This window comes from Tiliqua scincoides, chromosome 4 (genome assembly GCF_035046505.1).
Source record: "Tiliqua scincoides isolate rTilSci1 chromosome 4, rTilSci1.hap2, whole genome shotgun sequence".
NCBI lineage: Eukaryota > Metazoa > Chordata > Lepidosauria > Squamata > Scincidae > Tiliqua > Tiliqua scincoides.
Window position 1 is genome coordinate 109,970,779 of NC_089824.1, and position 60,948 is coordinate 110,031,726.

General features: G+C 46.0%; 2 protein-coding genes across 4 annotated transcripts in view; both read left to right on the top strand.

Annotated features, from left to right (window-relative positions):
• LOC136647642 (flavin-containing monooxygenase 1-like) overlaps window positions 1–4,484 on the top strand; it is a 16,636-nt gene extending 12,152 nt beyond the window's left edge. Inside the window, exons 6-8 of the mRNA XM_066623298.1 lie at window positions 412–767; window positions 1,252–1,324; window positions 4,142–4,484. Coding sequence (XP_066479395.1) covers window positions 412–767; window positions 1,252–1,324; window positions 4,142–4,484 — 772 coding nt within the window. The remainder of the gene's footprint in view (window positions 1–411; window positions 768–1,251; window positions 1,325–4,141) is intronic.
• A 27,573-nt stretch (window positions 4,485–32,057) lies between these two features.
• Window positions 32,058–58,511, top strand: LOC136647502 (dimethylaniline monooxygenase [N-oxide-forming] 4-like). 3 transcript variants are annotated; one of them, XM_066623080.1, is made up of 9 exons: window positions 32,058–32,189; window positions 41,680–41,868; window positions 44,752–44,914; window positions 47,547–47,689; window positions 49,419–49,618; window positions 50,689–51,041; window positions 51,402–51,474; window positions 55,399–55,416; window positions 57,420–58,511. In XM_066623080.1, the coding sequence occupies exons 1-9, from the start codon at window positions 32,058–32,060 to the stop codon at window positions 57,745–57,747; spliced, it is 1,599 nt and encodes a 532-aa protein (XP_066479177.1). In that variant the 3' UTR covers window positions 57,748–58,511. The 3 variants fall into 3 exon arrangements, with proteins under 3 accessions (XP_066479177.1, XP_066479176.1, XP_066479175.1); XM_066623079.1 differs by lacking the exon at window positions 55,399–55,416 and adding an exon at window positions 57,122–57,141 and having other exon boundaries at window positions 57,422–58,511; XM_066623078.1 differs by lacking the exon at window positions 55,399–55,416 and having other exon boundaries at window positions 57,396–58,511.
• Window positions 58,512–60,948: the final 2,437 nt, after the last annotated feature.

Below are 60,948 nucleotides of genomic sequence, written 5' to 3' on the forward strand. Positions count from 1 at the left end.
ATATTTTTTGTGTTAGCCAGTCAACAAATATTCTAAATTTCAGTTACAGAAAGGCGTTTTTCCTCACCAAATCCTTTTGGATTGTTTCTTGAAATGTGGTAGACCATGCTAAGACCCTGGGGCCCAATCCTATCCAACTTTCCAGCACTGATGCAATCATGAAAACAGGATGCATGTTGCATCTTGTGGTGGAAGGGCAGTCAAGGAGTCTTCCTCAAGGTAAGGGAACAAATGTTTCCTTACCTCAGGGTTGCACTTCCGCTGCAGTAGTGCCAGAAAGTTGGATAGGATTGGCCCCTGGGAACCTACTGCTCTTATCATGCTGGCTTTACAAACGAGACACAACTTCCTAACTATATCCATTGTGACCAATATAGTAATCTAATGATTTTTGTTCTTTTTCCTCACCAGATCTAAGCTAAGGGAGCCAGTGTTAAATGATGAGCTCCCTGGGCACATCCTCACTGGGAAGGTCTCTATTAGGTCTGGTGTGAAGGAGTTCAAGGAAAACTCTGTTGTGTTTAAAAACACTCCTGGTGAAGAGGAAGTGGATATTGTCGTCTTTGCCACTGGCTACAAAGCTTCTTTCCCTTTCCTTGAAGAGTCCATCATCAAAGTTGAAAATAAGCATGCTTCCTTATATAAATACATCTTCCCCCCTCAACTGGAAAAGCCAACACTTGCTTTGATAGGGTACATTAAGCCTTTGGGGGCTGTCATGCCGGTTGTGGAAATCCAGGCACGCTTGGTCACACGTGTCTTTAAAGGTAGGTGGGAGGAGTTTCAAGCACCCTGCAAGGCCAAGAGTATATTTTATAATTTGCATAAAATATGGGAAGTCTTGAACAGGGACCAGTGGCAGTTGATCCATGCATCTTATTCTGTGTCAGCATGATGATCTGCCAGAAGAGGGAGCTGCTGGCTTACTTTCTGCTACAATTCAGCACCACCAGTGCAGAAGGTTGGAGGACAGGATGGCCATTAACAGCAAGCTTTGGGTGATACAAGGAGCCATTGTTATTAATTATATTATATATATCACATTTCTCTATGATGGAGTCTTGTACATGAGTTCCCAGACATCTGTGCAATGACCAGGGCTAGATCCACTAAGCTTCAGCAAAGGTCTTATGTGCCTTACTAATATATGACTTTCAGACATGCCATGTTGCACTCCTGTGATCACATCATCAGGGGTGTGAAAAAGGTTCTTCAAGGTTTTTTTGTTGAAAAGCTACTCCTGTCTTCTAGGCTTGTGCAAGTTGCCTTCAGTGAACACAATGATGGAGGAAGTAAAAGAAAAGATGACAAACAAAATCAGATGGTAAGTCCTTTTACATAACTAAAATAATCCTCAGTTATATCCTCATTGTTTAAAGAAGATCCTCTGAGCTGAAAGACAGTCAGTTTGGTTTACTCTTGTGCCTTTAAAAGCACCTTGATCTGCAAAATCAACCAGTCAAGTTTTTCACAGTACTGAAAATAAACATCACCTGCTAGTGTCTGCATTAATAGTTCATATACAAAGGTCATTATCAGACCCATCTCCCAAGCTGTTGCAGGGAGGGTAAGTAAGGCAAAGGCAAGTAAAGCCAGCTGCAGTTTTCTGCACTTACTCGGGAGTAAGTGTCCAAGGGAACACAAAGTTGCATGAGGAAGTTGCACTAATCATTTGTTGCTCCTTTGAGACAGGCAGCAGGCCACACGTGCCCCTTTTTCCCAGGCCCCTCTCCGCATTTGTCTCTCTCCTCCTGCTCCTCACCCCTTCTCATGAGTGCACACCCTCTCCTATATGTGCCCAGAGCCGCAAGGTCAGCCATGCAGGGGAGAGGCACAGGGCTGCCAAGCTATCTGGAGAGGGACCAGGCTCCTGCTCAAGCAGCAGGAGGGTGAGCAAGGCAGCCTGCACAGTATTTCTTCCCCTGCTGGGCTCTGCCTCCACCTGCTGCCTGCGGTTTGATGGGCAGCCGGGAGATCTGGAAGCTACTCCAGAGACATTCCCACCACTTGGGAAGCCAAAAGATGAACTTTTGGCCTGATCCAGCGGGGGTGGGAGCAGACTGGAGCCAGCTCCCACCTGCCTACAAAGTGTCACTGGCCAGCAGTTCCCAATAGCCACAGCCAGCCACAGCATGCTTGCTGGAAGAGCTGGTTTCCCTCCCCTGGCACCCTTTTTTTGTTTTGTTTTGCTGGTAAAAGAAACAGGCAGGTCAGCACAGTGTCCCTGATGAAGTGCCACCTAGCAACACAGCATCCTCCTGGCCCTATGGTAGCTATGCAGCTGCATGAATGGGCCATTTCCTGAAATGTAGCAACTTCCTGAAAATCATCAAACCACAGAGCAGGTCATTTGTGATCCAACTTCCTCTATTGCTTATCTAATAAATTCATTTTGTCTGGAGACTACAGGATGGGCCTTGACTTGTTTTTGCGTACCATTGCTCATAATAAAGTCAACACTCAAAGAAAGTCAGGGCCCAGTCCTATCCAACTTTCTAGAGCTGATGCATCCCTGAGGTCAAGGAACAAACATTATCTTACCTTGAGGAGGCCTCAGTGAACCTTACATGGCATGGTTGCATTGGCACGAGAAAGTTGGATAGAATGGGGTCCTTAAAGTAATAACTTTTTGGTTTTTTCTAACTCCTAACAATAAACCAGCAAACTTGAAACTGAATTTCCCTCCAAAAGGGACACCCAAATGCAATAGTTACCATCTGTCCACAATGCATTCTGCTAATGAGACAAAGAGGCACCTGGTGATTCTCATATTTAGCAGGGGGAGAGCTGTTGTACCTATTCACCCCAGCATATTTCCAACGGCTACTGTTGGTATCTCCCATCTCTCTCTTTTTTGTGACTAGTATAATGTTTTCACTTATTTAATATGTAATCCACTTAGGGTGCAATCCTGAGAATGGGTTGGGCTGGCGCAAGTCCCTTGTACCAGCCCAGGAGGGTCACAAACATGCCATAAAGCACGTTTGCACCTCCTCGGGATTAAGCCGCGTCGGCGCATGGAGGTGCACCAACACACGGAGGCTGAATCCAGCTTCCGTGCTGGCTTACTCCGTGAGGGTAAGATGGGGGAAAGGCAGGGGGAGGGGAGAAGGAGGTGGGGTAGGATCCAGCAGTTATGCCAGATCCCAACCCCCATTCCCAGGGAGATCGGAGCGGCTTCAATCCATTCTGCTCTCCTCGGACTTGTACCACCTCTCTCACCTCCATCATTACCCTCCTCCCCTTTTTGCCTCCTCCCCTTCCATCACATGAATCCTTCTCGTACTCCCAGCCCTGTTCTTCCATTGTTTTACCCATGGAAAAATCCTCTTTTTGTTATATAAGGCAGTTGTGTTTTCCTTTTCTGGTTTACCTTTTCTGTTTTTCCTTTTCTGATTATTTGGCCATAAAATTTGATAGAATACAGATATATAAACATGGTTTGTTTCATTGCATTCTGCATGAAATTCCACATCGAATAATATATAACCTGATGGTGGGCCCAATCCATCCAATTTTCCAGTGCTGGTGCAGCTGTACCAATGGGTGTGCACTGCATCCTGTAGTGAGGAGGCACTCACAGAGACCTCCTCAAGGTATGGGAACATTTGTCCCCTTACCTTGGGGCTGCACTGTAGCTGCACCGGTACTGGAAAGTTGAATAGAATTGGGTCCAGTATTATTTGAAAATACCTAGATTTTCACAATTTTGGCTAGTAGTGGTATCACACACCCTCCCCCAAGTGCATCATCACCCAGTGTGGTCTGCACCCTCACACCCTCCTAGCAATGCCACTAAGACCATGATTTCTCACTCCTGGTGATACCAACCTGTGATGTCTCTGTTGCCCACCCTTCGTTATGTGCTTTCTTTCCTTTTGAAGTCCCCATCCTGCCTTTAGCACCTGAATCACACTGAGTCAGACCAGCTGCATGGCTGGCCTGCTCTTGCAATATCTCACCACCCAGCAATGCCATAATTGTCAGGTAAGATATCTGAAAGCCTCTGATTGTTGCTGTCTCTTGCAGCACACTGGGGGACTGTAGCTCACAAGCGTATTTTCTATTTCACTTACTGACTGGATATCTTTCTGTCTTTCCTCCCCCTCCCTTCAATTTTCCTCTTTGTTGTTTGAATAAGGTTTGGTTTGTCCTATGATGAGGTTCTGAAAACAGATTGCATTGGATATGTTGACGAGATTGCCTCCTTAATTGGGATAAAACCCTCTGTGCCAGCTCTACTTCTCCAAGATCCTGAATTGGCTTTTAAGATCTTCTTTGGACCCTGTACTGCCTACCAGTACCGCCTGACCGGACCAGGGAAGTGGGATGGAGCCAGAAGTGCCATCATGAGCCAGTGGGAGCGGACTGTGAAGCCCACAAGAACCCGTGTGGTAGATGACTCTTCAGATTTCTTTGCATACTTGCTGAAATATCTTGCCATATTTGCTGTCCTTGTCGGAATTTATCTTAGTTTCAATTAGTTCTGAAAGATTTACGGCAGTTTTTCTTGTATCTTTCTGGGTACATATTTTCCACCTGTTTGATACACCACCTTAAAGTGGAAAAGAAGGAGCCTTTAGATGAATGCACCATTTCACATACTTGGCCAAAATGTACACAATTTGAAGTTTTTATATTTTAGTTTCAAGGGCACCACAATCGTAAGCTGCACTGGCACAGCCAGAACACATAGCCTGTGCTGTGTGCAGCGCAGCTTAGGAGGGTCTGGAGGTCCTCTCAGGGTAAGAGAATATTTTCCCCCTTACGTTGGGTAAAACCTCAGCCACCTGATGGAACTTCTTAGATCTGCACAAGCTAAATAGCAGGCACAAATCCGGGAAGCCTATGTAGGGCTGCAGGGGTTAAGATGCAGCGTGCACCCCTGCCATTTCCACCCCCTCCCAGCCCGATCCTCCCCCGTTTTCTGCCCTTCCCCACCCAGAAACACCCTGACTGCAAATTGCCCTCCCTCCACTCAGCCCCCTGCACCGCCCAGCGCAGTACCTGTGCTGGCCTGCACAAGGTCAGGATCTAGCCTAGCTGAGCCAACACAGTCCTCCACACCAGCCCCATTGGCTCTTAAGTAGGTGCAAATATTTTTTAAGTCCTGACCACTGTGCAGTCCTGGGGCAAGCCTGGAAGTGACCCCCCCACAGGTCCCGTGACTTCTTGAGGTCTTCTGAGGCCTCCAGAAAGGCCTAAATTTTACTTCTTGTTAAAACTACACTTCCTGTTTCCCCCTGAAAAAACTGAAGTGATGTTTTAAGGCTCTTAGAAGACAATCTGAATGTCAAGGAGGCCACGCACTGCCTCTCTGGCCTTCAGAATGCCTCCAGACACAGAAGCAGCAGGTGCCATGGGGCAGCATAGCTGGGAGAGGTGCCCCTACAGATGTGCTACTTGGGAGCACTTGCACCCACTGACCCCCCCAGGTATGCCACTGCCTTATGGCATGTTTGCAACATTCTGAGCCGGCACAAGGGTGGCTGCGCTGGCTCAATGCGCACTTTAGATTGTGCTATAAATTGTCTTTACGATGAAAGAACAAACCTTTGATACTAATACATGACATGCAAACACACTGATGATGCAGTCCTATACTGGGCTGGCATTGGATGCAGGGCCACCAATACCACATTTGCTGCATCACATGTACCAGCAGCGGACTACACTGGCCAGGACAAGTAAATAAACAAAAATTTTACTTATCTCCCCAACCACTGCCTGGAGTCCTATAGGACTCCTCAGAGCTACACCAGCTCTTTTGTTGATGTGGCTCTGAGGAGCTGTCTGGGGGCATGTCAGGTCTGGGTGTGTCAGGCTGGTGCCACCATGATTGGCCCTGTCCCACCCGCAGTCTGCCCCTGATGTGCCCCATACCAGCTTCTCAACCAGCAGAGCCAAGACACCAGCTAGTCTGCCTGGCACTGCTGGCACCACTAGCCTTTTATGAAGTCTCCAGCTGACCCGTAGCGAGAGCAGGTGCTGTGTCAAGCAGCTGCATGCTCCGGGCTGGCATAGGAAAGGTTTGGGCCATAAGTGGGTGTTTTCCCTATCTTAAGTACAGTGGTACCTTGTATAACGAATGCCCCGCGCAGCAAAAAACTCGCAGAACAAAAGCGTTTTGCGAAGTTTGGTAACTCGCACAACGAATTTTTATGACCCGTGCTTCACAAGACGAATTTTTTTGTTTTGTTTTGGTTTGACTTTAGGGGGGATCTTCATGCCAGTTTATGATCCCGTTCACCCTAGTAAGGGGCGGATCTTCATGTCAGTTCATGATCCCGTTCACCCTAGTAAGGGATGGATCTTCATGCCAGTTTATGATCCCGTTCACCCTAGTAAGGGGCGGATCTTCATGCCAGTTTATGATCCCGTTCACCCTAGTAAGGGGCAGATCTTCATGTCAGTTCATGATCCCGTTCACCCAATAAGGGGCGGATCTTCATGTCAGTTTATGATCCCGTTCACCCTAGTAAGGGACGGATCTTTATGTAAGTAAGTCCCATTGTGCTTGCTCCCAGGAAAGTTTGCACAGGATTACAGCCTTCAAACTCCCCACTCAGCATCCCCCCCATCGCTCATTCACCCTCTCACTGCCCCATTTCCTTCACGTTCCCCCCCATGATCACGGCAAAAGCAAGCAATTGAGTGCAGCTGCTCTGTCCTCCCCAGCTTAGAGCACAATCCTGTGCGTGTCTCCTCAGAAGTAAGTCCCATTGTGCTTACTCCCAGGAAAGTGTGCACAGGATTACAGCCTTCAAGCTCCCCACTCAGCATCCCCCCCCCGTTTTTGAAATCCTCTGTACAGTATGTATGCCTTTAAAGAGCACTTAATAAACACTTTGTAAACCAAATTTGACTTTGTTCTGACTTTTCTTGCCCATAGGAACGCATTAATTAAATTTCAATGCATTCCTATGGGAAAACGCACTTTGCAAAACGAAAAACTCGCATAACGAAAGGACTCGCGGAACGGATTAATTTCGTTATGTGAGGCACCACTGTATTTTTGTTAGTCTGGAAACATAGTCCTTACAAACAGCCAGGCAGGCAGGAAGGCAATCTCCATTGTTATATCCAACACACTGGATGAGCTACTCTGGCAAATGTGCAAAGGGAGGTAAATGATCCCACTTTTTATAACCTATCATCTTAGATATTGAAGGGGATGACCTGAGCTCTTGACTTTCACACTCTTGGAAATCGGGTGAGCTTCCCCATGCTTAAAAGCCAAGTTCTTTCTTTACCTATACAAAGGTCAGCAGTGACAAGTGTGAGTAGTTCCTGATGCGCTGCAGGAGCTTCCAAAGGTGATAGAAAGGTCAAGTTCTGGTGAAAATATATAAAATTGGAGAAAGTAAAGATGTTCACCTTGCCTACAGTGATCCAATGCATGTCTATTCAGAAATGGCTTACTGATTTTAATGGGACTTACTTCCTAGTAAGTGTGCTTAAGAATGCAGCCTTAGTTACAGTTGCAAAGGTCTGAGAGAGCAATTATAGTGATTCTGGCACCTAGCCTAGTCTCTGATGTTTTCCTGCTTGTTCCCTGTTGCAGATTCCCATACCATAGTAGGAGCAACTGCTTCCAGATCTTGTTTTACCCTGTCCTGAACATAAGTTGGAAAGAGAGAGGGTCACACAGAAAGTTTGGGGTCTAGAGAGTTAAGGAGGCGGGCTGAGTTCTTATTTGCAAGCTACCTTGCAGTATAGAAAGCGATCCAGAAAGTCAGCCTTTCTGAGAAGTTTGTCTGAATGTCTCCTTAGTCCCAACCCCCATGAGTTTAGCTACTGGTTTACAGATCCCTTTGGGGGAGAACTGTGTGTGAAGGAAGTGAGATGAAGCTGACAATGTTCTAGTTGAGCACATTTAAGGTACTTGTTATACTTACCCAAATAAATATATCTCATGTGATTAGAATTCACAGCTTCTTGATTTTACAACTTTGAATGTGCTAAACAAGGATTATGCTATAAACTATAAATCATTCAATAAACTAAGTATTATGCATGTGTGCTTTAAATTCAAGAACAGATCAACAGTGTTGAATGTCCTTATCATACAGTATACATTTTTTCTCTTTTTTTTCAAAATAACAGCTACAGGGCACAATCCTAAGCAGGTCTACTTAGAAGTAAGTCCTAGTGTGTTCAATGGGACTTACTCCCAGGAAAATGAGGTTAGGATTGCTGCCACAGTCATATAAATTAAGGTGACTTAAATGGCAACACAGGAAATACTGATGTTGGAACACTTTATGGTATATCCAAAGCAAATACACTTCTTAAAAATTCACTGACCTTTCCATAAATAAATAGTTACCAAAATGATTCAATGGTTTGTGTTTTCCTTATTTCCTCCCTGAACAATCTTGGTGAGTTTTTCCAGTTCAGCAAATGTCTGCATTTTGAAGTTATTCTTTAGCAGGGCTAAAGAACAGGGCTGGCCCATCCTAAATGCAGATTGCTAGGGCTGTGGTTTTCAAACTCTTAAGCACTGGGACCCACTTTTTATAATGACAGTCTGCTGGAACTCACCAGAAGTGATGTCATTAACCTGGAAGTGATGTCATAGCTGGAAGTGACATCATCAAGCAGGGAAATTTTTAATTTTAACCCCCATAGGACAAAATCAGATCAATGAAGGGTGCAATCCTGTCCTTTACTTGAGCCAGTGCAAGTCCTTTGTGCTGGCCCAAGAGGGTGGTAAATGTGCCGTAAGATCGCAACGTGCAGGAGGGCACCTCTTCAGGAGTGTGCACCTCTTCAGGAGTCAACTAGGCTGGCACACAGTGGCACGCTGCCCTGCAGAGGCTAGAACAAGCCTCGGCACCAATGGAGGCACTGAGCCTTGCATCGGTCCAGCTGGGCTGACGCAAGGCTCTGAAGTAGGCAGGGAAGGGGTGGGAGGGAGGTGTACCTGAGCAAAGGGAGGGCAGGCAGTGGGTGGCCCTGGGGTGGGCGGGGGGAGAAGGAGGTGGGCTGGGATCCAGCACTTATGCTGGATCCCAACCCTCATTCCCAGGGAATTTAGAGCAGCATGAAGCCACTCTGCTCTCTTCAGACTTGTACCACATCAGGAGGTAGCACAAGTCCAAGGAGGTCTTAGAGACAAGGGCGCTTTGCCCAGAGGTAGGGGGAAAAGTTTCCCTTGCCTTTGGCTTGGCCCCTATCCTGCGCTGGATACAGCGCAAGCCTCCTGGCTTGCCTGTTCCAGTGCAGGGTAGGATTGCACTCTAAGTAAGTTAGAAGTTTACAATAAGTATAAGTTGAAAAATTTATTTAAAATAAAGAAGAACCTTCCTAACCTTCCCAAGCAATTGTTGATCTGTTTAAAAAAAAAATTCCCCAAACATCCCAAAGGCTGCAATCCTATTGCAAAGCCCCATTGTTGTTATATACATAGTTGCCTGTTCAAAGTACAGATTTGTAACATTTCCCCAAATGCAGTCACATACCATGGTAGCATCAAGTTCAACGTATTAAAAATAAAATGCACATTGAAATGAATGGGGACCCATCTGAAATTGGCGACCCACCTAGTGGGTCCCAACCCACAGTTTGAGAAACACTGTGTTAGGGGACACACACCTGCATCTTCCCACATGCCTCCACTGCTCCTCCTCTTCCTCCTCCCGCCCACCCTTGTTGCCAGGTGGCTCTACCCCAGAAATTAAGTTAGTTATGCTTCAGCAGGCCCACTGAAAACAGGAAGCTAGTGTGTCTCTTTCAACACAAGAATTGCTTCAGCGAGTGCTCTGATGTGGTTTTCTGTCTGCTTATGTTAAAAATGATGAAATAGGAAAACACTTGCCAAATAGAAAAGTTAACCAATGAGTGAGAAGCAAAGTAAAACCACAACTATGCTATATAACAGGTTTTCAAACTGTGGGTCATGACCCACTTGGTGGGTTGTGACCCATTTTGAGTAGGTTGCAAAAAGCTGGGCGATGGCATCTTGGATATTGGCAAAATGAGTTGGGCGGCACCATCTTGGAATCTTGCAGTGGGCTCCGCCATTTTCCAAGCCTGCATCAGTCCTGCAGAGAGAAAGAAGCTTCTCTCCTCGGGGTCTAAAAGAGCAGCTTGCGCAGGTGCAAAAGAGCAAGGCAGCACCTGTTCCATTTCTCCAGTGAGCACTGCTGTGTTGGCAGACCAGAGCTGAACCTGTCCCTTGAATTTCAGGTGGGGGTGTCTTGCCTCAGATGGGTTCCTTTGAAAAGCTTCTTGCACAAAGTTTGGGAGGGAGATTCAGGGCTCAGAAAAGGATCTTCCTCCCATGAAGGATTCACTTGGGGAAAGTTTTGATGTGCAACAAATACAGAAACTAAAGCACTGAGACACCCAGGAGAGGGAGGGCTGGGGGAACTGGACTGAGCATGTGTGTGATCTGGGGGCTAGGAGAGGTGGGGTGAGTGGACTGAGCATGAGACTGATCTGGGGGCTATGAGAGATGGGGTGGGGGGAACTGGGGTGAGTGGACTGAGCATGTGGATGATCTGTAGGGCTAGGCGAGATGGAAGACTCCTGTCTTATAGGTGTGCAGATGTCTGGTTTTGCTCTATCTGGTTTTGCAGGAGGCTTCCGGTTAGTTAGTTAGTGCCATGAACACTGATGGGCATATTCAAAATATATCAGTGCCATGTGCAACACTAGCCAGAAGCAAGCACACCCTTCACACACACACACACACACACACACACACACACACACACACACACACACACCTCATTACAAGAAGCATATTGAATTTTACAGGTGGAATGCTTAGTAGCAAGGGACAGAGAATTTGAAAAGCTTCTGTGCTGGCATGTTTTCTCTTGTCATTTGAAGTTTATGAGTTCCTAGGTAAGAACTCCTGCTCCCTTCCTGCTTAATGACATCACTTCTGGCACTGGCATCACAGTGATGTCACTTCCTGCTTGATGATGTCACTTCCAGGCATGACATCACTTCCAGAGGGTCCCGGACAGATTGTCATCATGAAAAGTGGGTCCCGGTCTAAAATGCCCGAGAACCACTGTCCTGAACTGTTTACTAGTTTATGTGGCACAGACAAAACAACCTCCACAAAACAATTTTAAAAAATCCAGAAGTAACAATGATTCATATTTCCTCTCCACAGTATTAAATAAAAATAAAAAGCCCATTCACATAAAAAAAAAATTGAAGAGGAGGGAAGTATATAGTTGGGAGTGGGACTAAGTTTCAATTAATGGACATGAAATTTAATCAGAATCATTTTCTGAGCTGTAAGTATCAGTTTCAGTCTCTGCTTCTGCAGCTACTCTGTTGTGTCTGTCATTATCGCAGTTATTATGGACTTCTAAAAACTGGAGGTTTGCCCGGATTGAAACAAGCTTCTCTACCCTTTCACATGTCAGTTTATTTCTTGATTTAGTGTGAGTGTTTCCAATCATAGACCAGATTCTTTCACATGCTGCAGAAGATGGAGGAATCTGAAGAAGGCAAGAAGCAAGAGGAATCAGAGGCTGTGTTGTGCAAAGACCTTGCCACCATGCTGCAGGAGGAATATGTTTGTCAGAATCCCAGATTGCAGTCCTGGACCAAATCCTTGAAGATGTTCTATATTCTGCAACATTTGAAAGTACCTTCCCAACATTAAGTCTTGCTTGTGATGCTTGTTTTGTAATCCAGTCAAATGCAGTAACAGTGCTATCATCACTTCTATTTCCACCTTTGTATCTTGGATCCAGCAGCTTTGCAGCAGCATGAATTGGATGGCAACAAAATTCTTCCCTTTTTTAAATAAAATCTTTCACTTTACTTTCTTCTATAGTTGTAAGTAGAGATATACTGAGATTTTCAAAAACAGTTTTTATCTTGGTCGTTAGATAAGGAATTTCTGACAAAAGTGCACTATCGGATTCAGATGCAGTGATTGCTGCAGCAATTGGCTTTAGAATCTTCAGGGAATTTTGCAGCTGAATCCAGAAGACATCCTGATCAAGAATAGTGTTTCTTATATTCCTGGGTACTTTAAGATCTTCAACTATGACTGTTTCTTGAAGAGCTTCTTTGTTTTTTAGTAAACTTTCAAAGGAGATCACCACTCCAGCCCACTGAGTTTTACTACAGAGCTTCAGTGTCACTATTTTACTCTTTGCATTTTTTTCTACTTGCTTTTTCTTGAAAACTGCAGCTACAATATGAGTACCTTTTACATGTTCTATAACTTATTTTGCTCATCTATAGATCATTTGAAGGGTGTCCAGTTTCATAATATCATTAAGAAGCAAGTTTAGCCCATGAGATGCACATCCTATTGCAGTAATATGTGAATGTAATCCATTATGCTCTCCCATTCTGCTTTCATATTGCTGGCATTATCAGTCAGCAAAGCAAATACCACTCCCAATTTTCTGTAGGAATTCACATATTTTACAGCTGATCTACTCTGCTGTCTGTTCTCTCCTGTTTCAATGCTTTTGTAAAAAATTGGTTGAGGTGTTGTTATAACAAAATTTATAATTCCTTCTTCTCTCACATTTGTCCATCCATCTGTAAGTAGCGCAAGACACAGTGCTTCATTAATTTTTCCTTGCACAGATTCCATTACACATTCATATTCCAACTCCAAAAGAGGCTTGCTCAAAGAATGTCAGCTGGGCAAATGGTATGATGGTCTTAGTAATTTCAAAGCTTCCTGCCAGTATGTATTTTCAGTTATTGAAAATGGTGTTCCAGAAGAATATATTGCTCTTGCAAGAGCTTGATCAATTTTTTCCTGATCTTCAGGTGTCATCTTGTCTACAAATGAAGTTATTGAATAATTTTTGGATGCAGCTGTCTTCAGTATCTGTTTACTTAAAGATGCTACTGATGGGACAACAACACTTTGTGTTGCTGCTGATGCTACAGATGGAGTAGAAAGAGTACTTCTTGAACGAGAACATTGAGAAAAACTGTGCATTTTCATCATTGTAGGCCTCTTCACTTAGATCCATGAAGGAGTTTTTAATAACTACAGGACACTTGTTACATACAAGAATGTGTTTTGTCATCCTGGTAGCATTTGGAAATGCATATTTCATGTGACAATATTTGCAAATCACATTTTTCTTCTCAGAAGAACTTGTAATGTGAAAATGCCTCCATATGCTAGATGTTGGTCTCACCATTTTCCTGAGGGGAGTAGGAAAGAAAAATAATTTAATAGCTAGTTTGCAAGAAGACACTAATCTATGGTTGTGGGTGGGGGAAGTAAAGAACCAGATTAGTAGTAATTAAATTATTATTTACTGTAATGGAAGATCAGAAGATCATCAGGTGGATGCTGTGGTGTTGACAGCAATTCCATGTTTTGACAGCTGGTTGACAGCTCTGGGAACGGAAGGGCTGGCTCCACAGCTGTAATCAATCAAGGCCAATGGGACTCTGATGGACACCTGAGCTTCATTTGACCTTGATGGGACTTTGAATGGACTTGGACTGAAGAGAAGGCTCAGCTGAGCCTAATCCAAATTAGGCTTAACAAGGGGCTAGCAAGGTAGCTCACAGCTGAGCTGCATTTTGGATGATGAGACATCCAAAGGATAAAAGGCAGCTTCAGAAAGACCAAAGGCTACCCTGACCCAGAGGGAGATGCTACCTGATCCAGAGGAGACCTGACTGGAGCTTGACCTTGGACTGGTACTGGTACTGGACTCTGACTTTTGCCTGCTGCACTTGTGAATTTAACAAGGGAAGCTAATTAGCCTTAAGCGGGCACAAGGCCCAGTAGATTGGGATTTGGCAGAACAATTGGTACCAGGAGTGGGGTTTGAACCCAGGGCATATAGTTTCCTGCAGCAAGCATAGTGTAAAACCAGGGAAACAGGCTGAATGGATACCTGGTGGGTGTGGAATACAATGGACCTTATGGTGAGAGAAATGAATGTCCCTGATGCCTTCTGGAAGGCATGGATGGTCTTCAGTATAGGATGGGCTCTGGGCAAGATGGTTTGGTGTACAGAAGGAGCCGTCAAACGTGGCATTCTTGCTGTAAGGAAGTTGAGCTTATTGTCTGCTGAAAATGCGGAGATACGCTCTTTAAGAACAGAAAATAGCAAATTGAAAAAATTGATCCTAATGGAGCGAGAGAAGAACTCAGCCTATAGAGAGGCCTTAGCCCGGGCCCACCAAGCAACTAGGATAGCAGAAAGCCTGGGAGAAGTATTGACAGAACACTTGATGACACTAAGGGCTAAACCTCAACCAGAGGCGAAGGAATGGGAAGGTAGTGAGGGCCCTGTGGTTCCCTCCTCAGAGGGAGAGATGCCCAGAGCCTCGGTAGGCCTGGATGTGGGTAGCGCAACCTGTGCTACAGGCACGCCCTTTAATTACCAACAAGGCAAAGGGTCCCATAAGCGCTCCGGCAAATACAGTGAGGACCGTACGCGATTATACTGCGCAAGAACTAGTGGAGATAGCACGGGATACGAGGCAACGCCCCACTGAGCAGCTGAGTACCTGGTTACTCCGCTCAGGGCTTTTTTTCTAATGGAACGCGGGGGGACAGAGTTCCAGCACCTTTTTGCAGGGGCCCCTCCCCTTCGGAGGCATTCCAGGAGGGGGGGAGCAAAACAGAGGCATTAGTTGGGTGGGTGCTGGGGGGTGCAGGGTGGGAGGGCACCTGGCCCCTGCCTGACCGCACAACAACCCCCTCCTGCCCCATCTTCAGGCTCTTGCCTGAGCCCAGCCCGCCTCCCCTCCCCCTGCACTCTGCTTCCCCGCGTAGCTTCCAAGGGCCGGCAGAGGAGGGTGGAGGGCGTGGGGGACACGCGCCGACGCTGAGGAGGACAACAGACAGCCAGCCAGGGAGATGGTCTGTGGCACCCACGGAACGCCCAGGTACCGGCTTGGTGGAGGAGGAGGGGAAGGAAGCTGGCTGGTGCAGCCCCGGTGCCAATCTGCAGCATGAGCCTAGGCGTGTCTACTCAGAAGTAAGTCTCATTGTGCTCAATGGGGCTTGCTCCTGGGAAAGGGTGCATAGCCTTGCAGCCTGAGAGCCCAAGCCTATGCATGTCTACTCAGAAGTAAGTTCCATTGTGTTCAATGGGGCTTACTCCCGGGAAAGTGTCATAGCCTTTAGACATAGAAAGTGTCCTCTGAGTAGACAGGCAGAGGAGGGGCTCTGAGGCTGCAGTCCTCTCCACAACTTCCTGGGAGTGAGCCCCACTGCCTCTAGTGGGACTGACTTCTGAGTAGACAGGCACAGGATTGGACTCTAAGGCTGCCATCCTATCCACAGTAAGCCCCATTCACTAAAGTGGACTTCTGAGTAGACATGCATAGGATTGGGCTCTTAGGCTGCAACCCTAGGCACTTTCCTGGGAGTAAGCTCCATTGACTAGAATGAGACTTACTTCAGAGTAGACATACCTAGGATTGGGCTCTTAATCCTGGCAGAGATATATATCTGCACCCGTTTTCACCTGCTAAGGGCCGGTGAAAAGGGATTCTACGTGTGTACAAACGTGCTGTCCAGCCTTGCCAGAGATCCTCCTCATCCTTCCCCCACAAGCATGCCCTCCGCCAGCCAGCGTTTGTAGCTCCTCTCCAGCAATGCACAGCAGCTGCTCAGGGCAGCAGAGAACATACAATTGTATGCCAAGCGCCTTCCCAAAGACACAGAGTATTCTGATACCTGAATTAAACCATATTTAATCGCTTGTTTGCAAAGGTAGCTGTTTCTATGAGCACCTAAGGACCCCTTTCGTGTAAGAATTCCTTTTTTGTTCTTACTCCCACAGTTGCTTAGAGTAATTTTACTACATGGAACTCATGTAAGCCATTTTTCGGAATCCATTCACTGCTTCCTCTCCTCGAAGTAGTGCCAGACTACATACTACATGTGCACCTGTACAGTATTTTTCCCCATGTGTAGAAAAAGTAGCTAGGGGGAAGGGGATGTGGAGATTGACAGCCCAATCCTATGCATGTCTACTAAGAAGTAAGTTCATCTTTAGGGGGGAAGTACATAAAAAATATTTTATTTCTCCAATAAAAATGGTTTAAAAATAAATAAATAAATAAATAAATAAATAAAAGATTAACAAGTTGTGAGTTCCTGCACCTTTTATTTTACAAAAAAAGCACTGACTCCGCTTATATGACCAAGGGGCAGGTACCATCCAGTTAAGCCCAGAAGAGTTAAAAGCCTTAGGGGCCCTTTCACAGGATATCATGATTAATAGCTATCTATGTGGGGCTCACGGTCCACCTACCTCATTGATCGCCTGGGTCGGGTTGGCAATACAGGCGAAATATCCCTTACCCTTGGATTGGGAAGAGAACCTGCCAGGGTGGCGCACCATAGAAGAGGCAATGGGACAGCTGCGCACCATGGCTATGCAAATAGGCCTGTACGTGCCTGGCTTCGCAGGGCCTGATTCTCTGCCCTTCTCACCTGGGATGAGGGCCCGACTGGTAAGGGGGGCCCCGCCACACCTAAAAGGCGCTATAGTGGCCATACTAGGGCCCGCGCAAGGTCGTGACGTGGGGGAGGTTGTGCTCCTATTAGGACAGCTGCAAGACATGCCTGATGAGGGTACCCCCCCCCCGCCTAAAACCCGGCAGGTGTCTGAGGAACCGACCCCTCCCAAATCCAAATGGAGGATTCCCACAGGGAAATATCAAAAGGGGAAAGCCTCACCTCAGGATAAAGTGGAGGTTCCCCGATGGAAGATGTGGGCTTACTTACTGACCCGGGGGGTCCCTAAGGACAAAATAGATGGCCTGCCCACTTCCCAACTGTATAAACTCTGGGAGAAGGAATGGGCCGCTAAAGGAACCCCAACCAGGGTAAGACAGACTACCGGTTCCTCAACAGAGCCCCCTGAAACAAGTAGAATATCCCCCACTACATCTGAGGAGGACCTTCTCACATTGGGATGGGGTGTATCCCAGCCACAGGAATAGAGGGGAGGCAGGGCTCCAGTGGTGAGGCCAATGAAGACGGCCATCCCTGGAGACCCGCGTCCTCATATCCCTTTAACGATTTACTGGGCAAGAGGAAACACCCAAATGGTCCTGGCTTTAATGGACACAGGGTCTGAAGCGACCTTATTGCATGGGGACATGAATAAACATGCAGGCACCATTAGATATGTTAATGTATATGGCGATGGAGAAGAGAGGACAATTGAAACGCAGGTGCGTTTAGCTATAGGAAGGTCTGCACCCTTTATAGCTACAGTCCTCATTTCGCGGGTCCCAGAATATATTATAGGCATAGACCTATTACAGGGCAAAGAATTTCAAACCCTTAGAGGGCAGTATGCCTTTGGACTCCGGGCAGTTCTGGTAGGGAGGGCCAAGTGGACTCCCCTGCATATACCCCCACCAGATAGGCCAGTATACGTAAAGCAGTACTGCCTGCCCAGTGGTCATAAAGAAATAACCGAGACCATGAAGGGACTGCTAGAAGTAGGAATTATAAGGCCAGCAGTCTCGCCATTCAATTCCCTGGTCTGGCCTCTTAAGAAACCAGATGGCAGTTGGCGGATGACCGTGGATTACCGGCAGCTTAACAAGGTGGCACCCCCATTGGCTGCAGTTGTACCTGATATGGTAACATTACTGGAGAGCATAGAGAAAAATGCTGGAGCTTGGCATGCAGTGATTGATCTTGCTAATGCATTTTTCAGCATCCCAATTAGTGAGGAGTCACAGGACCAGTTCGCGTTTAGCTGGGAGGGGGCACAGTATACCTTTCAGGTCCTGCCCCAAGGGTACCTACACAGCCCCACTCTGTGCCATGGGCTAGTGGCACGGGACCTGGGGCGGTTAACTCTGAGTCCTGCCTTCATAGATGATGTCATGATTTCAGGCCCTACAGAACAGGATGTACAGGAGGGACTGATTGCCATAGTCGCCCACATGAAGGCTCGGGGGTGGGAAGTCAACCCAGCCAAGATATAGGGGCCAGCGCAACAGGTCCAGTTCCTAGGGGTGGTATGGTCTGGGCCTGTAAGGCATATCCCGGAAAAGGTGCTAAATGTAATAGCAGCCTTGCCTCCCCCTTCCTCAAAGGAAGAAGCCCAGAGAATAATAGGGCTAATGGGGTTTTGGAGGCAGCATATCCCCCATCTCTCGCAAATATTATGGCCAATCTACCAGGTTACCCGGAAAAAGGCCTAATTTGAATGGGGGGAATGCAGCATTAGCAGCAGCTAAGGCTGCTGTGGCAGCCGCTATGCCATTGGGCCCATTTATGAAAGGGGTCCCATTTGAGCTACAGGTTTCTGCCAACCAGGAGGTAGCCATGTGGAGCCTATGGCAGAAGGGGCAGGAGGGGAGAAAGGTGCCGCTGGGCTTCTGGTCCAGGAAACTACCCGGGGCAGCCGAAAACTACTCCGCCTTTGAGCGCCAGTTGCTGGCATGTTACTGGGCTCTAGTCGAGACTGAGAGACTTACGGGAGGGGACCCAGTGGTGATGCGGCCCAGCATCCCTATTATACACTGGATTATGGATGACTCAGCTAGTTCACGAGTAGGCAGAGCCCAAGAGTCATCCATAGTAAAATGGAAATGGTATATTTCAGAAAGGGCACGCCCGGTCCTCAGGGGGTAAGTGCACTCCAGGAACAAGTGTTGGCTCTAACACCAGTAGGGGAAGAGATCGAGGCAGTGAAAGTAGAGCCATTGGGGGAGTCCCCGATAAAGGAGGCCCCACCGTATGATCAAGTGGAGGAAGACACCACATGGTTTAAAGATGGCTCTGCAAAATATAGTGGGGGAAATTGGGTATGGCAGGCCGCAGCACTCAACCCCAGGCGTCAGACCACTTTGACCCGGGATGGGACGGGCAGGTCTAGTCAATATGGTACTCATGGTAATAGAGCACGCCATAGAACAGCAGGACCCAACAGTATACATTTATACAGATTCCTGGGCTGTATATAAAGGTTTGACCACGTGGTTCCCTAAATGGAAGAAGGACAGCTTTACTTTATACAACCGTCCATTGTGGGGGCAGGAACTATGGGAAAAAATTGACCAATGTTTGCAACACCTGGCTGTGTATGCACGCCATGTGGATGGGTACACCACAGGAACGAAGGAGGCAAGTTACAACCAGGCAGTTGATCAGTTGGCCCGCATTAGAACCACCACACCAGCCCAAAACCCAGATGATGAGCTATTGATTATAGCTCAATGGGCCCATGAAAAGTCTGGTCATCTAGGGGAAAAGGGTACCAGGGAATGGGCGCTTCAGCGAGGCATCCCATGCTCATCTGATGCCGCCCACACAGTAACAGCAGCCTGCGGGGTCTGCTCGAGGGTAAAGGTCATTCCTCTCTCTAGGACACCCCTGGGCCACCTACACAGGGGAGAGAGACCTGGGCAAGTCTGGCAGGTGGACTATGTAGGCCCCCTACCACGGGCAGGGAGATGGCAGTATCTCCTCACAATGGTTGACACTTATTCCGGATATTTATTAGTGTACCCAGGAGCCAGAGCAAACCAGCAGACCACGATTAAGGGCATGGAGGCACTAATACACAGGTATGGGATGCCTGCTCAGGTACAGAGTGACAATGGGAGCCACTTTGCGGGAGCAGCAGTGCAGGACTGGGCCAATGAATGGGGGATCAAGTGGGTGCTCCACATCCCTCACCATCCACAGGCAGCTGGCCTAATAGAGAGGATGAATGGGCTACTTAAGCAAAAAATCAAACAGCTAACGCCTGATCACACACTAAAAAAGTGGAATGCGGTATTAGAGCAGGCAGAGTTTGAACTGAATAATAGACCTATTGGAGGGGGTCAAACCCCCTTACAACGCATGGTGGGGTTAGTAGTCCCCAAACCTATCCCATATTTAAAGGTTTGGAAGACCCATGCACATGGGGTCCTACCCATACGTGCCACACCTGACAGCGCTGGGGTGGACTTAATAACACCTGAGGAAATAACTGTTCCTACCAGGGAGCAGATCACTGTCCCCCTAGGAATTGGGGTGACGGTACCTACAGGGACATATGGAAGGATTGCACCGGTCTGGCCTGGCTCTTAAGGGAATACAAGTGTTAGGAGGGGTGGTAGACGCTGACTACCAGGGAGAGCTAAAAGTTATCCTCCATAATGGAGGTAAGCAGGACCTCACCTGTCAGGCCGGACAGCGGATCGCACAACTAATCTGCGAGAAGTGCAGTGTGCCAGCCATCCAAGGGGTGGATGGACCAGGGAAGCCCACAGCCAGAGGAGACAGGGGATTTGGCTCCACTGATCAGGAATTATGTAGTGGGCAAAAGGTTTGGGTCATATACCCCACCAACCAAACAGGGCTGGTTTTGTTGCTTTGTTTTATTGCTTTGAATTTTCTTCCAATGCTTTGAGGCCTAGTGGAGAGGACAGAACAGAACCAAACATATCCACCCACATGCAAAAACAAAACGGAAACCTTTTTCTTTTCTTGTGACAATGGCAGCACCTCCTAAAGGAAGAAATGCATCTTGTTCTTGCATTGGAGAGTTCGGTTTGTAACCTAGGACTTGCTTGTCCTCAGTGCACAGAAATTAGAATCATCTGATACCATACATATTTTTTAGAAACAATTTGGAAACTATTTGAACACCTTGTCTTAAAATATTTTATTCATCAAATAACTTTTTTTTTTTTTTTGCTCTTTTTCTTTTATGGTTCTTAGAAGCAACTTTAATTTTAATTTTAGATAACACAACAGTTTCCTTACAAATAGATACATTTAACTTTAAAAAACATAGACTCTTACATATGAACTTGTATAGAAGAGGAAATCTAAACTTGACTTTTTAATACTAGATTCTACCACAATATTGTTTTTCTTTATTGACTCATCATTTATAAATTAAAAACACTATTTGTCTTAGAATTTACTTTTTGGAAATGGCCTGACATTCAAACTTCAAGAAGGCAGTTTATTGTTCTAGACTCTTATACAGATACTGAAATTGAGATTTTTCTTTTATAGAGAACATTATGCAAACTTTTATTGTTTATAGAACACTCAAAATAACCATTTTGTTAATACACTCTAATTTTTGAACTTTCTGAACACGTTTTCTGACTTTTTAAAAGCAAGGATTCAACACATATTTAGTTCTTGTTTGTAGTGTGTCCCTTTAGAAGCATAGTTTTAAAACTTTACAAGTAGAATGTAAAATTTAAATCTTCATTAGTAGGAGGATGAACACAGAATGCACTTGAAACAGCCTGAGCAAATATAAAATACATCTTAATCCTGGGACCCTTGAGACACACTGGACTCTTTGTTCTTACGGGAAAGGGAGAAAACAGATTTTTTTTTCTAAACAAGAGCACTAAATAATTTAGTAATACTCATGAATCATTTGTCAGACACTAACTTTACTGTTCTTTACTGGATTCAGTTTATTTATTGTGTTTTATACATAATTAGACATGTACTTAATATAACAGTTTCGTTTTGCTTTCTGGAGTTTGTACTCACATTCACAACACAAGCTAATTTTTAACTGATGTGGACTTCGAAGTCAGGACTTGTTTTTCTCCTTTTTAACTACAGTCTTTGAAGAGATGGACAGTCTGATAAGGAAAAAACCTCAAACACATCTTGACCACAGTAAAACAGGTTATATTTTATTTTGTTCATAATATACTTAAAACAACTAATCATAGAATACATACTTGTTACTGAGGCTCTGAAACACATTGGACACTTTAGACAGATAATTATTGTTTTGCCTTAAAGGACCTTTTGGATCTAACTTCAGTTGGGACCTTATTCTAACTTTCTTGGTACACCTTTTAGGTCTACAAATACCTCTTCTTATGGTTGGTGATTCTTGGCGTCAGCCTGTTGTCTAGAATCTACCCTTGCTAACAGTTTCTCTAGTTCTGCTTCGTTGTCTAGACTCAATCATCTGTTCAGCCTGTTCCTGGTCTTGTTGTCTCTGCTTATTCTTGAAACAAGCCTCCCAGCAAACGCTAGCAACTTTAAAGACTTGCTTGCTTCCTTTTTCTCTTTGACTCTCTCGGGTTTCCTAGCAAGCGCTAGCCACTCAACCTTTGAGAATTTAAAAACCCTACTCAATCTCAGAGACTCAACCACTCAATTCACATGTCTGAGACGTAATGTACCTTCAATGCATCTCACACACACCTTAGTCACACAGGCTTATTCAACTCCTAAACCAGGGGTCGGCAACCTTAAACATTCAAAGAGCCATTTGGACCCGTTTTCCAGAGAAAAGAAAACCTCGGGAGCCACAAAACCCTTTTGACATCTAAAATGAAGATAACACTGCATATATAGTTTTTTTGCCTTTATGCTCTTATAGGTCCCATTTTTATAATGTAGCCCCCTCTTGTAGCTTTTAGTTAGTTTTGTCATACATTCTTGTCCTGTGTTTTCAGACGCCTGGTCAAGGGGGGGGGATTTCTCTCTTCTTCCTTGCCACAATCATTTGCAAACAGTCTCTCTCTCTCTCTCTCTCTCTCTCTCTCTCTCTCTCATCCCTACTTTAATAGAATAGGGAAAGAGAGAGATTGCTAGGATGGATGCAGAAGTTTTTATAGCCTCTTCCCCCTTCCTCCCATCCCCCCTTCCTCTTCCCCAGACCCCCCTCAACCAGATTCTGCGGGATCCTCTTTCTCCCTTCCCAGGCATCATCAGCACATCATTCCAATCATGCACACGCGTGTCCACATTCGCAGTGTGTACACCCACCCCATCCTCCCCCCCACACACACTCCCCAAATTTGATCCTTAAGCATACGGTCTCTGGTGGGAGGCTCTGTGTGCCCAGAAAATGCCCCACGTTTGCATCAACCTCCCCTCCCTCCCTCGCTCCCCCTCGTCTTTTCACACACGATCCTAACAGAGCTCCCTTCAGTCTTCCACCACCACCCCACTTCCCGGCTCTGCACATCTCTACCAAGAGAGCAATGCTGAATAGCACATTTCTGAGCCAGCCACTGACATCCCTCCTCTTTTCGCCGATTCACAGCGTCTGATTTCAGAAACTGGCTGTGGTAGTGATTCTGCTGCTGCTGCCATCAGACATGTCAATGGTGGTGGTGGGGGGGGGGGGGAAACACACCAGTTCAGTTGGAAAGGGGAGCATCGCAAAAGCCTCCCCAGCCATGAAGCAGTTAAAGATTGGCTGCATTGCATGATGGGACTTGTAGTCTTCAGGGAGATGTGATTGTTCTTTCCATCCTGGACTCTGGAGCCGCCCTAAGGTCCCAAGGGGGGAGGAGGAGGGGGAGAAAAGGGGCTTTGTGGGCACTGAGTAGTGAGCCCAACTGAAAAGGACAGGGCTCCCCTCATGCCCAGGGAGGCCCAAGACATCAGGCAGCCAGCCAGTAGGACCGTCCCTACAAACCTGGGCTGCGACTCTCACCTGTGCCGGCTCTAACTGAGGAGGGGCGACAACGCTTGGCAGCGCCCTCCCTCAGCAGCCCGGGCAACGCCCGTCCACTGGAGCCCTTCCTTTGATGCCCTTCCCCACTGAGCCCATGCGTGGCCGCGCCAGCGCCGCCAGCTCTCCCTGCCCGGCCACAGGGGTCCTTGCAAAGCGCCCCCCAAGCGCACAGCAGCTCCTTCCTCGGCAGACAGGGGCAATGGCACTCTCCTGGACCTGCTCTCCGCGCCCCACTGCAAGCAGGCACTCGCAGGCGGCGCCCCACTGCGAGCAGGCGCGGGGGGCAGCTGGGCACCTCTTCCCTATGCCCTTCCTTCCTTCCTTCCTTCGCCCTGCCCGCATTCAGCCCCCTGCCCGCTGCAGGGCGAAGGAAGGGAGGGCGCAGGGAAGAGGTGCCCGGCTGCCCCCCGCACCTGCTCGCAGTGGGGCGCCGCCTGCGGGTGCCTGCTCGCAGTGGAGCGTGGAGAGAGCGCCGCTGCCCCTGCCTGCTGAGGAAGGAGCTGCTGTGGGCGATGGCGGCGCCCCGGCCCTGCACTCACCAGCAGCCAGCGCCAGCAGCACATCACACCGGAGAGAGGCGCCCTCGGGGCTTGGCTGGCTGGGCAGCGGCCACGGGAAAGGCGCCCCGCTTCTAGCCCCCACTGGGGAGCCGCATCAGATGGCTGAAAGAGCCGCATGCAGCTCCAAAAACACAGGTTGCCGACCCCAGTCCTAAACCATATCACTTCTTGCCAAGTCACACTTTACGGACCCCCCCTTTGCATATGGGGGGTGCAATGTCATCCTCAATCTGTTCTTGGAGGATTGGCTTTATGGTCCTTTTGCTTTCCTTATTTTATCAAGCTTTTGAACCTGTTGATTTGTATAGATAAAACAGACAGGCAAAAACCACATACTTTTTTAAAAAAAACAGGAAATAGTGCAGAGGGAGAGAGAGACAGGGAAAAATCTTTTGAAGTTTTCATAAGTCTTTCTCTACACACATACATGCATAGTCACATACTCACTTACTCACACGACGTCAGCCACAAAATTGTTCCATTGACCACAGGTCTTCTACGGCAAAGACTTAATGCTACTCTGTTACCTGCAATTGGTACTCACACATGGAATGTACAGTCAGAAAACATACACAAAATCTGGTCTTCTGATGAGATAGTATGATGATCTAAACATACTGATCTAATTGACAGAACAAAAGTCTTATGAGGAAATGAGGAAATCCCTTCATCTTAAGACTATAAAATACTTCAACACACATCTTTATGAGAACCCAGGGGGCACATCCTTCCCCTGACCATGTCCTCTCGTTTCGGGGTACTACTTTTGGCCTGGTCAGACCACCTTGACCCCCATGGACAAATCTACATCTCACACAGTTACAGAAATACTTCCCTCAATTTTTCCCAATTCCTAGGGGTTACACTGCTTCACTGTGGCCACTTGTCCAGGGCTACTAGAGGTCCCCACGGTGTGATCAAGCCGCTCTTCTCCCTCAGTTAGGAGGGAGGTCTACATCCACTATCCCCAGACTCTCACCTGCCTGCAGACTTCTTGGGGGGTTTTCTTGGGGAACTTGGTCCCTACTGAACTTGGTCCTTGCCTCCTTCTTTGGTTCAGGGTGCAACAGTGATGACTGGCCACAGGAAGTATGACCAGGGCATTGTCCCCACGGACAAAGGGTCTGTTGGCGACGGGGCAGAATGCTCAGGCCTCCCCTCCAGGTGCAGCCTCACTGGACCACGCGGTGAGAAATTCAATGTCTCACCTTAATCTCGGTGGAACCTCCAGAAATGTTGCAGGCCGAGCAACGATAAATGTGGACACCAGGAGGTTTCAAGGAAGACAAGCTTTATTCTCAGCCGGCTGCTGGTCACAGAGGAATCATTTTCCAAAGTCTGTGACCCCGATTTCTCGGGGCTTTGGGTTGATATACAAAACAAATCCTCATTGTAAAGCATCAGTCACATTTCTGATTGGCTAAATGCAAATTTCAAAGCTTTAGATACATTCTTAATTGGCAAACAGCATACCACGTGAAGCTTTGTCCCTGCCCACATCTCTTACTACTCAATTTCTGCGCTGCATGCTCTACTATATATGGCACTTTAAAATATGTAAATATTTCTAAGCTGCAAAGGTCCCATCTCCTCCTCCCTGCATTGGCTAACAGCAGGCTTGCAAAAATCCTGGGGAAGTGCAGAGAGGAAGGTTGAATTCATGAGGGCATCAAGATTCATCAGCTAGTATTCCCAGAATTCAACCTTCCTCTCTGCACTTCCCCAAGATAGTTTGGGATGAATTAGGGCCAGCTAATATAGTGTAGTGATTATATAGGGAAAGCTGCTATATTAATCAGTCAAGCTAGCAGGCATTGCAATGGTGTCTTATTTTATTAACTTGTGATTAGCTCCTCAAATAGGGTACTGCAGTGGCATCACTAGGATTCGTGTCATCCACTGCAGGAGGCCTGCATATCACCCCAGGTGGTGGGCGTGGTGATGTACCATCGCCCTACCCCCACTGGTTTTTTGGCTGTACCTTTTGCCAACACACTTTTGATAGAACACAGATGTTTCAACGTGGTTTGTTTCATTGCATTCTGCATGAAATTACGCACTGATTGATATATAACATGATTGTATTATTCCTCCAAACTCTGATTTTAGTGATTTTGAAAACTTATAGAATCACACACACACCCAAGCATTTCTAGAAGGTACTATTTTGTAAAAGCAGGTTGAAAATACCCTATTTTGGGCCTTTTTACAAAAATCATCAACTTTACACTTAATTTGTAAACTAATGGAAAGAGCTAGGAGGCTGAAATTACACATTTCAAAACAAAGCTATATTGGGATAATATGCACTAAATTTCACAATTATTACTTAATTACTGCTGGAGTTATTCAACACTAAACTTTGGATATTTTTGGAGCACTGATTTTTTCAACTAACTTTGCTGCAATTTTAACCACTTTGGACATGCTCAACAAAAATTGTTATTAGTTTCATTAAACAGAGCGCAAAAAGTTGTATAAAGTAGCTAAGTTTCATTTGTTTTGAAAACAAAACATGATGGTCGCGCGGGGCACTTTTCAAAAACTTGACATGGAATGACCCCATACCTTGAGGAAGTTCCAGTGACTGTCCCTCCACTGCAGGATGTAGTGCACACCCCACAGGCATCAGCACTGAAAAATTGGATAGGATTGGGCCCTCAGTTGGTATTTCCAGGTACTTATTAAGTTGCTGTGAATCTTGGCCATCTGCCAAGAAAGACTTGGATAAAACTTCAGCTGACTCCTGGCCTGGCCCCATGCCCTAGAAATTCTGACCTTGTATCCGAGATAATGGGCTGCATTTGCCTTTGTTTCTGAGCTGCTGGGAAGAGTGGCTTTGGATGATGATCTTTAAAAACTGTTCTTGCATAAATGCTAAATGATCCCAGGAATTTCTTCATTTTAAATAGCATCAGAGGTATAGTTGGGCTAAAGAATTCCAGAAGCAACTTCCTCTTAAATCTAGCGCTTGGCAGCCAATCGATCTGTCTAAGATCTATTTGTCTTGTCCCAGTTCTCAAAAGACTGCTTAACAAAAATACTGCACTCTTGTCTTGAGTCCCACCTCTTTCTGTTGAATACATTCTCATACATGATTATTGGGCATCATACATGATTACTGGTGTAGTATTTACATGCACAAGCACTAAGTTTTGAGAAGCCTTGGCAAATGTGGCAATAGCAGAACACATTCTGCGCCTATGCGTGCAAGAGCAAACTCTTGGCCTTGGTGATGACTCTGAACCCAGTGCTGTGAACAACAGAATCATATCTTAGGAAGGTGTTTGTGGTTAAGCTAGAACTAGCTAGTAAGCAGCCAGTATAATCTTATTAACCTTTAATAACCCTTAATGTTGTAATAGCATTGTGTCATGTTTTTGAGATTCAATAAAGGCTGAGCGGGCTAGCCAGGAGCAGGGCATTTTCTCTTGATCTCCCAGCGTTCAGCTTCGAGCTCTCCTGCCAGCATTATACCCTTTGAATCTATGACTGCTGCCTCATCCTTGCTCTGATTCCTTGCTATTTCAGTTCCTACTAACCCTTCAGTGCATCTGCTTTTTGTACTCCCAGCAAGCCACAAGGCCCTAGGCCTTGTGGGCTTCCCAAGCAGCATTCAAACTGCAACATCTTTCAGTGCTCTGCACTCTCACCAAACAACAAGGCCCCAGAAGCCTTGGTTGTTTCCCAAAGCAGCATCTTGCGCTGCTACATACTGGGCATTACTGGAATGTTGAATACATTCATACATATATGATTACTGGGCTGGGGCACCTTCCTCATGAGAAAAGGCTATGGCGTTTGGGCCTCTTCAGCCTAGAAAAGAGATGCCTGAGGGGGGACATGTTTGAGACATACAAAATTATGCATGGGAAGGATAAAGTGGATAGAGAGATGCTCTTTACACTCTCACATAACACCAGAACCAGGGGACATCCACTAAAATTGAGTGTTGGGAGAGTTAGGACAGACAAAATAAAATATTTCTTTACTCAGCGTGTGGTTGGTCTGTGGAACTCCTTGCCACAGGATGTGGTGACAGCACCTGGCCTTTAAAAGGGGATTGGACAAGTTTCTGGAGGAAAAATCCATTACAGGTTACAACCCATGATGTGTATGTGGAACCTCCTGATTTTAGAAATGGGTTATGTCAGAATGCCAGATGCAAGGGAGGGCACCAGGATGAGGTCTCTTGTTATCTGGTGTGCTCCCTGGGGCATTTGGTGGGCTGCTGTGAGATACAGGAAGCTGGACTAGATGGGCCTATGGCCTGATCCAGTGGGGCTGTTCTTATGTTCTTATTCTCGATGATGTCCAGCTGTATTTGATTAGTTTGCAGTTGTCTGATAACAACATTGGTTTCATCACTATCTTGCCCAGTAAGTGTTTTAAAGGACACAACAGGACTCAGGACTCATACAAAATATGAGAAGGAGAATATCCAAAAGAATGTCTTGATGGAATGTCCACATAAGGCCCCCGGGCCTTATGTTTGACACCCCTATGCTAGGTAGTTAGAACTAATACCGATTACATTATAAACTACATTTAGTACCTTTAGTCAAGAAGAATGGATTCGTATTCTTTCAGTGTCATTTTCTGAATACTTATTGCAGAAGCAAAAAATTTTGCAACATTATATGTAAATGCTGGGTTAGAGCCAGATAGAAACAGGCAAGTATATTGTTGACCCATACAACCTGGAAATTTGCTCAACAGTGAAGAGATAAGAGAGGCTCGATATCTCTATAGAATGTACACCATAGCAACACATGTTCCGTTGTTTCAATTTGTTCCAGGCCACAAGGGCAGAGACTCTCCGAGAAGGGGATCTTTTTACAACATCTCTCAGACACTACTCAGGGAGTGCACTCTTGTGAGCCAAAGTAAATGCCCTTCTGTACTTATGTATCTCCAGTTGGGTGAGTTAGGGTGCAGTGGCTACCATATATCTGTGGTCTTCCCTCATGTAAAATTCCGAGATACTGTTGAGATCATTCTGTTTTTCAATATCTGTGATATGCTGTTTAATGGAAGTTCTTGCCTGTTCCATTTCCTTAGGGCACAATCCTAACCCACTATCCAGCACTGACATAAGGGCAATGCAGTTCCAAGGTAAGGGAACAAACATTCCTTTACTCTGAGGAGACCTCCATGAGTGCCACCCAACTGCAGGACACATCCCATTGGCACAGCTATGCCAGTGCTGGAAAATTGGTTAGGATTTGGGCCATAGTTAGTAAAATCAAGACGGAAAGACCCAGTGAGGCTATTTTCAGCTTAATTGTATGAGTCTAGCTGGATTTGTAATTGTCTTGCAAAGTTAGCAGAGCAAGACCTGCTGGCAAGTACAACAGCCTAAGCCAGTACATAAGAATGGCAAACCATGCCCTGGCCTCAATTTTGATCTGACCAGTCTCCAGTCATAACTTTGCATTAGGGACATCTCTAGGAACTCCCAGTGCTGCCCTCAGAAATTTTGATTGTACACACTCTAATGTGTTAATGTTTGGGAAAGGCTCCAGTTGGAACCATATTGTAATTGGGCTCTTGCCTTTGCTTGGAATGAGCACTGCGGGGAAATAGTGGCCTCCTTTTGTTCTCATAAATTGTATAAGAGCTTCTCTGGGCATTTAGAGCCATATATTCACCATGGGCTTTTCTCAAGCTGCTGGAGTGAAAGACCACATCCAGATATTTAAAATGGGACACTTGCTCAATCTTATGTTGATTAATCATCCAAGACCCAATCTGTCATCTCTTACCAAAGGCCATAATGTTTGTTTTGGTGTGGTTAATTACCGTGGTTCTCCTCACAGTGCAGTGTCAACTTTCAGAAAGCTCTTCTAAGTCTGACGGGGGTACTTGAAAGTATGGTTGCCTCATCAGCGTACAATAGAGACGCTACATGTCTCCTTGCAATTGTTGGAGGGTGGAAATCAGTGTTATTTAGATGACCCAACAATGAATTAAAATAGAAGTTAAATAAAAGCAAGGCCAAAACTAGCATCTGAAATCTGGATTTTTTTATTTGCCTATTTTATGATTACATTTTTTAAAATTTTACATATTTGCCATACTGCAAATTCTTATGAATGTACCATTGTACAGCACTATGTCTTACAGACAGTCTTATGTTGTGCAGTAGTTCATTCCCATGCAGTGGCGTCACTAGGATTTGCGTCACCCGGTGCGGGAGGCCTGAGTGTCACCCAATGCAGTGAGTGGGGCAACGCCCCAGGTGGGCGAGGTGATGTACCATCACCCCGCCCCCACTGGTTTTTTGGTTGTACCTTTTGTTAGAACACGGATATTTAAATGTGGTTTGTTTCATTGCATTCTGCATGAAATTACACATTGAATGACATATAACATGATGGTATTATTCCTCCAAATTCTGATTTTAGTGATTTTGAAAACTTGTAGAGTCTCACACACACGCGCACACACACACATGCACGCACACGTAAACTTACTAACACCTTATTGCAGCAGTTCTCAAACTTTTAGCACTGGGACCCACTTTTTAGAATGACAATCTGTCCAGGACCCATTGGAAGTGATGTCATGGCCAGAAGTGACATCATCAAGCAAATTAAAATAAATAATTATAAATAATTAAATTAAAAGAAAAGAAATGATTAAATAAGGGGGAGCCAGTCCTATTCCACCAAGTGAATCTACTCTGAAGTAAGTCCTATTGTGGTCAATGGGGCTTACTCTCAGGAAAGTGTGGGTAAGATTGCAGCCTGTGAGCCCAAGCCTATGCATGTCTACTCTAAAGTAAGTCCCATAGTGGTCAATGAGGCTTACTCTCAGGAAAGTGTGGGTAGGATTGCAGCCTGTAAGCTCAAGCCTATGCATGTCTGCTCAGAAGTAAGTCCCATAGTGGTCAATGGGGTTTACTCTTTAGTCTGCCTGCAATAACACCGCCCCAAAAAGAATCAGTGATATTTCCAGTCCTCCCCAGTGCCCAGTTTAAAGTTCTTCTATTTCAGGCACATCAAGATAAAGACCCACCTGGCTTTGCAAGTGCAAAATAGAAAACTTTCCCCTTACCATTCAAGTCTCTTTTTTGTTCTTTTTTAGGGGGGGGGGGAGGCTGCCTTCTGGAGCAGCTCCAGCAGATCAGGACCCTTCTGGTGTCCTCACATTTCCCTATGCCTGGCCTGACCACGAGCCAAGGCACGCCTGCCTACTCGCAAGTAAATGCGACTGTGAGACTGCTTTGCTCCATAGACTGGGTGAGAGGCAGCTGGGAGGGAGGAACCTCCTTTTCCTGTGTTTTTGGGGGCTGCATTCATTGGATGAGGACCATTCTGACCTCCTTGGAGCCTCTCAGCCTGCCTCCACTTAGGCAAGTCTGCCTACTTGTGAGTAAACGCAGCCATGTGGCTTCGTTTTGGGCTCAGACTCGCAGTTGGGAGGGGGGAGTTTCTCGGGTGTTTTTTGGGAGCTGCATACATTGGATCGGGACCACTCTGGTGTCGTTGGATTCCTCTCAGCTCGCCTTTCTAACTGACTAAGGCAGGTAGTACGCCTACTCAAGAGTGAACGCGGGATCCGGCTTACTTTCACTTTCCATAGGGCTCCATGCATTTTTTCTTCCAGTTTTTTGGCCATAACTTTTGAACGAAAGGGGCGATTTCGATTCTGTTTTTTGCACTGCACTCCGCTGGCCATTCCGCATCCAACGGTGTATGGCATGACGCGGTAGCTCCTAATCCCGTGATGTTACCACGTCCTCCCCAGGGCCCCCCCCTCTCTCTCTCTCTCTCTCTCTCTCTCTCACACACACACACACACCCGCACCCCTCTAGCGATGCCAGTGTTCCCATGTTCTTTGGGCGGATGTTACTCAATCACAGTGATTGCTCAGTTTCATCTAGGCATTTGATTTATTACAGAAGTACAGTTCTTGGAATGGAAACTACCAGCTTGTGCAACACCCTGGGGAGTTTTCAGAAGCAGTGCAAGTTATATTGCACGGTGATGACCTTTGCATTTCATTCGTGCAGATGGAGCAGACTGTACTGCTTTCTGAATAATCTCTTAGAGGTTCATGCGCTAACAGGGAACTTCCCAGGCACTACAGACCATGGTACGAAGAGTGGCAATCATTGGAGCAGGTGTGAGCGGACTAGCCTCCATCAAATGCTGCCTGGACGAAGGACTGGAGCCCACTTGCTTTGAGAAGAATGAAAGCATTGGGGGAGTTTGGCAATTCACGGTGAGTAACATCAATTCAACTTAAAACATTACAGTAAATGATTGGACACTTTATTGACTTCACTTATGCCCAATGATCTCACTTTAAAGTGCCAGAGGCTGTGTTCAGACGTACATAAGAGTACTGAACCTACTGTGGATCCACATTTCAAAAAGGGCTCATGCCCTTTTAGATATTTAATATGTGTAGACTGTGGGGAGCATTCCCAACATAGGCAGATTCATTTGAAGGTTGCAATACAACCTACATATATAACTGATATGCACATAGGGCTCTCCATCTGATCAGGAAATATGAAAAGCAGGATTCTTAACTGTATGGAGAGAACCATATGTGTATACAGTTGTGCAATTCCAACCTTCAAGTAAATGCACATAGAACTGAACAAACTTCCCTCTCCCCCTGCATGCACTTTGACCACAGAAGCTTGAATGCCTGAAAGGAGTATACTATCTTCTTTACTGGAAACTGGGGAAACACCCTGTGCACAGTGCATATTGGCTGAAACCAGTGATTTCGTGTTTCCCTGAAAATAAGTCACTGTCTTGTTTTCTTTTTGGCTCAAAAAAAACACACTCGGTCTTATTTTCAGAGTAGGTCTTTTTTATTATGTACAACAATCCACAGTCATTCATGTACAAAAATATACCTTACAAAAATATCCCCTCGGCACCCGGGAGGTTGCCTGCCTGCCTGTCTACTCAGAAGTCTGTTCCTTTATAGTTAATGGGACTTACTCCCTGGAAGGTGTAGCGAACCTCTGAGCCTGGGGTTGCCTTGCTTGCTGCTTCCCGCCTCAGCTCCTCCTCAGCGTCCTCAAGGCAGCATAGCAGGCGCTTTCTAGGTGGCGCACATGGGAATGCAGCATTCCGGTCACTGTTGTCCACCCGCCCCACCCGAGAACCCCTCCTGCCTTCTCCCCCCCCCCCCCCCCCCGCGGCCCTGATCACAACTAGGTCTTATTTTTGGGGTAGGTCTTATATTTGGCAGGTCTTATATTGGGCAGGAGGTCTGGTCTAGAGGGTAGAGCCTCTGTCTGCCTGAAGATAACATCCACAAGGTCACCAGTTCGAGGCCACCAGCACCTGACAAGCTGAAGCCGAGCTATTCCATCTGCTCTGAGTGTGGGAGGATGGAGGCCAGAATGTAAAGCCAGATCGGAATGAAACACCTGAATGTAGTGGTTCTTGAAAGAAAGAAAGAACCTTCTTTCAAATTGTAAAAATCCCTATTTAATAAGGGATTTAAATGAAGCCTGCCTATGTAAACCGCCTTGAATAAAGTCTTGAATAAAGACCAAGAAAGGCGGTATATAAATACCTGTTGTTGTTGTTGTTGTTGTTTCAGCAATTCTCAAAAAACACACTACGTCTTATTTTTGGGGAAACATGGTATCACTAATGCACCTCCCTCCTTGAAATAATCTTTTAACATGTTAAAAACTGATTCTGCTATTTCTTAATATAGAAAGAGGGGTGACAAATGTACACACAGTTTCCCCAAAGCGCAGGGGAAGGGGCAAGCCAGACTACTAAATCCATGTTCAATTCACCGTGTGATAGTTCACCATGAATAACTACCTATAACCAGGGCTTTTTTTCTGTAATGGAATGCACCAGAACGGTGTTCCTGCACCTTTTTGATGGGCTTCCCCGCAACAATCAGCTCAGTTCCTCGCTCAGTTCCACCTCCCAGCCTGCCTGCTTCCCTCCCCTCAAAAGCGCAGCCACTGAACAAGGGTCCCCCCAGCACAACCCCCCATAGGGCTCCTCTTCTCCACCCACCCCATCCTTTCCTAGGCAGGCTTCCTCCTGCACCAGGCAACACTGGCTGACAAGTGGGAGGGCGCAGTGAGCCCCGTTGACTCTAATGGAACTGACTTCTGAGGAGACAGGCAGAGGAGGGGCTCTGAGGCTGCAGTCCTGTCCACACTTTCCTGGGAGGAAGCCCCACTGCCTCTAATGGGACTGACTTCTGAGGAGACAGGCAGAGGAGGGGCTCTGGGGCTGCAGTCCTGTCCACACTTTCCAGGGAGGAAGCCCCACTGCCTCTAATGGGACTGACTTCTGAGTAGACAGCCATAGGCTTTGGCTCTGAGGCTGCAGTCCTCTCCATACTTTCCTGGGAGGAAGCCCCATTGACTCTAATGGGACTGACTTCTGAGTAGACAGGCACAGGATTGGACTCTAAGGCTGCCAAACTATCCACAGTAAGCCCCATTCACTAAAGTGGATTTCTGAGTAGACATGCATAGGATTGGGCTCTTAGGCTGCAATCCTAGGCACTTTCCTGGGAGTAAGCTCCATTGACTAGAACGAGACTTACTTCAGAGTAGACATACCTAGGATTGGGCTCTTAATCCTGGCAGAGATATATATCTGCACCCGTTTTCACCTGCTAAGGGCAGGTGAAAAGGGATTCTACATGTGTACAACATGCTGTCCAGTCTTGCCAGAGATCCTCCTCATCCTTCCCCCACAAGCATGCCCTCCGCCAGCCAGCGTTTGTAGCTCCTCTCCAGCAATGCACAGCAGCTGCTCAGGGCAGCAGAGAACATACAATTGCATGCCAAGCGCCTTCCCAAAGACACAGAGTATTCTGATACCTGAATTAAACCATATTTAATTGCTTGTTTGCAAAGGTAGCTGTTTCTATGAGCACCTAAGGAACCCCTCTCATGTAAGAATTCCTTTTTTGTTCTTACTCCCACAGTTGCTTAGAGTAATTTTACTACATGGAATTCATGTAAGCCATTTTCCAGAATCCATTCACTGCTTCCTCTCCTCGAAGTAGTGCCACACTACATACTACATGTACACCTGTACAGTATTTTTCCCCATGTGTAGAAAAAGTAGGGAAGGGGATGTGGAGATTGACAGCCCAATCCTATGCATGTCTACTCAGAAGTTCATCTTTAGGGGGGAAGCACATAAAAAATATTTTATTTCTCCAATAAAAAATGGCTTAAAATAAATAAATTAACTAAATAAAAGATTAACAAGTAGTGAGTTCCTACCACCCCTGCATTTACAAAAAATGCACTGCCTATAACTATCTATAAAATACTTATAAAAGTTAGGGTGGAAGGTTAGGGAGAAGCTGGGCATGACCTGCAAGAAAAAAAACAAAACAGAAAGTCCACTTGTACTTTGTACATACTTTGCCTTCCATATATGAACCTCATCAGTGGCATCACTAGGATTTGCGTCACCCAGTGCGGGAGGCCTGTGCATCACCCCATGCAATGGGTGGGGCAACGCCCCAGGTGGTGGGCATGGTGATGTACCATGGCCCTGCCCCCACTAGTATTTTGGCTGTACCTTTTGTTAGAACACAGATATTTCAATGTGGTTTGTTTCATTGCATTCTGCATGAAATTAGGCTTTGATTGATATATAACATGATGGGATTATTCCTCCAAACTCTGACTTTAGTGATTTTGAAAACTTGTAGAGTCTCACACACAAACTTGTAGAGTTGACACACACGTGTCAACTTACTAAGAACTTATTGCAGCAGTTCTCAAACTTTTAGCACTGGGACCCACTTTTTAGAATGACAATCTGTCCAGGACCCATTGGAAGTGATGTCATGCCCAGAAGTGACACCATCAAGCAAATTAAAACAAATAATTATAAATAATTAAATTAAAAGAAAAGAAATGATTAAATAAGGGGGAGCCAGTCCTGTTCCACCAAGTGAATCTACTCTGAAGTAAGTCCTATTGTGGTCAATGGGGCTTATTCTCAGGAAAGTGTGGGTAGGATTGCAGCCTGTAAGCTCAAGCCTATGCATGTCTACTCTGAAGTAAGTCCCATAGTGGTCAATGGGGCTTACTCTCAGGAAAGTGTGGGTAGGATTGCAGCCTGTGAGCTCAAGCCTGTGCATGTCTGCTCAGAAGTAAGTCCCATAGTGGTCAATGGAGCTTACTCTGTAGTCTGCCTGCAATAACACCCCCCAAAAAAGAATCAGTGAGATTTCCAGCCCTCCCAGTGCCCAGTTTAAAGTTCTTCTATTTCAGGCACATCAAGATAAAGACCCACCTGGCTTTGCAAGTGCAAAATAGAAAACTTTTCCCTTACCAGCTCAAGCCTCTTTTTTGTCCTTTTTAGTGGGGGGGGGGAGCGGCGGGGGGGGGGGGAAGGCTGCCTTCTGAAGCATCTCCAGCTCCATTGGATCAGGACCTTTCTGGTGTCCTCACATTCCCCTTTGCCTGGCCTGACCACCAGCCAAGGCATGTCTACCTACTCATGAGGAAACATGATGTGAGGCTGCTTGGCTTTCCATAGGGCTCCATAGACTGCAGCTGGGAGGGAGGGAGGGAGCTCTTTCTCCCTTTTATGTAGTTGGGGGCTGCATTCATTGGATAAGGACCATTCTGACCTCCTTTTAGTCCTCTCAGCTGCCCTTTCCGATGGACTACTTGTGAGTAAATGCAGCCACATGGCTTCCTTTGGGCTCAGACTCAGACTGGCCGCTAGGAGGGATGGAACCTTCTCAGGTGTTTTTTGGAGGCTGCATTGATTGGATCGGGACCATTCGGGTGTCGTTGGATTCCTCGCGGCCTGCCCTTTCCAACAGACTATGGCAAATACGCCTAATCGCGAGTAAACACGCGATCCGGCTCACTTTCACTTTCCATAAGGCTCCATGCATTTTTTCCTTTTTGTTTTTTGGCCATAACCTTTGAACGAAAGGAGCTATTTCGATTCTGTTTCTTGCATTGCACTCCGCTGGCCATTCTGCATCCAACGTTGTATGGCATGACGTGGTAGCTCCTAAAGTCATGAAGTTAGCACATCACCCCCCCAGGACGCGTCACCTGGTGCGGCCCGCACCCCCCGCACCGCCCTAGCGACACCAGTGGTCACCTCATCTCTGAACACCCATCCTGTTGTTTCTCTCAGCCTCAAATCTCTCAGGCTCTCAGTCTCAAGGAAGGACATGACTCAAAACATGAACTTTGACATAGATGGGATACAGTTTGGCTTTGTAGCCTTTGCCAGTTTTATGTCTATATACAAGTCCTTGCTTGCCCACCTTTCCTCCCACCCATTGTCTGTCTTATAATAGTTCCTCCATTTCTCAGGATGCCACTTTCCCTTTTACCTCTGCTGTTGAACGTTTTGGCCTTTTGTAAAAATATATGCAGTCACTCTTACTTAGACACACTCTCCATTGCAGTGTTTGCTCAATTTGCATTTTTAGCATTTTTGTGGCTACAGACGATTACATACACTGATACATTGATGGTCCATTTTCATTGGCAATCTTTCCAATGTGGCCCACACTCGCTCCATGTTTTTTGATCTAGTGCGACTGTTGTACAGTGCTGCAGTCCCTCTTGTTTAAATGACCTGAAAAAGGTATCTGACCAGCGAGTAGCCGGGGGTTCTTTTGACATGGTACAGGATCCAGTGCGTGATTCTGGTGTTCCATTGGTCGTCTGGTGTTCCATTGACATGTTCTGCCCATCTGTGCTTTGCGGAAGCCATGTACTTGAGCGGATCGTGGATCTTAAATTCTTGCTGGAGGTCTTGATTTCTGAGACCATGTTGGCTTTGCTTTCAGTGGTTTGTCCCAAGGAGACATTTTTCAAGTGCCTGGTGGGTGGTTCACATGGCTGTAACTATGGTCTTGTTATCTGCCCATGTTTCCGTGGCATAGCAAAAAGCCAGAAGTACTATAGAGTCGAACAGGTGGGCTCTCAGCTGTGAATCCTGGATATGGCTGGTGACTTCGCAGATTGATCCCATGGCAGCCCACGCAGCTTTCCTTTGTCTCTTGATCTTAATCGTTAGGTCATTGGTCATGTTCACTTCACGTCCCAAGTAGATATAGCTGTTAACTTTATCCAGGGTGGTACCACAGAGTTGCACATTGCCGTTGTTGCACCGTTGGTTGGTCATCATCTGGGTTTTCTTCATATTCATCTCCAAGTCGATAGCTTTGCCTACTTTATTCAGCTCGCTCAGCATCTCGTTCATCGCTGTTGTATTGTTGCTGATAAGCACGATGTCATCTGTGAACCATAGGTTTGAGAGCTTCTTTCCATTGATCAGCAGACCCTTATGGTCCCAATCAAGTTGGCTCATGGCATACTAAAGGGTTGAGTTGAAGAGCTTTGGGGAGATGGTGTTGCCCTGTCGGACTCCTTTTTCAATGGGGATGTGCAGATTGCGGTCAAACAATTGGATGGTTGTTGATGTCCTGGTGTTGCATTGTTCTATGATGTTAATGTATGACGGGTCAATTCCGGCTGTTCCCTTCTTCAACAACTGAATGGCTTTCTCGACTTCACAGGTGAGGATGGACGGTGACTTCTCGTCCGTTGGAGGGGGACACCTTGGGACAGGTGTAGTGGATCAGTATAGTTCTGTGTAGAAGTACGCCGCGATGCATTCTATGTCTGCTCTTGCATTTCTCAGCCTTCTGGTGCTGTCCTTCAGGCAGGTGGTAACGAGTCGTTGGTCGGTAAGATCTCTTTGACAGCGTTTCAGACTACCTTACTGAGAGTTGAGAGGAGTTTCTTCTTTCGATACTCAGCAATGGATTCTTTAACAGCAGCATGACAGGCCTTGTTGATGATGGTCTTCTGCAAGTGTGTGACTGCTGGATCTCTTCTGGTTTCTCCTCAACGCTTCAGAAGTTCCTTGGCTTTTGCATTCAGCCATCCTTCTTCTAATTCTAAGTTCTTCATGACTTTCTCTGCACAGTGGGTGAGTCCCTTGGCCAGCTTGGGTAGTAGTATCTTGTGGAGTCCTTGATCATCTTCCATGGATAGTTGTTGATTGCCAGTTCTAAAACTGTCTAGCTGTATTGAGGGTGGCAGATTGGAGCTTGACGGTGTCAAGTTTGAAGAAGCAGACATTGAGGCGGTTCTCGGCATGAAGGAGCCGGTGATCGGATCCACAGTCAAAGGAAGGCAGAATGGTAGTATTCAGGAGACTCCATCTGCAGTTGGTCAGGATCTGGTCTAGCTCCGAATGGGTAGATCCAGTAGGGCTTTCCCAGGTCCATATTCGATGTTCTGGCTTTTCAAAAAGCGAGTTACTGTGGAACAGGTTGCATGAGGCCATCAGGACTAACAAACAGAAGCCGTTGTCATTCCTTGTTCCATTTCCTTGTCGGCCCAGTCTCCAGTTGCCATGGGTTCCATTGCCTATGATGGCATTGAAGTCTCCACAGATGTACTTGTAATAGAACTTCTTCTTGATGGTTTCTTGCAGGCAAACAACATTGTATTTTATTCTTCTAGCCCAGGGGTGTCCAAACATTTTGGCAGGAGGGCCACACCATCTCTCTGACGCTGTGTTGGGGGCTAGGAAAAGAAGAATTAATTTACATTTAAAATTTGAATAAATTTACATAAGAATTTATTAGAGATGGAACTTATATGAATGAATGAAGGTCTTGCAGTAGCTCAAGGCATATAAAAGGGCTTGCACAAAGCAAGGTCAGCCTTTCCTTCACTGCCACTGCTGCATTACAGACGTGAAACAAGTAGTGGAGGGAGCCCTAGTCCCACAGCTCAGGTGAGAGGTTGAACAGTCATCTTCATGCTGAGAGCAGTTGTGTCGGGCCAGCATGGGCTCCAGCAAGTCTCTGGAGGGCCAGAGGCTCATTGGAGACTGGGGGCTCCCCGAGGGCCTGATTGGGAGCCACCGAGGGCCACAAGTGGTCCCCGGGCCGGGGTTTGGGCACCCCGTTCTAGCCTGGTGGAGAAGCGTCTGAAACCAGTGTTTGGCAGTTGTACGTACAGATGTGTAGGCATTTGTCCATGTTGGTTGTGTGGGGGTCCAGTGGTGCCTGTAGATCCTTTTCCTCCTCCTCAGTTAGGATGGCTCTGGGCACAGTGGAAGTGGCCTGCCAGGTAAGGGACTGCCGCATTATCTTCTTCTTTGTGAGTGTTCAAGCAGATTGGGATGGCCTGGTTACTCCTGGAGTGCCTTGTTGGGGCTATCCAGAAGCTGCCCGTTCACACACTAGCAAGCTAGTGCAATACTGAACTGCGTAGCCGTTTGTGTTGTTAGCCGCTTCAAGGGATGAGTCCTTGTCTACATTGCCACCCCTACACCACATTGAGGTGACACATGACAGACTATTAGCAAGGCAAAATCACTCTTTCTAACACAATATATAACCTGGGCTAGACATTATTAGTGCCAATGGTACTAGCTAAAGTTCCTGGTAGGCTTCAGGTCTAATAGGAGAATCCAGCACAGCCCGCTAGACATGGGAAGAGCGGCTGGGCTGATCCAGGCAGGTTCTTGTTCGAGCACACAGAAGCATTTCCCTGAAAGGATTTTTCCCACTAGCAAACGTAAGAACAGCCCCACTGGATCAGGCCATAAGCCCATCCCACCCAACTTTCCAGCACTGATGCAGCTGTGCCCATGGGGCATTCACTGCATTCTGTGGTGGTGGTGGGCAGTCATGGAAGCCTCCTTAAGTTAAGGGAACATTTGTTCCCTTACCTTGGGGCTTCACTGCATTGGTGCAGGAAAGAGAGAGGATTGGGCCCTTAATGTCCTTTGAGAGGTGCTTTGAAATTTGATCCAATGTAGCAGTGGCATTGCTAGGAGGTGCAGGGGGTTAGGACTTGGTACTTTCAAATAGTACCATCATGTTATATATCATCTGATGCAGAATTTCATGCAGAATGCAATGAAACAACCCACGGTGAAACATCTATATTCTGTCAAAAGTTATGGACAAATAACCAGAAAAGGAAAACACAACTGCCTTATGTAACAAAAAGTGAATTTTCTTGACTCAGAACTAACCAATGAGACTGATTGTTCTGTGAGCCAATGAGGTGTTGTCATGACACAGCATGGAACCACTAAGGTGTTGTTATAAGTAAACTCTTATTTCCCTCAATCAGAGCTAATACTAGAATTTTACTCAGTTATGCCAGTGACATCAAGTTGGCCACAGGTTTTTTGTTGGTTACTAATGTGTTCAGTGACCTGTACCGTTATATATTTAAATAGGTAAATAAATAAATGGGGTTACACTACAAGGATATCTGCTGAAACTGGCAGCAATTGGATCCTTTGCCAGAAGCTTCTTACAAGGGCCCAGGGAGCAATGGAGATGCAACACCCTCTAGGGGCAGGCATGGGACACACCACCATTGTAGAGGGGAATGCATCTCCAGCACACAACAATTGCAAACATCGGCTTCAGGGAGAAAAAACGGAAAAGAAACTGTTTTTTTCTGAATTTTTCTGGTTTTTTTCAGGGCCTTCACATCTCTAGGTTACACCAACCCTAGTGATGCTACTGCATTTAGGTTGTGTGTATGATATTGTAATTTATTCTGTATGGTCTGGTATGGGAGGAGGTCCATCATGAGGGTGGCAGAATGCACTGGGTGATGTAAACCCTAGTGATACCTCTTGCAGTGTAGCATAGATGTTGCAGTGTTAATGCACCTGCTCTCAGAATCTAGGGTCCTACTTGCTCATCTGCTACCACTGCACAGGAAACTCCTGAAGAAGGAAGGGCCACCGTTTACAGGTCTGTGATAAGCAACACCTCAAAGGAAATGAGCTGCTTCAGTGACTTCCCATTCCCAGCGGATTTCCCCAACTACCTGCGCCATTCAAAACTCCTGGACTACCTCAGGATGTATGCTGAAAAATTCCACCTTCTAGACTACATACGCTTTAAGGTGAGGGGAAAATGTTTTAATTATTAGTGTTTAAACAATTAATGTTTTAAAATTAAATTAAGGTAAATATTTTGCAAGAAACAGGACAGGGAAATGCTCCACAGTAGAATTTGCACACAGCAAAATGTATTGCTTCCTGTTTTCCGTTCTGATGTTAGGCACTTACAGTACAAGTCTATGCATGCTGACTTAGAAGTAAGCCCCATTGTGTTCAGTGGGCTTGCTCCCAAAAACGTGTGTGCATAGGATTTCAGCCTTAAAGTACTATACCAGTGTTGGCGAACCTATGGCACGTGTACCTGATGGGGCACGCAGCGCCATCTCTGTGGGCACACAGCGCTGAGCCAGGCAGCCTGGGGAGGGACGTTGAAGCTGCATGTCACTTAAAGAAAACGGAGGCTTTTTCAGAGCCTCATTGGGACAGGCTGTGTTGGGAGGGAGGGCGGGCTGCTTCCCTCCACCCCCTGAGCTCACTGCCCTCCTCTCCCTTCACCCCCACCTGCCCCGCATTGGTTTCCCTTTTCAATTTTGCCCGCTCTGCAGGCTTAAGGTCCCTGTTTTTCCCTTCCCCACTCTCCAGCAGGCTCAGCCAATCAGCATCCAGCAGGCTCCTGGCTTTTTCAGTTGGAATGGCTCAGGGCCCTTCACTGGCAGATCGCCAGCCAATCCTGAGCCTCCCTCCGCCTCAGCCATTGTCTTGCAGCCCGCCTTTCCCTGAGCAGCTCCCCACTCAGTGCCAGGAGAGGCTTTTCCTCCACAGCAGAGGAGACATCCTGCATGTCTTCCTGGAAGTAAGCCCCATTACAGTGGATGAGGCTTACTCCCAGGAAAGAGTGCCTGGGATTGCAGCCTTGGAGCTACTCCTGTGCATGTCTACTCAGTAGTAAACCCCATTACAGTGGATGAGGTTTATTCCCAGGAAAGGGTGCCTGGGATTGCAGCCTTGGAGTCTGCTCTGTGCATGTCTACTCAGAAGTAAGTCCCATTAGAGTCAATGAGGCTTACTCCTAGGAAAGAGTGACTGAGATTGCAGGCTTAGAGCTCACTTGTGTGGGTGGGGCTTTTAAAAAAAAATATTTTCTTGTTTGAGAAAATGAGCAGTGGCAAGGTCTTGCAGCCACCCCCTCCCTGACAATAGTTCTTTACCCAGAATGTAATTAGTCTGTGGAACTCTTTGCCACAGGAAGCAGTGATGACAACTTGCCTAAATGCCTTTAAGAAGGGGTTGGACAAATTTCTAGAGGAAAAGTTCATTAAGGGTTACAAGTAATAGTGGGTAAAAGATGTTAATGTATGAGTTGTTTTTTTCTATACTAAAACTTCAATATTCAGGTTAAATTGCCGTGTTGGCACTTTGTGATAAATTAGTGGGTTTTGGGTTGCAGTTTGGGCACTCGGTCTCTAAAGGTTGTCACTGTACTATACACTTCAATGCTAAACATATATGAAAGAGTCTTGCTGGATCAGACCTGGGATCCATCTAGGCCAGCATCCTGTTTTCAGTAGTGGCCACTGAGATGTCACTAAGCATTAGCAAGGTGTGAAGGCACCTGTCTCTAGTACCGCTTCCTGTCTCTAGTACTCAGACACATAGTGGAGGTTTCATATTTGTCGTGGCTAATCACAGTTGATAGGTCTATCTTTGATGGAGGTTTACTCCCAGCTATGTTAGCCAGCAAACATCCTGCAGTGAATCCCACATGAATAGCACATTGCTTGAAGGACTATATTCATTTCCATTCTCACAAATGACACTAAAAACCAACATTTCCACTATTTGTTTACTTGTATAATGTTATTGTGGGAGAGGTCAGCTCTAGGACTGCCAGTTCAGCCCTACAATGAGTAGTAGTAGTGATTGGGGTAGACAAGGGACAACAGCAGTTATTTTGCCCAGAGGCCACAAAACATGAAAGTTAAACATTGCCAGGCAGTATTCTCCTGAATGCCATTTATTATTTTGTTCAACTATATTCACACTGTTTGGCAGGGTTGACTGGGGAACTCCAAACTTCTAATACAGTTTAAACAACTGGCTATGTAATCATGCAAGAAGGAATATACACACACAAGTCTCCCCTGCATATGCTCCTGTGAGGAGCACAACATGCAAACCACCAGCCCATGATTGAATAGAATGATAGAATAATGTGCTGGTAGTAGGGAAATAATAATAATAATAATGTGCTGGTAGCTGGTAGCAGCCCCCTGGGGGCTGGGGGATAAGAATAGGCCCTTAGTTTGGCTGTACTTGTCGTAAGAGGCAACTAATCAACAACCGGGTAGATGGGACTCGTCAGCCTGGGAAGGCAGCTCATCTGAGAGAAGGAAAACTCTGATCCCAAACCTCCACTGCCTTGTGGCTGCATCCAGTTATGGAAAAAGCTTCAGGAGTCAACCTCGAGGCAAAATCCGGAGCTGGAGTCCCTGAGGCAGTTCATGGCTGAACACAGTCACATTCTGGCAACTTCTGCGACGCCGCTGGAACCAACCGTATTGGCTTCTGCCTTTCCATTGGACCATTTCAGCGATGTGGAGAGGGGGGATTTGCTGCATGGGAAACAGTCTATCCTCCATATCTACTTTACCCAGGCTTCGCGCACTGGAGAGGACACTGTTCCAGAACCACCATTCAGAGCGTGATACCATAGTCTTCCGAGACTGAAGGATGCCAATGATGGTGCAGGGAAAAGGGCATATGTGTGCTTCCTTGATTTTAAGCAGAATGGATAAGTTGGTCAGGCAATATCATCCGAACTGACTCCTATTGTTTAAGCCTTGCATATCCCAACAACAGAATACCACAGCAAGATGCTGGGATATAATATGATGTTTGACTCTATAATCATGTGGCTTGCATTGTATTCTTTTCTTTTATACTAGACCACAGTATGCAGTGTCAGAAAACAACCAGATTTCACAGCCACTGGACAATGGCTGGTTGTAACTGAGACTAATGGACAGCGGACATCAGTTGCCTTTGATGCTATTATGGTTTGCAGTGGCCATTATGCTGAGCTCAATTTACCACTAGATTATTTTCCTGGTAAGTTCAGAACTCGTTATACGAAACCATACAGAGCTTAGGCTGATTGTCCTCCACTTCAGAGAATGTGTGGAAGAAACATGTACTAAAACATTATGGAAAATCCAGGTCCTTCATCTGATGCGATGTGCTGTACTATTTTTAGCTTAAACCAGCAGTCATAACTTGTAGTGTCCCCAATGATTGCGTCTGCGCGCACTATGGCAGTGCCAGAGCCTTATTGTTTCAGTGCGAAGCGACCCATTTTCACATCATGACTTTGCAGAGCTTTGTGCCAGGAAGCCTCTTCCACTGCCAATTGTCCTGGGAGTTCCACTTCCCAGTTTCCTGGAAGAAATGACTGCCCAGTACAAAGCTCTGCAAGGTCCCGGTTGCTTTGCACTGGTATGGTAAGGCTCCAACACTGCTGCACTGCACCTGAACACAATCTTCAGGCACACTGGATCTGGTCCACTGGATCTGGCCAGAGTTTGGAGGCTCCAGCTTAAACACTGGCAGATAGGTTGCCACTGTTGTGCCTGTTGACACCAGAGGCAAGGTGAAGTGCTTCCTTAGAGGACTGATACTGAGCATCATTCAGGCCCAGAGCTGGCCCTCCTGGCACCTGAGGCGGCATTCCATACACATTCTAATGTGCCAGCTCCTTGAATGGTTGTAAGTAAGTAAACCCTGTAAGTCAGCGGTTCCCAAAGTCCTACTCGGATGCTGGGACCGCTGTGAGTACTTGCAGGGGTGGGGTGGGAAAAGGGGTGTAGTCCCAACAGCACCACAGGAATCGTGGCACTGTGGGGACCTTCAGACATCCCTACATACCTGGGGGTGTCCTGCAGCCTCCCAGGACTGGGTCCCCTGGAGGTTTGCAGCTGCCTCCACAACCAACCACGAGGCTGCAACAAAGCTCCATTCTGATCTCGGAGCTCACTTCCAGTTTGCACAAAGTGAGCTCCGATATCAAAATGGAGCAACCGCGTGGAGAGCTATGAAGGATGCTGCAAGTCTCCAGGACCGCCTGGGAGGCTGCAGGACACCCCCTTAAGGGGGAATGGCCCAGGTTTTATTCCCAATGGTGGGTTGTGACCCACATTTTTGGAACCTCTGCTGTAAGTCTTTGAATGGGTGGGGGGGAGCAAAACTATCACCACGATCACACTGTTGCCAGGCAGGGAAATTACCTGGGGGTTGCTATGGCTCTGTGGAACATAAGAACAGCCCCACTGGATCAGGCCATAGGCCCATCTAGTCCAACTGTCTGTATCTCACAGTGGCCCACCAAATGCCCAGGGAGCACCCAAGACAACAAGAGACCTGCAGCCTGGTGCCCTCCCTTGCATCTGGCGGGGAGTGTCTGGGGAGTGTGCAGCCCCCTCTGCAGTCCTCCCCAAGGCTTGAAAATGTTGGAAAAAGAAAAAAAAACCACTTCCTGTTTTGGAATGAAAACCGGGAGTGAGATTTTTTTCCTTTTTACATAATTTCCAAACCTCAGGGAGGGCTGCAGGTTCCCCAGACCTTCCAGACAGCCATAACAACCCCAGATAAGTTTTTTTTTAAAAAATACTTCCCTGCCTGGCAGCAGTGTGATGGTGAAAGCACTGCTGCTGATTTCTGGTTCTGCGGATTCCAGTTCCCCTGGCGGGTTGTGATCCACCAGTTTGGGGGACCTCTGCTCTATCCCACTCTTGCACGGTCAGTTCGGTGTTCTGTCCCAGGTACTAAAATGTGATACCTGCCATGAACATCCACAAAATGGTGAACCATGTTCCAATTTATAACTGAGTAGATTTAGGGCGCAATACTAACCCACTTTCAAGCACTGACATAAGGGCAATGCAGCTCCTAAGTAAGGAAACAAGTATTATCTTACTTCGAGGAGGTCTCCATGAGTGCCCCCCAACTGCAGGATGCAGCACACATCCTATCAACACACGTTAACAAGACTGTATGGTTCTTACGAGTATGCAACCTTTACACAGTTCATTTGTACTGTGTAGGGAATCGCACACAGAGGCGTAACAAAGGTGGAGCATGATGGGCACCTGCCCCAGGCACTATGCCAAGGGGGGACAGATGACTACCCTCAGGCTCCACCTTCATTTCGGAGGAGGTGCTGGCAGCTTTGCGCCCCCCATTCTTCTCCTTCAAAAGGGGAACCTCCACAGGAGAAGGAACAGGGGTGCAAAGCTGCTGCAGTGAACACTTCCTCCTCCAGGGAGAACCCAGAAGTGACATCACAATGTCACGTGAGACAATGTCACAATGTAACGTGTGTTACACCTCTGATTCCACAGACAGCTTAGTGAGCACATGTAGGTCAAAGACAAAGTTTGCTGTGGCACTCCTTGTCCTCCCCCCACTTGTGCTTGCTGTACCCTTGTTTGAATGTGTGATAAAACGAAGGGCGCAATTCTAACCAGGTCTACTCAGAAGTAAGTTCTATTTTGTTCAATGGGGCTTACTCTCAGGAAAGTGGTTAGGATTGCAGCCTAAGTATATGAACATAAGTGGGAATAATTTAGTACTGGGACCCAGTGAGCAAGTTCTGTTAAACAGATAGTAGGAATAAGGAGAAGAAATTTGTTATTGTCTCATGGGAAATGTCTTGTGTCTTGTAAAGCATCCCCTTCTTTTTCTTCAGGAATTGAGAACTTTCAAGGTCGCTACTTGCACACTTGGGAATACAGAGATCCAAAACCATTTGAAGGGGGAAAGGTCCTTGTGGTGGGTGCTGGGAATTCTGGAGGAGACATTGCTGTAGAGATTGGTCGTACAGGTGCTCAGGTACAAATGGCTGCATTGCTGATTTGCATCTTGACCCTGAGATGCAAAACTGTGATTTGGAGTAATAATACACTCCTGTGGGGCTTCACATCCATGATCTTGCTGTAATCCTACAACCACACCTGTCGGTTGTTGTAAATATTATTATCCAAACAACTAGCACTATTTTGAATATGAGGGGCTGATGCTGAGCCCTGATACTTGCAGGGGCAAGATTCCTGTGTCATAGCTTTGTCTCTTAGCCACCTTAGGGCCCAATCCTATCCAGCTTTCCAGCACCGGGACAACCACAATGAAGCACAAATGTTCCCATACCTTGAGGAGGCTTCCAAGACTGCCTCCCCAACACAGAAAGCAGCACATACCCCATAAGCACAGCAGCATCAGCATTGGAAAATTGGTTAGGATTGGGCCCTTAAGCAGCTCCTGCAGTCAAGGCAGATAGTGGATTGTGCTGATTATGGACTTGAAGGTGAACGGTAGGGTTTTTTCCAGAGGTGGTATGATACCAGCATTGTTGTCCATGAACTCTATTTTCTTTTGTCATTCTATTGCCTCAAGTCCAATCAGTTTTTGAAGTACTATCAAAAGTTGTAAGATCAGTTTGGCCAGAGAACAGAGCCAACTGCATGTGCTGACAACAGGCAACAATGCCCCTATTGTACACTTTCAACATTCTGGAAAGTGCTATCCTCTGTCTCTAGTCAACACTTCTTCTAGTCAGCCATGATTCATGCACATATACATGATCTGACATTAGTGTAAAGCACTAGCATAATATGAGTGCAATGGCTCTTTTACATGCAGTAGTTACCATCTGAAGCTGCACTTCTCAAGGGTTGAACATGCATGTCTGAACTAATGAAACCCTCCCCAATGTGGTGGTCCATGGAAAAGATGGTTTCATCCTCTTTCCTTCATCCGTACCTTCTTCCACTAATGAATAAAGCAGCTGCTTCTATGGGTTGGCATCCTTACCATCAGCAAGCCTCTGAGTTCATCTGCAGCTCTGTCTATCACCTTGCTCTGGAGAGAAAAATCTGAAACCTGGACTATGACAGCAACTGCCAGGAACCAGAGCAGAGTGCCAGAACATGTCCCTGGTTATCCAAACTATGAACATGTTATGCTGTATTTGTGTTTGGTTTAATAATTGCAATCTGAATGAGAACCAATTCCAGCTGAAGAGTAGGCATCATTCTAATTTCTAAAGCACTTTTAGAGCATTCAGGTCCTTAGACACATTGTTTCAATTATCCTTACAGCTCTGTAAAGCAGTATTATCCCCATATTGCAGACAGGGGAGGTTAGGCTGGGTGATTAGGCTGGGAGAGAATGGCTTGACTGTCCATGAACTGTCTGTCCATGTCTGTCCATGAACTTGACTGTCCATGAACATGAGAGTCCATGGCAGAGGGGAGATTGGAAAGTAATTTGAATCTTAATTTATAGGCTTCTTAATATATACCTCAACTTGCATTCCTACGCACACTTACATGGAAGCAAACCCCACTGAAAACAGTGGAACTTGCATGCGTAGGATTGCACTGTCTGCATGTCTACTGAGAAGTAAGTCTTATTGAATTCAGTGAAACTTTCTCCCAGGAAAGTGTGTATAGGGTTGCAACCTTACCAACTATGCTAGTTCAGCTGTCATGGGTGCTCAAAGCAGCTGCTGAACAACTGGCTATCCTTCAGAATATTCTCCTTGGCCTTGAATTCTCTTTAGGTCTTTCTCAGTACCAGAACTGGAACGTGGGTTCTGAGCCGCATTTCGGATGCAGGCTGGCCTTTGGACATGATCTTTACGACTCGCTTTTCGAGGTTCATTGAAAGGATTCTTCCAGCATGCTTCATAAATAGGATACTGGCAAAGAAGTTTCGTCAGTGGTTTAACCATGAAAACTATGGCTTAATTCCTGTTCAAAGGTATTTTTCTTCTTAAAAATGTTACATTTGTTGGGGCAGGGAAGCCTGACAATGGTTGGACAAAGAGAATTTTCTCTCAGTAAACAGAATGTATCATTAGCAACTAACAAAAAAGAGAGGTTCTCATACATCCTGAGAAAGTATTATGGGTAAATAAGGAGCCTGTACCAGGAGTCCTTCAACCCACCCTATTTCTCCCTTTTTGAAATGTCATCCTCCTGCTATGTGCCTCTTCCGTGGAGGAGACAGTGGTGGCTGCAATGCTAAACCTCAGCTAATATGAAGGAAGGTTTATGGGGAAAGTGTGGTATAGTGTTTAAGGGTGCAATCCTATCCTGCGCTGGAACAGACAAGCCAAGAGGCTTGTGCTGTATCCAGTGCAGGATTGTGCCATAAGCAGCTCAGCCAGAGGCAAGGGGAAACATTTCCCCTTACCTCTAGGTAAGGGCCACTGGCGCCTATGGGTCTCCTCGAACTTGCACAGCCTGCCTTCAGCTCCCCCCGCCTACCTTTTGTCCTTGCGTCGGCACATCCAAACCGACGCAAGGGACTGGAAGCCGGCGTGGAGGCTTCCATCAGCCTCTGTAGGCCGGTGCTTCTTGGAGCACCAGCCCAGCTTCCTCCTGATGAGGCGCAAGGCCCAAGTCAAGGGCAGAACTGCACCCTAAAGCAGTGAAGTAGGGCTAAGGAGAGGGGCAGCCTAATCCTAACCAGTGCCAATGCAACATGCAGCCCACACTGTATCCAGCTCTGACAAGTAGTAGGATGGAGGTCTCCCCCAGCTAAGGGAAAAGCCCCAGCTGCAGCAACAGGTCTACTACAATCCATGCCAGCTAAACTGCTGGTGCAAGTCTCAGAAGTCTCATGTCGGTAGAAAAGGCCCAGAGAATAGGATACAGCATGTGCCTGCGCCACCAATCCCACCCATCTTCTCGCCATTACACACCTCCCCGCCCCTTCACTGCCTGCTGTTTCTCTCAGCTTAACCTACCACACAGACTTGTTGTGTAGGTAAATGTGTGGGAACAGATGAGTGCTAATATCATTTTCCTTTTTGCTCTATTTAATAGTTCATGGAAACCTTTCATTGTGAACGATGAGCTACCCAGCTACATCCTCTGTGGCGATGTTGTGGTAAAGCCAAATGTGAAGGCATTTACTGAGACCTCTGTCATCTTTGAAGATGAAACAGTAGAAGAGAATGTAGACGTGGTCATCTTTGCTACAGGCTACAAGACCTCATTTCCCTTTTTGGATGAATCTCTCCATAGCGTCTGCAAAAGCCACATGAACCTTTATAAGCAGGTTTTCCCTCCGCACTTGGAGAAGCCCACACTAGCTATCATTGGAACTATAGCTATAGCTGGATCAACTCTACCAGCAGTGGAACTTCAGGCTCGCTGGGTTACAAGAGTATTTAATGGTAAGAAGGCAAACTTGGAAACAGAAGTTTATTTTGCATTTCTGACCCTTGGTTTTGATTTCCAATTTTGATATTTTACAAACACATTTTCCTAAACTTTTCATATACTATTAATGCTTTTTGAAAAACTTTATGCGGATATAATAGGCCTAGACTTATCATTGCATATTCTATGCATATATATGGGGAGGAGACCCTTTTCCCTGATCCTCACGTGTTCATCAATGATGTTGTATCCATGGAAGACTTTGTCTATGTGATCAGGAACATTGCCTTTGGAGAACAGAAATCAAAGTGGTAGTTGTATTAAGATGATGTTGGTTGAAGTACAGCAGTTCATATTTTTTTCTTTCTTCTCAGGGTCAAGTAAACTCCCTCCAGTGAACAAACAGATAAGTGATATTGCTAAAAGGAAGAAGGATCTTCTCAAACAGTATGAAATGCTACCTATTTTCTTATGTTAAAGACTATAATGAGTCACTCCAGGGAGTGGGACCTGAAAATGGAGGGAGTGGAAGTCAAGCTGGAAACTTGTTTGGTCAGAAGCCATAGCCCAGACTGAAAATTTTATGGAACTTAGGGCGCAATCCTAACCAACTTTCCAGCACTGGCATAGCTGTGCCAGTGGGGCATGTGCTGCATCCTGCAGTTGGGGGGCAGTCACAGAGACCTCCTCAAGGTAAGGCAATGTTTGTTCCCTTACTTAGGAGTTGCATTGCCCTTATGTCAGTGCTGGAAAATTGGTTAGGATTGTGGCCTCTGACTGGTAGAGACTATGCCAAGCGTATGAGGACTTTGTGTGAGGTGAGGACTCTCTTGGAGGAATTTCTTGTGTTACCAGATGGAAACTCTGGAAATACTGAAGAGGCTCAGGTAGTAAGAGAAGATGCTTTGTGGTATTTGTGAAAGATTAGCTAGTTCTTTTTGTCATCTGAGTTAACGGTTTGTTCTCGTCTTTGCAGATGACTGCCCTGGAGACCAGAATCATGGGGACATATACTAAGGGGTTTTCAGCAGGTTCATGAGCTCTTTACGAAGATTGTAAACTTTCTTAGCCAGATCACCTAGAGCTTAAGAGACCAGACAGTTGTTCTCCTCATGCATCAAAGGCCTGTTCAAATGAAACAATATATTCTGGGGCATTAGCCTTAGGATATACCTTTCTAACCTCATGGGGCCTAGAACTCTTGCCCAGATTCTTGGGTACCTGATCTCACAGCCAGCCTGTCTGTGTGGCTGAGGCATTGCCTGAGGTGGCAGGTTGATGTGTCTGCCTTTGTCTGTCCCTTCTTTCCACTCCCTGGATTTGAAAAAAGAATAAGGAAATAGAGTGGAAGCAATGGCATTGCTAAGGGGAGGGGCGGAGGCAATTGCCTCAGGCTCCACTCTTTCAGAGGGGCAGCCTGGCACACCCTGTGCCACCCTGCCGCGCATGATCACCATGGAGATTGAAGGAGGAAGCAGAGGTGAAATTGGTCTGTGGTCACTCACCGCCATCTTGCTCCTCAGCTTGGGGGTGGCGGCCACAGACGAATTTCGCTGCCACCGCTGCCTCCAATCTCTAGAGCAGGGGGTCTCCAGACTCTGGCCCAGGGGCCAGATGCGGCCCACAGCAAGCCTCTATCCAGCCCACAGCCAGGCTCTTGCCCCCTGAAAGCCTCTGGTCCACTCAACTGAACATGACCAGAGTTGTGCTCTGTTTGTGTCTGGAGAGTGTTTTGAGGGCCAGAGAGCTTGAATGAATGAGCCAATTCATTCATTTATTCACTCTTCTAAGTCCCATCTCTTATTTATTTAAATTTTATATTTAAATTTTTTTCCAGCCCTCAACACCATGCCAGATATTTGATGCGGCCCTCTGGCCAAAAAGTTTGGAGACCCCTGCTTTAGAGGAAAAAAGCGGCCAAAAGTGCAGCTTTTTTTCTCTGGAGACAGGAGACAGGTAGGCAAAATTGAACTGTGGCCACCTCCTTGCACCTTGGCTGGCACCGGGGGACTGGGCAGTGACGGATTGCGGTCAGTGGCCTTCTGCTGCTCTTTCTATTTTTTAAAAAATGTGTGGGGTGGGGGTAGATACACCCAGAAATGATGTCACTTCCGGGTGTGATGTCAGGGGGGCATCATTGTGAACTTTGCCCCAGGCTCCAGAGTGGCTAGCTATGCCACTGAGTGGAAGAGGAAGCAGAAAGAAGAGTGGTAGGCTAGAGACACTATGGGAGACACTATGCATTTCCTCTTCCCTTTCATTTTCCTCTTGCTTTTTGAACTAGGAAGTAGAAGGAGGAGGAGGTACAGAAAATGAGGAGGTTGATGCGTATGGGGTAAAGGGAGGAGATGACAGTCTGAATGCTACTTCAGGGGCCAGGAGGTCTCAGGCTGGCTCTCCCTGATCTAGTTTGGGTCCATTAAGAACTTTGAATTGAAAGGCAGGGAAGTTCTCTACAGGTAACAATGTGGAAGTGGGGGAATGAGTGGCTTCTCTGGCTTTTGAGTGACTTTTGTGTGGTTTCTCTCTGCCATAAGTTCCTGCCATAACTTGCTTGTTTCAGATTGGCTGGGAATGGATCCAGGGTCTTACGTTCAGCATCTTCAGAAGAGTGTACATGGCAGGAGGGGATTGAGTTCTGTGGTATTGTTGAGATTGCCCACTCTTGCATCTCTGCATGGCAGCAATCTCTGGGCTTGAGGTAGAAAAGATGGGGAGGGTGAAGATTCTCATCTGAAGTTATCCTTTCCCCTTATTAAAACGGATTAAAACTATTAAAACTAAAGCTAATAAAACTATTAAACTAAAACAGTTTAAACCAGTGGTTCTCACACTTTTAGCACTGGGACCCACTTTTTAGAATGAGAATCTGTCAGAACCCACCAGAAGTGATGTCATCAGCAGAAATTACATCATCAAACCAGAAAATTTTTAACAATCCTAGGCTGCAATCCTACCCAGACTTACCTAGGAGTAAGTCCCATTTACTATCATTGTTAAAAGCATATCCATAGTAGCCAGTTAAAAGTACAGATCTGTAACTTTTCCCCAAATGCAGTTGCATGCCATGGTAGCATCAAGTCTAATATATTAAAAATAAAATATTTAAATGAATGGAGACCCACCTGAAATTGGCTTATGACCCACCTAGTGGGTCCCAACCCACAGTTTGAGAAACACTGCTTTAAACTATTAAAACTATTAAAACTAAATCTTATTAAAACTATGGTCCTTGCTGAAGTCCCTTACTACTACCGTCCAAATCTATTGATAAGTTGAATTTCACTTCATGATCAGCAGTGATCTGGGGTGCAGAGCTTGTGATAGTAATATGAGACTTCATGGTAGGCAGTTTCATCCACTGCTAATTAGCACTTTGGCTCTCGTTTATGTTTTTGGAGACCTGCAAGGTGGGGTGAAACTAGCCCAGTTGGTGTACTTGTACATGTTAAGCCCTTCTTCTGAGTCTCTCCTTCAAATGCTCTCCTGTGCATTAGTACTACAAGAGAAAAACAGGGTTGAGAATTCTAAGTTTCTGAGTGACTCATTTGACCTTTAGTCCTGAGCCACAGGAAAGTAACACAGGCCCGAAAACCAAAAACGTGCCCTTCTAGGACCTCCGGAGCACATTTTGAGGCCCGTGGAGGCTGCACACAGCCTCCACGGGCCTCAGAACAGCTCTGGACACAACCAGAGGAAGGCTCCGGTTGTGTTTGGAGCTGGGTGAAGCCCAAATTTCGTGTGACTTGGTTCCACACGAAAATTGGCATTCGTGTGGGTTCCAGAAACGGAACCTTCGCAAGTAATGATGCTCCACTTGTATTTAAACCAGTTCAGTGTGATTTGGGACAAAATCGGTTTTAAATCCTGCATGTTTTTTGTTTGGACTTGACTGAGAATCAAATGGTTTCAACGTTGGAGCACCAGCCTGAAAAATCTGCTCCCTGTCCTCAGTCTTCCTGGGAATCAGCCTTGCGCTCAAATCGAGGTGTGCTTTGTATGGCTTATATAATTAATGCATGTATACTTATCTTGACCTTTAGGGGCTCACTCCTGCATTCTTATTTTCCTATAAAAAGTTGAACCCATTCCCCTGTCTTTTGGGAAAGAAAACATTTTCAAAAAAGTTTCACCTTGCCAGCTCAAGCCTGTTAATATCCTTTTTACTGTACTATGGTGGGGGAAGTGGGGGGACTGCCTTCTGGAGCTTTTGAGGAGCTTCATGTTCATCAGATCAAGACCATTCTTGTGGTCTTTGTCTGGCCTTCAATAGGAGCCAATGTACATTTGCTTACTTGTGAGTACACATGATGTGTAGCTTAGAGCGCAATCCTAAGGTTGTGCTGGGCTGGTGCAAGTGTATTGCGCCAGCTGGGGAGGGTCACAAATGTGTTGCATGCCCTACCTCCTCCGGGGCTCCTCCAGCTCCAGGCACGATGGGGCAGGTGCAGGCAGGAGGCGCAGCAGCCAGGAATCCCACATGAGGCCTGGAGGAGGTGCTACTGCCTGCCCTCCTGCAGAGGGTCTACTTCTGAGTAAATCGGATTGCAGCTACGTGCAGCTGTACTTTGTGAGTAATTCCTTGTTGCTTGTCTCTCTGCTGTGAATTGAATTGCACATTCTCAGTCATGTGTTATACGTTGTGTGTTGTATGCAGAGCCCCTGGCTTAACACACCAGGCACCTTAAATGAGGATTGGTATGCTGTTTATAGTGCACTTAGAGCCCTAGCCTAGGATTTTCTACTCAGAAGTAAGTCCCTTTAAAGTCAGTGGTGCTTACTTCCAGGAAAGTGTGGATGGGATTGTGGCCTTACTCTGATACAAAAAGATTTATAAAAAGATTGTGTTTACAAAAAGATTGTGAAGAATACAATTTTAAAAGTTAGTGAATAAAAATGTAGCTTATGATCTAAGATAGATCATTGTTTTTAAAAAATTAGAGACTGTTTTTAATACTGTTTTTGCTATGCTATGTATACATGTATGTACATGTATACATACTATGTATGTATACTGTGTTTTTAATACTTACTATGTTTTTAATAAATTAGAGACTGTACAGTTCTTAGGTAACAATTACTGTTAGGTTATTTTTCAGGATCTGGCCTCGGGTAAAATTGGACAAAATTAGTCAGACACCCCTTTAAGTTTAACCCCCGACTTGTCTGAGGGTCATAGAAAATCCCATTATTTTTTGGTTCAAACCTGCTCTTGACATCTTCTTCGGTAGTTTGAGCTTTGTGCTTGATAAATGGGGCTTTAAAATACTGCCACAGAAACTACTCATCTGTACATAGTTACCTCCAGTCAGTGGCTGGCAAAAGTCAATCTAATTAAGTTGTTTACTCAGATACTCCCAGCCCAAATTTAACATTCAACAAGCAGAAGCCTTGCATCTCATTTGACCGGTATATAGTTATATTGCTCTTTCAAATGTTTACAACATCAGATAGTTGATTGACTAGATTGCATTGTAGCATCATCACATCCATATACAATCCCTGATTGGCTAGAATGATTCCATAAGGCATGAAACACCAGGAACAATTGCCAGTGGAATGACGTCATATATAGAGAGAGTGACTGTTCACAGCCATAAAAAAGGTAGATCACTACTTTTGAGACAACAATCAATCTTGAAGAACAGGATTGAGGCTGGATGAGAAACAGGTTCAGATCACCACTCAGCCATGAAATTCATTGCATGGCTATGGGCAAATTGCTACCCCTCAGTCAGAGAGAAAGATTACAATTGAAGTTCTTGGGTACAGAATTACTATATGCTACAGTAAGTCCCTTACATATGTAATAGTTCAGTTTCAGAGATCTGTATGGAAGTTGAAATATACCTAGCTTATGACATCTGGCTCTTGCCCACCCAGCACTACCTGTGCCAAAGCACCACTACACAGGAATAGTGTACCTGTGCAAAACCACCATGCAGCCATCTATAACTTGGGGTACCATCATCATTGTGCTTCAGATTCTGGATTTGTGGAACACACTGATCTGTTTCAGATGACACTCTTAATGTGTGCGGGTGCAAACCTATCCCTAACCTCAATTGGTGATCCATATTCCCATGCCTAATAGTAGAGGGTCCTCAACATGCTGTTTAAATACTACAGTAGTATTAAATCACACACCAAGGGGCAGTTCACACACGCACACATATAATTAGGCAATGGTGCAGAAGTGGAGTGGAGATGTGTGCTCCCTAGCCATGCCTGTTCGCCAGGCATTTAAGAGGGAAAGAGTAGCATCTGTATCTACCTGTTGTCATCTAGGCGGAACTGCAAAACAAGCAATTGTATTCATTGGATTTGCTTGGAATATTGACACTCTTCTCATTTCTTTTCTGCTGAAGGGGTATTCCCATTGAGAATGACAGAGCAAGGACAAGTTTTGTTTCCTACATGGATGAAATTGCTGCTTGTATTGGAGTTAAGCCCAACATACCATTGCTCTTCCTGTCAGACACCAAGTTAGCCTTAGAAGTTGTCTTTGGCCCCTGCACTTCTTACCAGTACCGCCTGAATGGACCTGGAAAGTGGAAGAAAGCCAGAAGTGCAATCCTGACCCAATGGGACCGAGCTCTGAAGCCCTTGAGGACTCGAGTTATAGATGGCTCCACCAAATGCACCACGGCTTCCTGCTTGTTTAAAATCCTTGCCCTAATAACATTCCTTGGTGCTGCCTCGCTTGTTTTCAGATACTGAAGCCCTTCATGGTTACCCAGACTATGGTGAAGGGGCAGACGCTCTTTACATGTGGAAACAAATGTAACATATAGTGCTTTAAACCAGTGTTGTAGCTAGGTCATTTGACACCCAGGCCCATAAATTTTTGTCACCCCGTATGACACCATTCATTCATTCGTTCATTCATTCACATTTTTTTACCACCATTCCTCTGCTCAGAGTAGTGTACATGGTTCCTCCCCTTATTTTGTCCTCACAACAACCTTGTGAGGTAGGTGAGACTGAGAGATAGTAATAGTCATGACATGAAATTAATAATAATGGCCAGAAAATAAATGCAGTGAATATTTTCCCACAAGCAACAGATGAAATTCTGCATCAAATGGTATATAACATGATGGCATTATTCCTAAAAGCAATGATTTCCAGAATTTTGGTCACTAGGGTGTCACCCCGTCACCCCCCCAGGATGTCTCATTGGCCTGTTTTGAGTTAAGGCAGTGGTTCTCAAACTTTTAACACTGGGACCCACTTTTTAGAATGACAATCTGTCAGGGACCCACTGGAAGTGATGTAATGGCTGGAAGTGACAACATCAAGCAAACTAAAATACATAATTAAAAATAATTAAAGGAAGCCAGCCCTGTTCCACCACGTGAATTTTCTCTGTAGCCTGCCTGCTGTAACATCCCCCCTCCCTCCACAAAAATATCAGTGAGATTTTCAGCCTTCTCCAGTGCCTAGTTCAGTGCAAGTTCTTATATTTCAAGCATATCGCTGTCAGGACTCACCTAGCTTTGCAAGTCTAAAAACAAATAAAATGGACCTTACCAGCTGAAGCCTCTGTTTTATTCTTTGGGGGGGGGGGCTGCCTTCTGGAGCATTTGTTGAGCTCCACTTTTACCAGATTGGGACCATGCAGTTAGCCTTGCGTTCCGCTTTGCCTGACTTGACCAGGAGCCAAGACACGTTTGCTCACTCACAAGTAAACGCGACCATGTGGCTTACTTTTGCTTTCATGGGGCTCAATACATTCGTCTGCTTGGAAGGAGGGACCTCCTTCTTGGGTGTTTTTTTGGGGCTGCTTTCATTGGATAGGAAATATTTTGGTGTTGTTGAATTCCTCTCAGCTTGCCCTTTCCGACGGACTAAGGCAAGTTCATCTGCTTGCAAGTAAACGTGCAATATGGCTCTGTTTCACTTTCCATAGGGCTCCATGCATTTTTTGGCTTCTGGTTTTATCGCCATAACTTTTGATTGAAAGGAGATATTTCACTCCGGTTTATTCCATTGCGTTCTGCTGGAAATTCCACATCCAACGGTATATAGCAGGGGTGTCCAAACTTTTTGGCAGGAGGGCCACATAATCTCTCTGACACTGTGTCAGGGGCCAGAAAAAAAGAATTAATTTACATTTCAAATTTTGAATAAATTTACATAAATGAATATATTAGAGGTAGAACTTATTTGAATGAGTGAAGGTCTTGCAATAGCTCAAGGTCTGTAAAAGGCCTTGTACAAAGCAAGGCTGGCCTTTCCTTTGCTGCCGCTGCTGCATCACAGATACGAAACAGTAAGCAGCGGACAGAGCCCTCGTTCCACAGTTCATGGGAGAGGTCAAACAGTTGGCCTTCACACTGAGAGCACTTGTGCTCCAGCATGGGCTCCAGCAAGTCTCTGGAGGGCCAGAGGCTCATTGGAGACCCACAGGCCAGATTGGGAGTCCTTGAGGGCTGCAAATGTCCCCAGAGCCAGGGTTTGGGTACCCCTGGTATATAGCATGATGGGGTTATTCATAACCTCCATGTTGTTAGTGATATTGGGTCATTTGTGGTGCCACCCCCCCCAGGGTGTCCCCCCCAGGTGTCCCTCGCTAGCTATGCCACTGTCTTGAACAAACTATTCCCCCCACCCCCAAAATAAGGCAGGAGGTCTGGTCTAGAGGGTAGAGCCTCCTTTTGCCTGAAGATAACATCCACAAGGTCGCCAGTTCAAGGCCACCGGCACCGTGCGACCTTGAAGCAGCTGATAAGCTGAAGCCGAGCTATTCCATCTGCTCTGAGCGTGGGAGGATGGAGGCCAGAATGTGAAACCAGATCAGAGTGAAACATCTGGACTGTTGTGGTTCTTGAAAGATAGAACCTTCTTTCAATTGTAAAAATCCCTACGGGGATTTAATCAGCCTGCCTATGTAAACCGCCTTGAATAAAGACCAAGAAAGGCGGTATATAAATACCTGTATTATTATTATTATTATTATTATTATTATTATTATTTTATTTTAAAAAAATAACTCACCTCTTCTTCCCCCACTCAACGCTAGGGTGAGCTTAGCACAGGTTCCCTGAAGCAACTAAAAAGCTGAGTAGTTACAGAGTTACAGAGCAGTCGTTTGTACAGGCTCCCTGCTTTTTTCATTATTTTTTTTTAACATAAGAGAAAAAACTCTTCCCACTGCCTCCCCAAGTGCAGGTGTCCTGCTATTTTTGATTGGAAGACAGCTGCCCTGCTTTTTATTTTTTTTATAGGAAGACACCCATGACTACAGCCTAACCTGCTGGAGGCAACTCTTCCTGATGCCTCCCCAGAGACTGATTACACAAGCACTTCTTTTTTCTTTTCTTTTTTTAATTATTGAGCAAACAGAGGTAGATCTCCCTGGTGGTTTTAATTGCACAGGTGTCCCTACCTGTTTTGTCCCTTGCAAGCCACCATAGCTACTGAGCTGATTGGTAGCTGTACTTATTCCCTCCATTTGTGTGTGTGTTAGACTGCTATAGCACAAAGGAGTAGCTTAGAAAAGGCAAAAGGGTGTTTTTTAAAAACTTTTTGGGTCTTTTATTATTAGCTGGGTCAGTTGAGACTCTGCCTCCCCTGATTGCCTGTAACTGGTTTCAGTTACAATGCCACCACTCTGGATCAGAGTGAATTAGAATTAATTGGGCAGAGGTGAAGGCATTTTTTTCAGTGATCAAAAGCTTTTTGTGTCTTCCTTGCTGGTTTTTTAGAAGGTTACACTTATGTGTGCCTTTGTGTGGGAAAGGTGAGGATTACAAAGGCTCTATGGCTGCAACCCTAACCACACTTTCCTGAGAGTAAGTTCCACTGAACAAAATAGGACTTACTTCTGAGTAGACCTGGTTAGGCTTGTACCTGGGTTCTAACTTTGATTTCTCACTACTTTTTTTGTTTTGGCCTCCACTATTATTGTTGCTGAGC

Bases quoted from the DNA above. Each gene is read 5' to 3' on its own strand.
- LOC136647502 (XM_066623078.1), top strand. From the start codon at position 32,058: ATGGTACGAAGAGTGGCAATCATTGGAGCAGGTGTGAGCGGACTAGCC. The intron at 41,869-44,751 runs GTGAGGGGAAAA...CTTTTATACTAG, and splicing joins TAGACTACATACGCTTTAAG to ACCACAGTATGCAGTGTCAG. The intron at 51,042-51,401 runs GTAAGAAGGCAA...CTTTCTTCTCAG, and splicing joins GGTTACAAGAGTATTTAATG to GGTCAAGTAAACTCCCTCCA.